Raw genomic sequence first — 60,948 nt, 5'->3', positions numbered from 1 at the left:
GGGAGAGGAAACCCCTAAATTCCTAAAAAATACTTCAAACAATTTCAGATGTTTAAAACGAACTTTTAAGTCCTTTTTTAGAATACTTTAAACATTACAATAAGTGGATTTCGTCACCAAAGAAGCTTGGGCGCGCCGCCTGAAAACTTCAGAGGGAGAGGAAACCCCTAATTCCTAAAAAATACTTCAAACAATTTCAGATGTTTAAACAATTTTTAAGTCCTTTTTTAGAATACTTTAAACATTAAATTAAAATAAGTGGATTTCGTCACCAAAGAAGCTTGGGCGCGCCGCCTGAAAACTTCAGAGGGAGAGGAAACCCCTAAATTCCTAAAAAAATACTTCAAACAATTTCAGATGTTTTCAACGATTTTTAAGTCCTTTTCTTAGAATACTTTAAACATTAAAATAAGTCGATTTCGTCACCAAAGAAGCTTGGGCGCGCCGCCTGAAAACTTCAGAGGGAAAGGAACCCCTAAATTCCTAATAACACTTCGAACAGTTTTAAACGATTTTTTAAGTCCTTTTTTATAATATTATTTATAATACTTATAATACTAGGGAGAGGAAACCCTTTAATTCCTAATTTTTTTAAGTCCTTTTTTATAATATTATTTATAATACTTATAATACTAGGGAGAGGAAACCCTTAATTCCTAATAACACTTTGGTCACATTTTTTCCTATCGATGGATTCTAACAAACCTTGAGTATTAATTCACCTTTAAACTTCACAGTATGTTTTCTTCCATCCACTGTAATAGAAAGGGTAATCAATTCGCCCGATGGCTCCCCACGACCTTTGCATAATTTCTCGACATCGGCTCAAGATAGTTTCCACTTTCAGTCGTATTCTCCTTTTCTTCGTCGCTGGGGCACAACTTGCATTTGCAAAATCTGAAATTGATAAGTCCGACTTCGAGGTGATCTTGAAAGGAAGAAGCAGTAGAATGGTCTGGGACGTTATTAAGTTGTGGCGGTGGTTAGCGTCGAGCATTTTGGCGCGCTGTTTGTTCTTGGCGGGCTTCTTGTGCTTGACGGGCAACAAATTTCATTCAAGTTTTTTGTTTGTACCGAAGATGTTTCCTCCTCTTCGATCAATGGACACGATTTTGAGGAATCCTGGTCTTCCGCGTCAACAGTTCGGTCTTCGGAACTTGATTTGTGGTCCAAGACGTCGACTCGCATATTTATCTGTTTATGGCGCATTTTAATCAGTAATAAAAATCCATTCGATCGAAAATATTCGACTTCAGAAATATTTCTTCGAGCGGAATCTCCGGCTAGCACTGCGAAAGACGTCCTCACATAATATTCTCCGGACCTCTCCAGCTTCGTCTGCCAAACCACTCTGGTACATGCCCGCCATTTTAGTCGCGTAGATCTTCGAACTTTAATCGCCGAATTTCGTCGGTGAACAGGGTAAACACACTGTTTTCTCGAACTTTCTTGGTTCTTTGCAGCACAAATGATCGCTCAAGGTGTACCATTTCGTTTTTACGACAAGCAATGGCGAAAAAATACGAACTAACATGGCGGAGATTCTTAGTATCGACACATTGTCGCGGACGAAAATAAAGTAAATTGATCATGTTCGTGGTTTCCAAATTCATATCTGCCGCGAAAACTGATCTTTGGTGAAATGGACAACGCTGACAGATGATCTGACAGATTGGATTAGTGTACACACTCTTGGTGCGCAAAGGAATGTGTGAAACTAATTAGGGATTAGTTACTTGAGCTCAAAGCGTCTTCGTTTCCATGACGAAAAGGGGTCCCTGGTGCGTGCAATAAGAATCGGGCTCTGGCTTCTTATGAAAAGAGGCCAAAAAGCCATTGTTATATGAGAAATATAAATACTTTGTTGCAATCAATGTACTCGTTAAACTCAACATAACTTCAAAAATAGATAAAACATAAAAATAATAAAAATAAAAATAAAAGATGAAAATCCTTCACAATGAAACGACCTTTTATGGTTTGGATCGCTTTTATATCAATTTGTTGCTCAAAAGTTGCCAAGAAAGGCAAAAGTTGCCCTACGTTGCTGGTACTACAAAAAGTTGCTCAAAACGCTAAAAGTTGCTCAAAAGTTGCCGAGCACAATCTATTTGTGCCTAGTATGCATGCGATTACTTGATTCGCCAAATGATCAGTATGCGCAGTACAATTCGATTTTCGCATTCTCCTTGTTTTTTTAGTCGTAGGCCCGGCAGGTCAGTGAAATAAGGTTAGGTGATTTGGTTGATCCTGGTTCATGCAACACTCTTCCTGGATATTTGGTAAAATCACCGAAGGTTCTCTTTGGCTGCGTTTTTTGGGCTCGATGATTATATTTAGTTATATGAAAACCGCTTGGTTTAGATGAGAGTCGATGAGAGTCCAAAATTCCTGATCACCAGTATCCTATGCTATGTTTGCACCTGTCTAAGACAAAGTTCAAGGTTTTGTTGACCGCTTCACGTAGACGTCCTCAAGCTTTAAAAAGATTGCAAGTTTCTCTATCTCATTTTGATTTCCGTTGGAGTTCTTATTTCCGTTGGTATTTCATGCAATTACTTCATTCGTCGACTGAGTGACCAGCAATACTAGTCGATCTTCGCATTCTCCTTGTTTTTTTAGTCGTAAGCGCGGCAGGTCAGTGAAATAGGGTTAGGTGATTTGGCTGATCCTGGTTCATGCAAAACTCTTCGTGGATATTTGGTAAAATCACCGAAGGTTCTCTTCGGCTGCGTTTTTTGGGCTCGATGATTATAGTAGGTTATATGAAAACCCGCTTGGTTTAAATGAGAGTTGATGAGAGTCCAAAATTCCTGATCACCAGTATCCCATGCAAGGGTTTGTGTGCACTTGTGTGATCCAAATTTTCCAGTCATTTTGACCGCACAGGTGAAAGTTCTCAAGTTCCTCAAAGATAACACGTTTTCTATCGGCCATTTTAATTTCCGTCGGAGTTCTCGTTTCCGTTGGTATTTCATGCAGTTACTTGATTCGTCAATTGACCAGCAGTACAAGACGATATTCGCATTCTCCTTGTTTTTTTTTAGTCGTAAGCACACTGCAGGTTAGTGAAATAGGGTTAGGTGATTTGGCTGATCCTGGTTCATGCAACACTTTTCGTGGATATTTGGTAAAATCACCGAAGGTTTTCTTCGGCTGCGTTTTTTTGGGCTCGATGATTATAGTAGGTTATATGAAAACCGCTTGGTTTAAATGAGAGTCGATGAGAGTCCAAAATTCCTGATCACCAGTATCCCAGGCAAGAGTTTGTGTGCACTTGTATAAACCAAATTTCCCAGTCATGTTGTCCGCTCAGGTTAAATTTTTCAAGTTCCTCAAAAAAACATTCTCTAGGTCATTTTAAGTTCCATCCGAGCCTCTTTTTAGCTGGTATTTCCGTGTTTATCTGTCTCAACTGTCAGATACAATCGATCTCCGTTTATTCTTAGTAAGGAAAAGATCAAACCTTCCGCTGTGTTACAAGGGACTTTCTGATGTTGCGTGTTTTTTTTTTGAAAACAGCACCATGAGCGTGGTATATATTAGTTAAGTATGTCAGATACATTCCATGTGTATGATCTTTTATGTAGTTAGTTGTAGACTGTTTCTAACAATCTTTGTTTTTTTGTGTGGAATAACAACCATGGTAATGAGAATCACGGCAAACAAGATTGCCCCGTCTGGAAATAAAGTCATGGTTTAAATCTCTGGTATGTTGGACCTTCCAAGATAAATTTATCTAAAGTAATTGTTGTCATTACTAGCTTCTTTGTTCTCTCTGTTAATGTCAATTAACTAAATTACTGGCAGTTTGTATTCAAACCTGAGGTTTAAGTGATGGGATCAAGTCCAAAATTCCTGATCACCAGTATCCCATGCAAGGGTTTGTGTGCACTTGTTTGATTCAAATTTCCCAGTCATGTTGTGCGCTCAGGTGAAAGTTGTCAGGTTCCCCAAATATAACACGTTTTTTCAAGGCTCATTTCAGTTGGTATTTCACGTGTTTACCTGATTCGTCAACTGATCAGCAATAGAAGTCGATCTCCGTCTTTTTGGTTCTTAGTAAGGAAAAAACAGACATTGTAAGTGTTCTTTAGCGTTGTTTAACAAATGACAACGACTCTTCTCCTGGTTTAATTGTTGCGTCTTTTTTGGAAACAGTAACATTTTAGCGTGATATATATTAGTTAATTATGTCAGATACATTCCACGTGTAGTAGATGATCTTTTATGACAAGCTTTAGTAGAAAGTGAATATAACTTTACAAAAATTGTAGTTAGTTCTGGACTGTTTCTAACAATCTTTGTTTTTTTGTTTAATAACAACCATGATAATGAGAATCACGAAGCAAGCAAGATTGTCCCGCCTGGAAATGGAGTCATGGTTTTAAATCTCTGGTATGTTGGACCTTCCAAGATGAAATTATATAAAGTAATTGTTGTCATTACCAGCTTCTTTGTTCTATCGTTTGGCAGTTTGTATTTCACTAATCACAGTGAGGTTTACAGTGATGGCATCAAGAGTTTTAACATTTACAATCATTAGAGCCACGTAACATTATATTATTTCAATGCATTTATCTATGATAATCTAATTATGTTTTTCTTTAACGTGTTTGCCTCAGGTGCAAAATGGAAGAGCAAGGTGCAACTTTGTTTTATGTCATTTTTGCTATTTAGAATCATGATGGTGTCGTTATAGAATATTAGCATTCTACTTGTGGTTATTTTAACCGTTAGCGCAGCGGGTCAGTGAAATTGGGTTAGGTGGTTTGGCTGTTCTGTTTTCTGACTTCAGAAAAAGTGTGTGTGTGGCAAACAGACGAAATGCAGCCACGGTTAACTGGACAAGTAGTACCCCCTGGTGCACCTTTTTATTTTCGGACAACAACAGTGAATGGTGGTCGTGGTGGAAATATGTAAGCAATTTTTTAATTCTTCATTCACCCAATATGACAATAATATATTTCTAAATCCATTCCTATGCCCAGGCTGGTTTAGCGTGCATACTGTGATGGTCTGATCATGAGGGCCCAAAGTACCGCATTTATTCGTTTAAGTGCCCAACCTCGAATAAGCGCCCACTTCGAATAAGCGCCCACCCTGAAGGTAGGAAAAGTTAATAAGCGCCCACCCCCTCCCCCCAAGAAACTGAAGTGCACAAGAGGAGTATCAATGAAATTGAGATCGACTTAGTATTAATAAGAGACTTCCCCGAAGACCGAGTTTTGTTAGTATTTTACAGAAAGCTTCAGTGAACAGTTAAAATCTCTTTGGTCATATCAGGTTTGTTTTTTTGTTGTTTTGTTGCATTACTACTCTTGCTGAAATGGTGAAATTAATAGCGCCCAGCCTCGAATAGCGCCCAACTCGAATGAGCGCCCACTCTAAAATTCCAAAAATTTAAAAAAGCGCCCAGGGCGCTTTATCGAATAAATACGGCAATCGTCACTTCCCAGATGCTGCAACATTGTTTCTTTTGGTGTACCTAATGTGGCCTTACAGAAAAAGACTTTCTTATGCTAATTCAATTCCTTGGAAAAAGGTAATTTAGAAATACCATTAAATAATACCATTAAATAATGGTACAATTACTAAAAAAAAAGCTAAACACCACCTTGATGCAATGTTGACATTCATATGAGTATTACTCAATAAATTTCCCGCTTTATAGTATCTTCTTTACTATAACACATAATTTGATTCATTCATTTCAGATACAAGCTCAATGCCCTCACATTCTTCTCAAGCCTTAACTACACCTGCAAGATATCTGTATGGGGCCAATGGATGTCCTATGATGGCTTGAAAGAGAGCAAAGTCCAGGAACAGGCCTGACTCCTTTTATAAGTGGGACGGGGTCCCCCTCTCACTGTAGACTGTTCACAGTCCCCTATTATTTCGTAAAGTCGTAGAGATCGATCGTTCAGTCCGACGGGTCGCCATCTTTTTTTTCCGTAAAGTCGTACAGATCCGCCCCACCCACGGGGCTTTAGCACTCTCCCCAGTTTTCGCTCGCGTTTGTGAACCAAGATGGCTGCCCGTCAGACTGAACGAACGATCTTTACGACTTCACGGAAAAATGGGGGACTGTGAACAGTCTACTCTCACTGTTTTTCCCTTCAGTGCTAAATACAGTCAACTTCCACTTTAACGGAAACCTTCGAGACCACAATTTTGTTTCTGAAATCGAGATAATCATAAGTAGCAGGAGCTATTTTCAGTAGAAATATTATTCGCCTGGACGTGACTTCTGTCCGTAATAACAGGGTATCCGTAATATTAAGACGTCTATAAGAGAGGGAGTTGACTGTTGCTACACTGTATTACAACTTTACAATTAAGTATTAACAATTTGATTAACAATGTAATGCCTTCTTTTCCAACCCCATTCAACCACAAAAACAAAATAGTGAAGAAAGGTGCAGCCGAAAAAATACCATGCATGCATACACGTACCCCAAGAAAAATTATTTGTGAATCAAGCGATTGGAAAAATTTCTGCCGACGCCAAATCATACAGCCCCATCCCCCCCAACCCCCTTGCGCTCCCAAATAACGTATCAAAATTACTTATAACAGTTGCCGCTTGCGTTAAAAGAACGTTTATTTCGATCTTGATACTGTTCTCATGCGCTCACAAATGGCGTTTTTAGCTTTCAAGATATATCTGCCTTGCACTCACATATAACGGTTTCAGATTACTTATAACAATTGCCACTTGCGTTAAAAGAACGTTTCTACGTTACTGATGGTCTGCCCTACAAATGGATTGTATAGCATATTTTACTGTTCCCGCGCGCTCACCACCGCGGGGGGGAGGGGGGGGGGGGGGGGGGGGGGTACTCCCATATGTGGCCTATATAGGTATGTGCCGCCCGATAGGGTATGGTTTTTGAGGTCCTCGTTCCTTAAATAGGGTATCATTTTTGCTCCTTTTGGCAATGTGTTCCCGGTGTGATCCTTAGATAGGGTACCTAAATTCTATTAACTAAAATAAACGCCCAGCTAAACGAAAAAAAGGTATCTTAAAACTGAATTTTCTTTTCAGGTATTAGAAAAGCGATTTTATAAAGATTTGTGTCCTGCCGTGCACGGTTGGGTCGTCACGGAACGCTTCTCCTCCCCTTGAATAGGGTATTTTCGGTTTTGGGCCTTAAAAAATCAATTTTCGCTTTCTTTATCCTTAAATAGGGTCAGGGTTTAAGAACCTTAGCGGCACACCCCTATCCGAAATTTATGGGAGTACCCCCCCCCCCCACCAGGGGCTTACAAATGACGTTTTAAGCTTACACTTTTGTATTTTTCTTGCGCTTACATATAGCGGTTTCAGCTTAGATATCACAGTTTTCGTGCGCTCACAATTTACGTTTTCATTTTTATTGTTGTCTTTTTCTTGCGCTCACAAATGACGATTTTAGCGTTTCCTTTTATTTGCATGGCCTAACAAACAAAGTTTTTTGCTTACTCGTTACAGTTTCCGCGAGCTCCAAAATGACGTTTTTAGCTTACTTTATACTGCTGCCGTGCTCTCAGAAACGATGTTTGGTGCTTACTTGTTATCTTTTCCTTTCGCTCACAAAATGATGGTTGTAGCTTGTTATATTTGCAGTGTGCACACAAATGACCTTTTTTTGCTTATTTGTTACAGTTTCCACTGATGAGCTTACAAATAACATTTCTAGCCTAGTTTTATCGCCTGGAGCAAAAAAATGACGTTTTAAGCATCCTTGTTACAGTAACAGCGCGCTTAAACAAGACTTTTCTAACCTACTCTTTAATGTCGCTACCCTCAGCTCGAAAGTACGTTTTTAGTTTACGTGTAACAGTTTCTGCGCACTAAAAAGAGACGAATGTACCCTTCATGTTGCTTTTGCCATGCACCCACAAATGACGTCTTCAGCTTACTTGAAATATACGATCACGCTCTGCGCCAGACGTTTTGAGCTTTATACTTGATATATTACTCTTTCGATCACAAATGACGTTATTAGGTTAATTGATATACCACCCTTGCGCTCACAAATGATGTTATAATCTTCCTTGATAAACTTGCCTTGCACCCACAAATAACGCTTTGAGCTAACATGATATAAAAGACTTGCCCTAGCAAATGGCGTTTTGTGCTTACTTGATATATAAGCCTTGCGGTCGCTAATGACGTTTTGTGCTTACTTGATATATAAGCCTTGCACTTACAAATGATGTTTTGTGCTTAATTAAAATATATGTCTTGCGCTCACAAATGACGTTTTGTGCTCAGTACTTGATATATAAGCCTTGCGCCTACAAATGATATTTTGTGCTAATTGATATAAAAACCTTGCGCGTACAAATGGTATATTGCTTACTTGGTATATGAGCTTTGCGCTCACAAATGACGTTTTGTTCTTACTTGGTATATAAGCCTTGCGCTCACAAATGACGTTTTGTTCTTACTTGGTATATAAGCATTGCGCTCACAAATGACGTTTTGTTCTTACTTGGTATAAAAGCATTGCGCTCACAAATGACGTTTTATTCTTACTTGGTATATAAGCCTTGCCCTCGCAAATGACGTTTTATTCTTAAGCTTACTTGGTATATAAGCATTGCGCTCGCAAATGACGTTTTGTTCTTACTTGGAATATAAGCCTTGCGCTCACAAATGATGTTTTGTTCTTACTTGGTATATAAGCCTCGCGCTCACAAATGATGTTTTGTTCTTACTTGGTATATAAGCCTTGCGCTCACAAATAACGTTTTGTTCTTACTTGGTATATAAGCCTTGCGCTCACAAATGACGTTTTGTTCTTACTTGGTATATAAGCCTTGCGCTCACAAATGGCGTTTTGTTCTTACTTGGTATATAAGCCTTGCGCTCACAAATGACGTTTTGTTCTTACTTGGAATATAAGCCTTGCGCTCACAAATGATGTTTTGTTCTTACTTGGTATATAAGCATTGCGCTCACAAATGATGTTTTTTTCTTACTTGGTATATAAGCCTTGCGCTCACAAATGACGTTTTGTTCTTACTTGGTATATAAACCTTGCGCTCACAAATGACGTCTTTTTCTTACTTGGTATATAAACCTTGCACTCATAAATGGTATATTGCTTACTTGGTATATAAACCTTGCGCTCACAAATGGTATATTGCTTACTTGGTATATAAGCATTGCGCTCACAAATGACGTTTTGTTCTTACTTGGTATATAAGCATTGCGCTCACAAATGACGTTTTGTTCTTACTTGGTATATAAGCATTGCGCTCACAAATGACGTTTTGTTCTTACTTGGTATATAAACCTTGCGCTCACAAATGGTATATTGCTTACTTGGTATATAAGCATTGCGCTCACAAATGACGTTTTGTTCTTACTTGGTATATAAGCATTGCGCTCACAAAAGACGTTTTGTTCTTACTTGGTATATAAGCATTGCGCTCACAAATGACGTTTTGCGCTTACTTGGTATACAAGCCTTTTGCTCACAAATGATGTTTTGTTCTTACTTGGTATATAAGCCTTGTGCTCACAAATGACGTTTTGTTCTTACTTGGTATATAAGCATTGCGCTCACAAATGACGTTTTGTTCTTACTTGGTATATAAGCATTGCGCTCACAAATGACGTTTTTCGCTTACTTGGTATATAAGCATTGCGCTCACAAATGACGTTTTGCTCTTACTTGGTATATAAGCATTGCGCTCAAAAAAGACGATTTGTTCTTACTTGGTATATAAGCATTGCGCTCACAAATGATGTTTTGTGCTTACTTGGTATATAAGCATTGCGCTCACAAATGACGTTTTGTTCTTACTTGGTATATAAGCATTGCGCTCACAAATGACGTTTTGCGCTTACTTGTTATATAAGCATTGCGCTCACAAATGACGTTTTGCGCTTACTTGGTATATAAGCATTGCGCTCACAAATGACGTTTTGTTCTTACTTGGTATATAAGCATGGCGCTTACAAATGACGTTTTGTTCTTACTTGATATATAAACCTTGCGCTCACAAATGACGTTTTGCGCCTACTTGGTATATAAGCATTGCGCTCACAAATGATGTTTTTTTCTTACTTGGTATATAAGCCTTGCGCTCACAAATGGCGTTTTGTTTTTACTTGGTATATAAACCTTGCACTCAGAAATGACGTTTTGTTCTTACTTGGTATATAAGCCTTGCGCTCACAAATGACGTTTGGTTCTTACTTGGTATATAAGCATTGCGCTCACAAATGACGTTTTGTTATTACTTGGTATATAAGCCTTGCGCTCACAAATAACGTTTTGTGCTTACTTGGTATATAAGCCTTGTGCTCACAAATGATGTTTTATTCTTAGTTGGTATATAAACCTTGCACTCACAAATGACGTTTTGTTCTTACTTGGAATATAAACCTTGCGCTCAAAAATGACGTTTTGTTCTTACTTGGTATATAAGCCTTGCGCTCACAAATGACCCTTTGTTCTTACTTGGTATAAAAACCTTGCGCTCACAAATGGTATATTGTCTTACTTGGTATATAAGCATTGCGCTCACAAATAAGGTTTTGTTCTTACTTGGTATATAAGCATTGCGCTCACAAATGACGTTTTGTTCTTACTTGGTATATAAGCATTGCGCTCACAAATGACGTTTTGTTCTTACTTGGTATATAAGCATTGCGCTCACAAATGACGTTTTTCTCTTACTTGGTATATAAGCATTGCGCTCACAAAAGACGTTTTGTTCTTACTTGGTATATAAGCATTGCGCTCACAAATGACGTTTTGTTCTTACTTGGTATATAAGCATTGCGCTCACAAATGACGTTTTGTTCTTACTTGGTATATAACCATTGCGCTCACAACTGACGTTTTGTTCTTACTTGTTATATAAGCATTGCGCTCACAAATGACGTTTTGCGCTTACTTGGTATATAAGCATTGCGCTCACAAATGACGTTTTGTTCTTACTTGGTATATAAGCATTGCGCTCACAAATGACGTTTTGTTCTTACTTGGTATATAAACCTTGCGCTCACAAATGACGTCTTGCGCCTACTTGGTATATAAGCATTGCGCTCACAAATGATGTTTTTTCTTACTTGGTATATAAGCCTAGTGCTCACAAATGACGTTTTGTTTTTAGTTGGTATATAAACCTTGCGCTCAAAAATGACGTTTTGTTCTTACTTGGTATATAAGCCTTGCGCTCACAAATGACGTTTTGTTCTTACTTGGTATATAAGCATTGCGCTCACAAATGACGTTTTGTTCTTACTTGGTATATAAGCCTTGCGCTCGCAAATGACGTTTTGTTCTTACTTGCTATATAAGCATTGCGCTCACAAATGACGTTTTGTTCTTACTTGGTATATAAGCCTTGCGCTCACAAATGACGTTTTGTTCTTACTTGGTATATAAGCCTTGCGCTCACAAATGACGTTTTGTTCTTACTTGGTATATAAGCATTGCGCTCACAAATGACGTTTTGTTCTTACTTGGTATATAAGCCTTGCGCTCACAAATGACGTTTTATTCTAACTTTGTATATAAGCCTTGCGCTCACAAATGACGTTTTGTTCTTACTTGGTATATAAGCTTTGCGCTCACAAATGACGTTTTGTTCCTACTTGGTATATAAGCCTTGTGCTCACAAATGACGTTTTATTCTAACTTGGTATATAAGCATGGCGCTCACAAATGACGTTTTGTTCTTACTTGGTATATAAGCATTGCGCTCACAAATGACGTTTTGTTCTTACTTGGTATATAAGCCTTGCGCTCACAAATGACGTTTTGTTCTTACTTGGTATATAAGCCTTGCGCCCACAAATGATGCTTTGTTCTTACTTGGTATATAAGCTTTGCGCTCACAAATGACGGTATATTTTTACTTGGTATATAAGCCTTGCGCTCACAAATCACGTTTTGTTCTTACTTGGTATATAAGCCTTGCGCTCGCAAATAACGTTTTGTGCTTACTTGGTATATAAGCCTTGTGTTCACAAATGATGTTTTGTTCATACTTGGTATATAAGCATTGCGCTCACAAATGACGTTTTGTTCTTACTTGGTATATAAGCATTGCGCTCACAAATGATGTTTTGTTCTTACTTGGTATATAAGCCTTGCGCTCACAAATGACGTTTTGTTCTTACTTGGTATATAAGCCTTGCGCTCAAAAATGACGTTTTGTTCTTACTTGGTATATAAGCCTTGCGCTCACAAATGACGTTTTGTTCTTACTTGGTATATAAGCATTGCGCTCACAAATGACGTTTTGTTCTTACTTGGAATATAAGCATTGCGTTCACAAATAACGTTTTGTTCTTACTTGGTATATAAGCATTGCGCTCACAAATGACGTTTTGTTCTTACTTGGTACATAAGCATTGCGCTCACAAATGACGTTTTTCTCTTACTTGGTATATAAGCATTGCGCTCACAAATGACGTTTTGTTCTTACTTGGTATATAAGCATTGCGCTCACAAAAGACGTTTTGTTCTTACTTGGTATATAAGCATTGCGCTCACAAATGACGTTTTGTGCTTACTTGGTATATAAGCATTGCGCTCACAAATGACGTTTTGTTCTTACTTGGTATATAAGCATTGCGCTCACAAATGACGTTTTGTTCTTACTTGGTATATAAGCATTGCGCTCACAAATGACGTTTTGTTCTTACTTGGTATATAAGCATTGCGCTCACAAAAGACGTTTTGTTCTTACTTGGTATATAAGCATTGCGCTCACAAATGACGTTTTGCTCTTACTTGGTATATAAGCATTGCGCTCACAAATGACGTTTTGTTCTTACTTGTTATATAAGCATTGCGCTCACAAATGACGTTTTGTTCTTACTTGGTATATAAGCATTGCGCTCACAAATGACGTTTTGTTCTTACTTGGTATATAAGCATTGCGCTCACAAATGACGTTTTGTTCTTACTTGGTATATAAACCTTGCGCTCACAAATGACGTCTTGCGCCTACTTGGTATATAAGCATTGCGCTCACAAATGATGTTTTGTTCTTACTTGGTATATAAGCCTAGTGCTCACAAATGACGTTTTGTTTTTACTTGGTATATAAACCTTGCGCTCAAAAATGACGTTTTGTTCTTACTTGGTATATAAGCCTTGCGCTCACAAATGACGTTTTGTTCTTACTTGGTATATAAGCATTGTGCTCACAAATGACGTTTTGTTCTTACTTGGTATATAAGCCTTGTGCTCACAAATGACGTTTTGTTCTTACTTGCTATATAAGCATTGCGCTCACAAATGACGTTTTGTTCTTACTTGGTATATAAACCTTGCGCTCACAAATGACGTTTTGTTCTTACTTGGTATATAAGCCTTGCGCTCACAAATGACGTTTTGTTCTTACTTGGTATATAAGCATTGCGCTCACAAATGACGTTTTGTTCTTACTTGGTATATAAACCTTGCGCTCACAAATGACGTTTTATTCTAACTTTGTATATAAGCCTTGCGCTCACAAGTGACGTTTTGTTCTTACTTGGTATATAAGCTTTGCGCTCACAAATGACGTTTTGCGCCTACTTGGTATATAAGCCTTGTGCTCACAAATGACGTTTTATTCTAACTTGGTATATAAGCATGGCGCTCACAAATGACGTTTTGTTCTTACTTGGTATATAAGCATTGCGCTCACAAATGACGTTTTGTTCTTACTTGGTATGTAAACCTTGCGCTCACAAATGACGTTTTGTTCTTACTTGGTATATAAGCCTTGTGCTCACAAATGATGTTTTGTTCTTACTTGGTATATAAGCTTTGTGCTCACAAATGACGGTATGTTTTTACTTGGTATATAAGCCTTGCGCTCACAAATGACGTTTTGTTCTTACTTGGTATATAAGCCTTGTGCTCGCAAATGACGTTTTGTGCTTACTTGGTATATAAGCCTTGTGTTCACAAATGATGTTTTGTTCTTACTTGGTATATAAGCCTTGCCCTTACAAATGACGTTTTGTTCTTACTTGGTATATAAGCATTGCGCTCACAAATGATGTTTTGTTCTTACTTGGTATATAAGCCTTGCGCTCACAAATGACGTTTTGTTCTTACTTGGTATATAAGCCTTGCGCTCACAAATGACGCTTTGTTCTTACTTGGTATATAAGCCTTGCGCTCACAAATAACGTTTTGTTCTTACTTGGTATATAAGCATTGCGCTCACAAATGACGTTTTGTTCTTACTTGGTATATAAACCTTGTTCTCACAAATGACGTTTTGTTCTTTCTTGGTATATAAGCCTTGCGCTCAAAAATGACGTTTTGTTCTTACTTGGTATATAAACCTTGTGCTCACAAATGACGTTTTGTTCTTTCTTGGTATATAAACCTTGCACTCAAAAATGACGTTTTGTTCTTACTTGGTATATAAGCCTTGCGCTCACAAATGACGTTTTGTTCTTACTTGGTATATAAGCATTGCGCTCACAAATGACTTTTTGTTCTTACTTGGTATATAAACCTTGCGCTCACAAATGACGTTTTGTTCTTACTTGGTATATAAACCTTGCGCTCACAAATGGTATATTGTTCTTACTTGGTATATAAACCTTGCTCTCACAAATGGTATATTGTCTTACTTGGTATATAAGCATTGCACTCGCAAATGACGTTTTGTTCTTACTTGGTATATAAGCATTGCGCTCACAAATGACGTTTTGTTCTTACTTGGTATATAAGCATTGCGCTCACAAATGACGTTTTGTTCTTACTTGGTATATAAGCATTGCGCTCACAAATGACGTTTTGTTCTTACTTGGTATATAAGCCTTGCGCTCACAAATGACGTTTTGTTCTTACTTGGTATATAAGCCTTGCGCTCACAAATGACGTTTTGCTCTTACTTGGTATATAAGCCTTGCGCTCAAAAATGACGTTATGTTCTTACTTGGTATATAAACCTTGCGCTCACAAATGACGTTTTATTCTTACTTGGTATATAAACATTGCGCTCACAAATGACGTTTTGTTCTTACTTGGTATATAAGCATTGCGTTCACAAATGACGTTTTGTTCTTACTTGGTATATAAACCTTGCGCTCACAAATGACGTTTTGTTCTTACTTGGTATATAAGCCTTGCGCTCACAAATGACTTTTTTTTCTTACTTGTATATAAACCTTGCGCTCACAAATAACGTTATGTTCTTACTTGGTATATAAACCTTGCACTCAAAAATGACGTTTTGTTCTTACTTGGTATATAAACCTTGCGCTCACAAATAACGTTATGTTCTTACTTGGTATATAAACCTTGCGCTCACAAATGACGTTTTGTTCTTACTTGGTATATAAGCCTTGCGCTCACAGATTACGTTTTGTTCTTTCTTGGTATATAAACCTTGCACTCAAAAATGACGTTTTGTTCTTACTTGGTATATAAGCCTTGCGCTCTAAAATGACGTTTTGTACTTACTTGGTATATAAGCATTGCGCTCACAAATGACGTTTTGTTCTTACTTGGTATATAAACCTTGCGCTCACAAATGACGTTTTGTTCTTACTTGGTATATAAGCCTTGCGCTCACAAATGACGTTTAGTTCTTACTTGGTATATAAGCCTTGCGCTTTCAAATGACGTTTTGCTCTTACTTGGTATATAAACCTTGCGCTCAAAAATGACGTTTTGTACTTACTTGGTATATAAACCTTGCGCTCACAAATGACGTTTTATTCTTACTTGGTATATAAACATTGCGCTCAAAAATGACGTTTTGTTCTTACTTGGTATATAAGCATTGCGTTCACAAATGACGTTTTGTTCTTACTTGGTATATAAACCTTGCGCTCACAAATGACGTTTTGTTCTTACTTGGTATATAAACCTTGCGCTCACAAATGACGTTTTGTTCTTACTTGGTATATAAACCTTGCGCTCACAAATGACGTTATGTTCTTACTTGGTATATAAACCTTGCGCTCACAAATGACGTTTTGTTCTTACTTGGTATATAAACCTTGCGCTCACAAATAATGTTATGTTCTTACTTGGTATATAAACCTTGCGCTCACAAATGACGTTTGGTTCTTACTTGGTATATAAACCTTGCGCTCAAAAATGACGTTTTGTTCTTACTTGGTATATAAACCTTGCGCTCACAAATGACGTTTTGTTCTTTCTTGGTATATAAGCCTTGCGCTCAAAAATGACGTTTTGTTCTTACTTGGTATATAAGCCTTGCGCTCTCAAATGACGTTTTGTTCTTACTTGGTATATAAGCATTGCGCTCACAAATGACGTTTTGTTCTTACTTGGTATATAAACCTTGCGCTCAGAAATGACCTTTTGTGCTTACTTGATATATAAACCTTGCGCTGACAAATGGTATATTGCTTACTTGGTATATAAACCTTGCTCTCACAAATGGTATATTGTTCTTACTTGGTATATAAGCATTGCGCTCGCAAATGACGTTTTGTTCTTACTTGGTATATAAGCATTGCGCTCACAAATGACGTTTTGTTCTTACTTGGTATATAAGCATTGCGCTCAGAAATGACGTTTTGTGCTTACTTGGTATATAAGCATTGCGCTCACAAATGACGTTTTGTTCTTACTTGGTATATAAGCATTGCGCTCACAAATGACGTTTTGTTCTTACTTGGTATATAAGCATGGCGCTCACAAATGACGTTTTGTTCTTACTTGGTATATAAACCTTGCGCTCACAAATGACGTTTTATTCTAACTTGGTATATAAGCCTTGCGCTCACAAGTGACGTTTTGTTCTTACTTGGTATATAAGCTTTGTGCTCACAAATGACGTTTTGTTCCTACTTGGTATATAAGCCTTGTGCTCACAAATGACGTTTTATTCTAACTTGGTATATAAGCATGGCGCTCACAAATGACGTTTTGTTCTTACATGGTATATAAGCCTTGCGCTCACAAATGATGTTTTTTTCTTACTTGGTATATAAGCCTTGCGCTCACAAATGATGTTTTGTTCTTACTTGGTATATAAGCATTGCGCTCACAAATGACGTTTTTTGCTTACTTGGTATATAAGCATTGCGCTCACAAATGACGTTTTGTTCTTACTTGGTATATAAGCATTGCGCTCACAAATGACGTTTTGTTCTTACTTGGTATATAAGCATTGCGCTCACAAATGACGTTTTGTTCTTACTTGTCATATAAGCATTGCGCTCACAAATGACGTTTTGTTCTTACTTGGTATATAAGCATTGCGCTCACAAATGACGTTTTGTTCTTACTTGGTATATAAGCATGGCGCTCACAAATGACGTTTTGTTCTTACTTGGTATATAAACCTTGCTCTCACAAATGACGTTTTGTTCTTACTTGGTATATAAACCTTGCGCTCACAAATGACGTTTTGTTCTTACTTGGTATATAAGCCTTGCGCTCACAAATGACGTTTTGTTCTTACTTGGTATATAAGCATTGCGCTCACAAATGACGTTTTGTTCTTACTTGGTATATAAACCTTGCGCTCACAAATGACCTTTTGTTCTTACTTGATATATAAACCTTGCGCTGACAAATGGTATATTGTTCTTACTTGGTATATAAACCTTGCGCTCACAAATGGTATATTGTTCTTACTTGGTATATAAGCATTGCGCTCGCAAATGACGTTTTGTTCTTACTTGGTATATAAGCATTGCGCTCACAAATGACGTTTTGTTCTTACTTGGTATATAAGCATTGCGCACACAAATGACGTTTTGTTCTTACTTGGTATATAAGCATTGCGCTCACAAATGACGTTTTGTTCTTACTTGGTATATAAGCATTGCGCTCACAAATGACGTTTTGTTCTTACTTGGTATATAAGCATGGCGCTCACAAATGACGTTTTGTTCTTACTTGGTATATAAACCTTGCGCTCACAAATGACGTTTTATTCTAACTTGGTATATAAGCCTTGCGCTCACAAATGACGTTTTGTTCTTACTTGGTATATAAGCTTTGCGCTCACAAATGACGTTTTGCTCCTACTTGGTATATAAGCCTTGCGCTCACAAATGACGTTTTATTCTAACTTGGTATATAAGCATGGCGCTCACAAATGACGTTTTGTTCTTACATGGTATATAAGCCTTGTGCCCACAAATGATGTTTTTTTCTTACTTGGAATATAAGCCTTGCGCTCACAAATGATGTTTTGTTCTTACTTGGTATATAAGCATTGCGCTCACAAATGACGTTTTTCGCTTACTTGGTATATAAGCATTGCGCTCACAAATGACGTTTTGTTCTTACTTGGTATATAAGCATTGCGCTCACAAATGACGTTTTGTTCTTACTTGGTATATAAGCATTGCGCTCACAAATGACGTTTTGCGCTTACTTGTCATATAAGCATTGCGCTCACAAATGACGTTTTGTTCTTACTTGGTATATAAGCATTGCGCTCACAAATGACGTTTTGTTCTTACTTGGTATATAAGCATTGCGCTCACAAATGACGTTTTGTTCTTACTTGGTATATAAACCTTGCGCTCACAAATGACGTTTTGTTCTTACTTGGTATATAAGCCTTGCGCTCAAAAATGACGTTTTGTTCTTACTTGGTATATAAGCCTTGTGCCCACAAATGACGTTTTGTTCTTACTTGGTATATAAGCCTTGTGCTCACAAATGATGTTTTGTTCTTACTTGGTATATAAGCTTTGTGCTCACAAATGACGGTATGTTCTTACTTGGTATATAAGCCTTGTGCTCACAAATCACGTTTTGTTCTTACTTGGTATATAAACATTGCCCTTATAAAATAAAACCAAATATCACATCACAGTTGTAATGTAAGACATTTAAGTTTTGCTTTTACCTTTAATAGCAGCATGCGTCCCAATATAACAGCTTTAATAGAGATAAAATGAGAAATGTCTAGCCGAAATTTAACATTCCTATTGTTATTAGAATACAATCAACTCTATCTAAGACGAACACCGTCGGGACCGGTTCCAACTGTCCGTCTTAGAGCGGTGTCCGCCTTATAGAGAATCGAGGTAACGTGACACCAGAAATTTTGAGACGATAAAGCTAAACGGCTATGCACAACGAATACATGTCTGTTTTGAGTCGGTTAGTTTGTCTATATAATAAACAGAATATTACATGGTTGCTTGGAGATATGAAATTTATCTTCTCGTGTTCAAAACCGATATCTCACGAGTTCGCTGCGCTCACTCGTGAGATATCGGTTTTGAACACGAGAAGATAAATTTCATATCTCCGCGCAACCATGTAATATCCTCTATATATGTCGACAACAAGTTTTAAATTACATTTTGTTTTTCTTCTGTGAACCATATGTTTTGGACATAGAAGGAATCATTATTTAACAAACGGCCATGTATCATACTCTTAAAAACAACTTTTTAGCCAATAGGAATGCATTCTGAATCCAATCTATGTTATAATTTGAAGATGAAAAAAACCGTTTTGTAGCGAAATTGGATTTCATTTCTGAATATATTGTCTCAATAGATGTTTTTATTTATTATAGTTTTGTTTCTGAAGCGCCAGCACCGGCAGTAAGGCTGAATTGGAGATCTCAAACAGCACATCATGTTACTAACATCCAACACGACGATTTTAAATAGTCCTAACGAAACAGCACATGGGACACAGAACTCGTCATGTATTTTTGTCGATTCGACTGCAGCGAGAATTTCCAAAGTTTGCGCTTACTGTTTTATTCTGCTGGGCAGTTTTTTCGGGAACGTCTTCATAATCATCATCGTCTACAAACACCGAGAGTTACGGAAAACAATTAACTATTTCATCGTGAACATGGCCGTGTCGGATTTACTTTTCCCCCTGATGATAATCCCTGTTCAGATAACTGAATTGCTGACTGGTGCAGAACGTTGGCACGTCAGTGGAATCTTAGGATCGATATTGTGCAAGCTCTTTTTTTTTGCTGGCTTAGTGTCCTCCCACGTTTCTGCTCAAAGCTTGGTGTGGATAGCAATTGATAGATTTGTCGCCGTCGTCTTTCCAATGAAACGTGGGCTTATTTCAACCAAGATTCGGACAGTAGCCATTGTATCCACTTGGATAATTTCAGGTTTGTTCTTTTTTCCATTACTGATAACTTCTGGACTTGTTGTACATGGCAATAACACATATTGTTTTCAAAGCAACACAGAATCGCTTTTCGCTAACCAGGAGGCAATCGCGGCATATAACTGGCTTCGAACGACTTTCGTTAACATCGCTCCGTTATTTTTATTAACCATTTTGTATTTTGCGATAGGGGTTTCCTTAAAAAGGCAGAATAAAGCCCTTACGGACGCTGCAACAAATGCACAACGAAATTCTTTAAAGAAACGAAGACAAGCTATCAAAATGTCTGTTGTTATCGTAGTGCTGTTTTACATTTGTGTTATTCCGTCCATTTTCCTACAGTTCTTAATCTATCAGGCGAGACCTCCTTGTGGCTTACAGTTTTTTTACTTTTTCGTGTTTTTGTTGTATTGCGCATCTTCTACTGTCAATCCAATAATTTGTCTGTCATTTGTTGAAAGTTATCGTCGTGGATTGAGAAACATTTTATGTCCCTGCTCGAGAATGCGGAACAGTGAAATTGCGAAACGAGAGCAAATAACTCTAAAAGAAATAAAACCTCTCGATTCTTGAAGCAAACTGTCAAGGAACTTTGAGAACACAAAAAACGACGGAGAAACATTAAATACTGTTCTGTAGAGAGAGCTATGGACGCCACCCCAGAGAAGCCAAAGCCTCTGGGAAACATAGCAGATGTAACTGTAATGTTCAGTGCGGAAAATGTTCGGAATACAGTGGAACCCCGATATAACGATCCTCGACATAACGATATTTCCGATATAACGATGAGAATTTAGCAGACCGAACGTAAAATCCTCCCGATATAACGATATTATCAGTGCACAGTCACATTTGCAAAACATCGAATTTAATGCAATAACATTACGGTAATCGAGTCATCTCTAACGTTTCTAAAAACAGCTTTGTACGATGATATACGAAAATGATGCTGTGTTCTAAGCCTTCTTATCATATTCCCTTTATCCTCCTCTAATAATTATGCAGTAAAAAGTACTTGTTAGGTTTACCCCGATATAACAATATTTTCAGCCATATCGTTATATCAGGAGTTTCGATCTAACGATTTTTTCGATATAACGATATTATTTTACTGCTCCCTTGGTATATCGTTATATCGGGGTTCCACTGTATTTGGTACACCTTGTTAGCTGTTCAGAAGGGAGATTTCTGAATCTCTGTTAGAATTATTTCAATATTATAACAATCAATATAAATTCTCTCATTTTTAGCATTTCGACATGTTTACGATGAATTTTAGGACCGAGAAGAGACATGTTAAAGTTTGAGAACCGAAAACAATGTTTATTTCGGTTGTTTTGTACATGTCACTGGACAACGGTTTTTTTTCGGACAACGCTTTTCTCTTAAATTGGAATTTCAGCTCGAAATTGGAAATTCTCACCATTTTCGACACTTATTTTTTGTCCAAGAGAATGGGGTCCATAGCTTTCTTTATTTGTTATCTTTACTATATTGGTATTAGGAACTTTCGTCTGCCTGTAAATATATATCTAACTGGATTTGTAAAAACTTGCATGGTCAACGAAAAGTGACCTGAGTGTTTTTGACCACGTACATTGCACTGCGATATGGCTAAAAACATGCCCAGAAAAAAAAGGAACAACAGCGCTGAAAGGTACATAAGAAAGAGGAGAAGAGAAACAAAAGACTGACATTCTTTTTAGTTTTTATATCGTCTACTTTAATTGGAGATAGTTTCTGGCGAGAAAAAAAACGCGTTTACGGCGATTAGCGCTTAAAACGTGAAAATTTCCATAGCCTGGTTTTAATAAATCCGGTCAGATATATATGGATGTTTTAGAAGTACCATGTACAGATGTATAAAGTTTGTGTTGGGAAATAAATAACAATGCGAGTTTTTTTGCAACACATTCATTCTCATTTTCCACAAGCACGCGCGACTTCATGCTTTTAATTTCTAAGCACTTTCAGGCAAGAATTAGAACTAAAACAGTTCACATGCTAGCAGTGCCGTTACCAGATCTTTGCCATAGACGAGGCAAGATTTTTCTTGGGGGTTATGGGGGCATGCCTCCAGAAAATTGTGAAATCTAGACGCTCTGAAACTCTTTCAGAGACATTTTTGGTGACGTATTTCTTGAGAAAAATCAATCTTCTTCAACTGGAGATTATCTTCCCAACAAAACGTTATTTGTTTTTAATTTTGGGTAAAAACCTAGACAAGGCATGTGCCTCGTCTTGCCTCATGTTAGTTACGGCCCTGCATGCTAGTAAACATTTTAAAACGTTTCTGTTAAAATCGCTTTGATGATAGGTTGTCATTCAAACACACTTGCATCACTATTTGCGTCTTAAAATAACACATCCGTAGACTTTCCGTGCCATAATCAAATCAAGGTGTTCACGGCTTTCGCATTCGAACAAAAAATTAACGGATATTATTACTTGTGATCTGACAACCTTTACCCTATGTGGTCAAAGAAATTGCTCGCTTTTGAAAGGAAGACAAGAATCTATTAGTACGAGTCGTTCTCTATAAACACGTACAGTCAACTCTCTCTTAACGGACACCTCTATAAGACGGACACCTCCATAAGACGGACACCTGGTCATGGTCCCTGCCGTTTTTCAGTCATTTTACTGTAAGAAAACTCTCTGTAAGACGGACACCTCTCTAAGACGGACAACGGACACTTTGAAACCGCCAACGGACAGCACAAAAAGTTATTTCTTTTTAGTGAACAATACTTAATATTCCTATTGTTGTTAGAATACGTATTTATAGAGATTGTACCAATAGTTTTTTTTCTTCCTTTCAAAAGCGAGTAATTTCTTTGACCGCATAGTGTTATTTCAGATCGCAAGGTACTAATATCCGTTAATTTTTTTGTTCGAAAGCGAAATAATAATAATAGCACGGTTAGAGGAGGCAATTTTTTAAGTTGCAAAACACGTTAAAATGGTAATGCACGGAAGTGTGTTTGAATAATGACAACCAATAATCAAGGCGATACTAACAGAAACTTTTTAAAATGTCTATTTATTTACGTGATGGTTGTATTTTTGAATCGCGCTTTTTGGCAGGAAAGATTTCACCGATTTCTTCGAATTTTTGCGTTCTGAATGAAAAATGTTCGAATTTACTGAAAATGGCATTTGTTTTTCAGTCGGAATAAAACCTTTTGAGATTTAAACGTATTTTCAAAATCTAGTTTTTACCAAAAATGTCCATAATTTTAAAACCCGACGAAAGATTTCTCCTAAACTTTAGCAAATAAGCCTCAGAGCTCTCTAGTTTTGTATCAGGAAGTTTCATGACAATCCTGACCATGCAACTCGCTGCACAAAATGCTGGTCAAATTTTATCTGAAAATACTTGATATGTAAGCTTTGGGCTCACAAATGACGTTTTGTTCTTACTTGATATATAAGCCTTGCGCTCACAAATGACGTTTTATTCTTACGTACTTGGTATATAAGCCTTGCACTCACAAATGCCTTTTTGTTCTAATTGATATGTAAGCCTTGCGCTCACAAATGACGTTTTGTACTTACTTGATATCTAATAAGCCTTGCGCTTAGAAATGACGTTCTGTGCTTACTTGATATATAAACCTTGGGCTTACAAATGACGTTTTGTGCTTACTTGGTAGATAAGCATTGCGCTCACCAATGTCGTTTTGTGCTTACTTTGTATATAAGCCTTGCGCTCACAGATGACGTTTTGTACTTACTTGATATATGCGATACTTTTTTCCCACTTCAATACATAAAGCCCACTTTTATTGACAGAAAACAGTCAGCTCCCGTTAGAGTTAAACGCTTTAAATAACGAAATCAGGATGTATGATTGAAAAAATGGTATGTGCTTTTAGCTTCATGGACATCAGAAGATGTGCGGTGCAAAACGTTGCTCTTCCATGGAAACAATCGCGAATCGGTGGAAATTGTCCCTGTTGGAGGTAACAAAGAAATGGACAGATCACTCAACACTGATCAACACTTCCTGATTATTTAATGTGTCTATAAAGCCTACAGGTTATTTGTGGCTTCGTATCTCTGTAATGCGCAAACAAGTATTCTAAAAGAAGTTTTTGGATTCCATTACTTTTTCGCTGCAAAATCGAGCTTTAAAAAACGTTCCCGCTTCGGCCACGCCCAAAGAAGTTGACCACCTTCTCCTCCACACCCTTCTCCTAATTTTTCGCTCGCCGTTTTTTTTTCGCGCTGATTCCCAACTCATAGCCTGTGTACAGCCGTCCCGCTCCGCTCAAAAAAATCGCGGAGGGGACGGCTGTACACAGGCTGAAACCGGCTACATTCAAAGCAAAGGAAAGTCAAGATTGACAGGTTAAAGTCACTTTGTTTTGGATGCTGTCACATCCATTTACCACACAGCATTGCAGATTTTTCTATTTTTAGTATTTTGGTATCTCTCAGGTGATAATAAAAGCTATTCTTTTTAAAATTTCCGACGAGTGTCCCCTCCCCTCTCACATGGTAGTTCTCACAGGAATTTTGACTAAGTAGGGAGAACTAAGTGTATCAGTTGCTATGGATAAACCAATGAATGGCTTGCTACCAACAGAGTAAAACAAACAGGAAGAGTACCTGACCCTCCCCAACCCCCTTCCCCCCCCAAAAAACAAAGCAACTGTTACACTTGAGCACCAGTAGAACCCAGCAGGGGCTGACTCGTCCCCAGTCGTCTTTTGAGTCCGTCTTGAGTCGACTGCTCAACACGGAGGGAATCCCATCATCCTTCGCGTCTTGCAATTTTCACATAAGAGACGACTGGGTACGAGTCAGCTGCAGGGGAGGTGGGTGGAAGTCAAAAATTTTTAATATGGGAGGCTCCATAGCGAAGCCGAAACCCTTACCCTTATAGAGTACAATTTTTGACAGAAAAGGTAACCTCATATATCTCAGAGAATTCGCAGAAACCTGGCTGCCGGGTTTTCGCTTGAACTCGGGCGCAGCCCGAGTTCAAGCCTAGCCAGCAACCTTAACTTGAGGGGGCTTGACGTCAACCATGCTATGGGGACCTTGCCCAGGCGTTGGGCTATCTGCTGGTGCCCAGCTGGCGGGTAGCCGTCAAAAGCTGGGGGGAGGGGAGGGTGTCACTTTTGACTGCTGGGCCTAGCTTGGTTCAGGCCCCTTTGAGAAATTTTGTGTGAACTTGGAATGCACCTGTGTAGTCTGTGGATATTTTGAATGACACCGGTGCAGGCTCCCTGTGTAGAAGGCACCCGGCCGGTGTTGCAGCTGCCAGCTGGGCTCCTGGGGGGAGGGCTGGGGACTTTTACTAGCCCCGGGCTGTTTTGGGCCTTGGGCGCCAGGTTCTTGGAAAATCGAACAGATATATATATATACCTCCGGTAGAAAATGACACCCCTTTCACAGAAGGGTTACTGCATTTTTCACTTGAGTATATTTAAAGCTTATGAGAGCTGCTACACTTTTGACCACAACAACTGTCCCTTTGCTAAAGTCACTAAAGAACTGAACACACAACAACCAATGCATCAGAAAAAGTTTATTCTGAAATTATTGTGTATTCTTTTATTATTAAACAGAGATTCAGAAATCTCCCTTCTGAACAGCTAACAAAGTGTACCAAATGTTCCAAACATTATCCGTATTGACTGTTTCCAAGAGGCTTTTGCTTTTTGGAAGTGGCGTCTATGGCTTTCTCTACAAAGAAGTATCTAATGTTTCTCCGTCGTTTTCTGTGTCCTTAATAGTTCCTCGACGGTTTTCTTCAGGGACTGGAAGATTTTTTAATTCTTTAAGAGTAATTTGCTCCCGTTTCGCCATTTCGCTGACTTGCATTCTCATGCAAGGACATAAAATGTTTTTCAATCCACGACGATAACTTTCAACAAATGACAGACAAATTATTGGATTTACAATAGAAGAGGCGCAATACAACAAAAACAGGAATAAGTAAAAAAACTGTGCGTCACAAGGAGGTCTCGCTTGATAGATTAAGAACTGTAGGAAAATGGACGGAATAAAACAAATGTAAAACAGCACTACGATAACAGCAGACATTTGAATAGCTTGTTTTCGTTTCTTTAAAGAATTTCGTTGTTCATTTGATGCATCGTCCGCGAGGGCTTTATTCTGCCTTTTCAAGGAAACCCCTATCGCAGTGTACAAAATGGTTAATAAAAATAACGGAGCGATGTTAAAGAAAGTCGTTCGAAGCCAGTTATATGCCACGATAGCCTCCTGGTTAGGGAAAAGCGATTCTGTGTTGCTTTGAAAGCAATACGTGTTATTGTGATGTACAACAAGTCCAGAAGTTATCAGTACTGGAAAATAGAACAAACCTGCGACAATCCAAGTGGATGCGATGGCTATCGTACGAATCTTGGTTGAGATAAACCCGAGTTTCATTGGAAAGACGACGGCGACAAATCTATCAATTGCTATCCACACCAAGCTTTGAGCAGAAACGTGGGAGGACACATAGCCTGCAAAAAAATGGAGCTTGCACAATATCGATCCTAAGATTCCACTGACGTGCCAACGTTCTGAGCCAGTCAGCAATTCAGTTATCTGAACAGGGATTATCATCAGGGGGAAAAGTAAATCCGACACAGCCATGTTCACAATGAAATAGTTAATTGTTTTCCGTAACTCTCGGTGTTTGTAGACGATGATGATTATGAAGACGTTCCCGAAAAAACTGCCCAACAGAATAAAACAGTAAGCGCAAACTTTGGAAATTCTCGCTGCAGTCGAATCGACAAAAATACATGACGAGTTCTGTGTCCCAAGTGCTGTTTCGTTAGGACTATTTAAAATCGTCGTGTTGGATGTTAGTAACATGATGTGCTGTTTGAGATCTCCAATTCAGCCTTACTGCCGGTGCTGGCGCTTCAGAAACAAAACTATAATAAATAAAAACATCTATTGAGACAATATATTCAGAAATGAAATCCAATTTCGCTACAAAACGGTTTTTTTCATCTTCAAATTATAACATAGATTGGATTCAGAATGCATTCCTATTGGCTAAAAAGTTGTTTTTAAGAGTATGATACATGGCCGTTTGTTAAATAAAGTTTCCTTCTATGTCCAAAACATATGGTTCACAAAAGAAAATCATTACTGGAGACTTCATTATTGTAAAACACAAGCATGACCGTGAAATAAAATGCCACTAAATCTCACTTCACAGTTGTATAACACCTTTAAGACAGATGAAATGAGAAATGTCACTCCAAAATGTAATTAATGTTCCTATTGTTGTTAGAATACGTATTTATAGAGATCGTACCAATAGTTTTTTCTTCCTTTCAAAAGCGAGTAATTTCTTTGACCACATAGTGTAAAGGCTATTTCAGATCGCAAGGTATAATATCCGTTAATTTTTTTGTTCGAAAGCGAAAGCCGTGAACACCTTTTAATAGCACGGTTAGAGGAGGCAATTTTTTAAGTTGCAAAACACGTTAAAATGGTAATGCACGGAAGTGTGTTTGAATAATGACAACCAATGATCAAGGCGATACTAACAGAAACTTTTTAAAATGTCTATTTATTTACGTGATGGTTGTATTTTTGAATCGCGCTTTTTGGCAGGAAAGATTTCACCGATTTCTTCGAATGTTTGCGTCCTGAATGAAAAATGTTCGAATTTACTGAAAATGGCATTCGTTTTTCAGTCGGAATAAAACCTTTTGAGATTTAAACGTATTTTCAAAATCTAGTTTTTACCAAAAATGTCCATAATTTTAAAACCCGACGAAAGATTTCTCCTAAACTTTAGCAAATAAGCCTCAGAGCTCTCTAGTTTTGTATCAGGAAGTTTCATGACAATCCTGACCATGCAACTCGCTGCACAAAATGCTGGTCAAATTTTATCTGAAAATTTTTGGTATGTAAGCTTTGGGCTCACAAATGACGTTTTGTTCTTACTTGATATATAAGCCTTGCGCTCACAAATGACGTTTTATTCTACTTGGTATATAAGCCTTGCACTCACAAATGACGTTTTGTTCTAATTGATATGTGAGCCTTGCGGTCACAAATGACGTTTTGTTCTACTTGATATATAAGCCTTGCACTCACAAATGACGTTTTGTTCTAATTGATATGTAAGCCTTGCGGTCACAAATGACGTTTTGTCTTACTTGATATATAAGCCTTGCGCTCACAAATGACAATTTGTACTTACTTGCTATATAAGCCTTGCGCTTAGAAATGACGTTCTGTGCTTACTTGATATATAAACCTTGGGCTTACAAATGACGTTTAGTGCTTACTTGGTATATAAGCCTTGCGCTCACAGATGACGTTTTGTTCTTACTTGGTATATAAGCCTTGCGCTCACCAATGTCGTTTTGTTCTTACTTGGTATATAAGCCTTGCGCTCACAGATGACGTTTTGTTCTTACTTGGTATATAAGCCTTGTGCTCACAGATGACGTTTTGTTCTTACTTGGTATATAAGCCTTGCGCTCACAGATGACGTTTTGTTCTTACTTGGTATATAAGCCTTGTGCTCACAGATGACGTTTTGTTCTTACTTGGTATATAACTGATATAAGCCTTGCGCTCACAGATGACGTTTTGTTCTTACTTGGTATATAAGCCTTGCGCTCACAGATGACGTTTTGTTCTTACTTGGTATATAAGCCTTGTGCTCACAGATGACGTTTTGTTCTTACTTGGTATATAACTGATATAAGCCTTGCGCTCACAGATGACGTTTTGTTCTTACTTGGTATATAAGCCTTGCGCTCACAGATGACGTTTTGTTCTTACTTGGTATATAAGCCTTGTGCTCACAGATGACGTTTTGTTCTTACTTGGTATATAAGCCTTGCGCTCACAGATGACGTTTTGTTCTTACTTGGTATATAAGCCTTGCGCTCACAAATGACGTTTTGTTCTTACTTGGTATATAAGCCTTGCGCTCACAGATGACGTTTTGTACTTACTTGATATATGCGATACTTTTTTTCCACTTCAATACATAAAGCCCACTTTTATTGACAGAAAACAGTCAGCTCCCGTTAGAGTTAAACGCTTTAAATAACGAAATCAGGATGTTTGATTGAAAAAATGGTATGTGCTTTTAGCTTCATGGACATCAGAAGATGTGCGGTGCAAAACGTTGCTCTTCCATGGAAACAATCGCGAATCGGTGGAAGTTGTCGCTGTTGGAGGTAACAAAGAAATGGACAGATCACTCAACACTGATCAACACTTCCTGATTATTTAATGTGTCTATAAAGCCTACAGGTTGTTTGTGGTTTCGTATCTCTGTAATGCGTAAACAAGTATTCTAAAAGAAATTTTTCACTTTTTCGCTGCAAAATCGAGCTTTAAAAAAAGTTCCCGCTTCGGCCACGCCCAAAGAAGTTGACCACCTTCTCCTCTCCACCCTTCCCCTAATTTTTCGCTCGCCGTTTTTTTTTTTCGCGCTGATTCCCAACTCATAGCCTGTGTACAGCCGTCCCGCTCCGCTCAAAAAAATCGCGGAGGGGACGGCTGTACACAGGCTGAAACCGGCTACATTCAAAGCAAAGGAAAGTCAAGATTGACAGGTTGAAGTCACTTTGTTTTGGATGCTGTCACATCCATTTACCACACAGTATGCAGATTTTTCTATTTTTAGTATTTTGGTATCTCTCAGGTGTTGATAAAAGCTGTTCTTTTTAAAATTTCCGACGAGTTTCCCCGCCCCTTTCACATGGTAGTTCTCACAGGAATTTTGACTAAGTAGGGAGAACTAAGTGTATCAGTTGCTATGGATAAACCAAAAGCCAGGTTTCACATGAATGGCTTGCTACCAACAGAGTAAAACAAACAGGAAGAGTACCCTGACCCTCCCCACCCCCCTTCCCCCCCAAAAAAGCAACTGTTACACTTGAGCACCAGTAGAACCCAGCAGGGGCTGACTCGTCCCCAGTCGTCTTTTGAGTCCGTCTTGAGTCGGCTGCTCAACACGGAGGGAATCTCATCATCCTTCGCGTCTTGCAATTTTCACATAAGAGACGACTGGGTACGAGTCAGCAGCAGGGGAGGTCGGTGGAAGTCAAAAATGTTTAATATGGGAGGCTCCATAGCGAAGGCGAAACCCTTACCCTTATAGAGTACAATTTTTGACAGAAAAGGTAACCTCATATATGTATATATACCTCCGGTAGAAAACAACACCCCTTTCACGCACCTACAGAAGGGTTACTGCATTTTTCACTTGAGTATATTTAAAGCTTATGAGAGCTGCTACACTTTTGACCACAACAACTGTCCCTTTGCTAAAGTCACTAAAGAACTGAACACACAACAACCAATGCATCAGAAAAAGTTTATTCTGAAATTATTGTGTATTCTTTTATTATTAAAAGAAAAGCTAAACAGTTGCAGTCCAATATTGCATTGAACATAACAAAATTTAAACTGAACTCTGCTGCCTGTTGGGACTTAATTTTTCAAGTAACAAAAGGTTATTAGCTGCTTATCTGATTTTGCATTCCCATTTAAATCAGATACCACAATCTTCACCATAAATATTGTCTAGTTTATTGTTCTTTAGTGCTTTGTAATAAATAATCTGCAATTGACATTTAAGATCACAGTAATAAATTAATTATTTATTTATGAAATAACTTTCTTGTAATAAAAATAAATAAAATCATTCATAATAAATAGCAAGATGTAGCCTTTAAAACTTAAACTGTACCTATTAATCTCAACTGTTCTAGTCTAAATTACATGTGTGTGTAAATCTGCTTTGTACACATTCAAAGAAAGTGTTTCACTATACTTTCTTGACGACATTAATTTTGCTTAACTATATTGTCAGAAAATAGCTCTTTCAGTCATGTACTCTTCTGGAATTTAATTTTTTGTGCCAGTGAGGCATCAAGCCTGGGGGGGTTCTAGCATATAAAAGGGGCGGGGATGCTTGTCGTCTTGCTTAGGGGTGTAAATGTTCGAATTTTTGCTCTTGCTTAGGGTGTTCTGGGGAAAATGTCAATATTTTTAGCCATTATGGTCTCATTTTGGGCAACACACAAAGAAATAGACAACTATCAAATTTATAATAGAATTGATAAGAATTTATTTGTTTTTGGTATCTTTTAGGGGTCAAGAAAAGCTTGAGCCACACCCAGATTGGTCTCTTTCAGGGGTTCTTTTCATCATTTTGAACAAGCTTCCCCACCCCTTTCATATAGGAGTCCTCTCTCTGGGTATTCAAGTGTATATTAATAATTTAATAACTGAATCGACCCTTTCACTTCGAAATTAAACTAACAAAAAATTGCAGTGCGAACAGTAGCATTTATGAAGAGTGCTGGCATTGGATGGGAAAGCGCCATAAGATCAGCCCAGGGTGGAGCGGCTTGCCAATGCCTTGTAGAGGCCTTTTGTGCAATTGGGTACAATATTAAAGGGTGAGTGAGTGACACATCACAATTGCAAATTCACTAGACTTAAAAAAAAAGTTTCATCACTTATGGTTTAATCCTAGGAGTGAAGGGTTGTCAGGGCTCGAGACTAACTTTTTTGCTAGCTAGCCTATTGGCTAGTGGCAAAAACCAAATTCCTTCTAGCCAGAGGCACTTTGCCGTCTTTACTGGCTCTGTTATCATTATCTTTAGGGTCAATTTTATGTTACTTTTTTGGTAATTTCAGCTTCTCCACAGTCTTTGATAATTTATGCATGACGACAGTGTTCTCGTGAGTTCTGTTCTCTTGGGTTGATTTTCAATCAAATTCCTGAAATTTTAACTCGCCATTTTGGCAGTAAAAGCCCAGAACCTTCCAGCCAAAACTGCATTTCTAGTAGCCTAAAGCTACATGTAGTTGTCTAACGTCAGTCTCGAGCCCTGGCTGTTACATGTACTCTGTAAACACAAAATCTTTAACTTACCTGTTGGTAAAGTTCTTTTTTTGGAATTGATGTACATGCATGAGCATTATAATTTCAATGTAAATATCAACTGCTTTGTTTTTCATGTAATAATAAAACGCCAACGTCCCTGGCCAAAGAGCTGAGATTTTGAGATAAACTGACCCAGAAACACCAAACAACCATAATAATGTTATCAGGGCCCTAACTAGCAAGAGAAAAGATGAGGCACTTGCTTCCTCTAGACTTTTTAAAACAGAATACTTTTACTTGGGAAAAGAAACTTCCAGTTGAACAAAATTGATTTATTGTTAGGGCTTCTAGACTTCAAAATTTCCTGGCGTATACCCCAGACCCCCCTAACAAGATCTTGCCTTCAGGCTACGCTAAAAGTCTTGGCTACGGCCCTGGTAATTATGTTAATGTATATATATTGCAGCAATACACTGTAATAATTATTGCATATGATGCACATCACCATCACCACTGAAATTCTTTTTAGACTGACAACACTTTAGTCATCCTTATCGTCAACTGGCCTTGCAATCATCAACCACACTCGCCGTTCAATGCTCTTAAATATGTACACCATGCCGAGACTAAGGGCTTTGCCACTGTTGATTACATTGGACCTCATCAGAATGAGCTGGGCTTTTAGAGGATCAAATTTCATGCTCTTTTCAAGAATCTCAACCAGCCAACCAAACAACCGTTTGACATGATCAAACTGCGCTATCACAATACGACAGAACACGGTGTTATAAAACAAGGACCAACACTTTGCTACTGCAGAGAAAGCTGGCTGGAAGATCGTATAAGGAGTCTTTATGAACACTGTGTAAATCACTTTGAAAAGCGGCTCAAAAGCTTGGTACAGGGGTTGGAAAATCACTGCAAACGCCATTGAAATGCTTACAAATACAGACCATAACTCCCGTCCGACAGCAATCAGTGGTGAAGCAAATGAAGAAAGGATAACATATCCTGGTTTGATATAAGCAAGCCATTGTTTAGTCATCTCCTCGAACAAACTGTTCAAAAACTGAATGCACTTGTCCATGAGTTCAACATGGTATTTTAGAGCGTCGATTATGGGCTGTACATACGCTCTTATAAAGTCAACATGGCGGTAAAGCTGCCACAACGCCCACAAAATGGAGAAGATCGTGTAGAGCGTGATCACTGATTCGATTAGTCTGCGGACAGCTGGCGTGTACACCCGATGAGGAATGTATGGCGTCCAATCAGGAAGACCCTCGCGTAGTTTCTTCTCACTAGTACTGCAAACCGTGGTCATGCTGGCCACTCCTTGCGTTTCCGCCTCCCTTGACACTGCTTCGCCATCTGCTACACACGCTACTAGCTTTGCATGTCGTAAAGAACGAAGTACATCTCTCACCTGACCCGTGTAATTGACGTGAAAAGTCGCCTCTAGTACGTAACTTCGCGATGACACAACGCTCGCACTATGGTGAGGACCGTCAATTTCAATGAGCTTTTGACACTCGACTGTGAGAGTTCCTGTCATTGCATCGAGGTAACCAAACTTCGCACTGACACGCAGATCCGCCGCAGAGATATTTTGACAGTTAAGGAAGGTGCAGTATTCATGATCAAAGTGCTTTCGATCTTTGTGAAGGAACTTTAAATTTTTTGACAGCGGTTCATATTCCAGCCAGCGTTCTTCATTTCTAATGTCAAGTTTCCCGCATCGGATTCTCTGAAGAGGAACACGTGTTATTTCGTTTGTAAAAGGCAACGGCGAGTTGATAAAAGATGTTGGACTTCTCAATTCAAAGCGTTTTAAAGAGAGAGGGCTTTCTACCACTTCTGCACCGGTACCGTCGGCCATCTTTGATTGATGTAAACAAACAGCTGGCGCATAATTAATGAGGTAAAACCGCTGTGCACCAACTTGACGGCTCAAGATGGGCAGAATGAGAGCTTGTCGAGCTTGTCAAGGATTCGGAAGAATGTTATGCAAAGATTATCGAGTTGAAAAGCTGTTTTCTTCAAGAGATGTAGCTTAAGAAACCCGGCAGATACATCAAGAAGTAAATGGAGAAGGTATTGTGCTTGGTTTTATGTTTTTAGATAGAAGAACTGTAGTCTGAAAATAGAACAGATGCGACGTCGAGACATCATGACCTATCGATATGCTGCTGCTCTCACGTGCAGCTAGCAGACAGATCGTTACGTCTTATAAATGCTTAAATGGTTTATAACAGTCGAGATGTCACGGATTTTGTTTTGGTTCCTGCTTCTTCCAGGCTTGAATGTCAAATCCTTAAAATATGTGGTCGAGAAACATTTTTTTTTCTAATTCCCAGTCCCCCATAACTGAGGTACAGTGGAATAACCACACCTTAAGTATAAAGGGTAGAGTACAATTCAGTTCGTTTGTACATAAGCCTAATGCAAAGGTGTATTCCATGTGAAGCTTTCACAAAAAAATGTGCCACGATTTTGAAGCGTAGTGGAAAAGGCAAACAAGATTGATTTCTTCAGGAAATTATGGCATACATGTACAAATCTGCATGGAATGCTGCCTGGGACTTCAGGTGGTGACACACAACAGGATGTGTTGCAGGGACATGTCTCTGCAGCATGTAGCAGGAATGCACAAGGATGTTGTGTCACGACTTGACAGGCCTCATTAAGTGTATTATTTCCCTGCAAGTTGCAAGTCCTTGGAAGATAATTATGCAGTGACCAGGGATGTGGCTAAGGGTCAGCTGTCGGCTAATTTCACAAATGGAAAGAGGATTTAAATCTGGCTGAGATTTCACATAAAAACTAAGACTAAGGTAAACTTTAGAGCTGCCGAGGCCAGAAAAGCCGACTGGGCTTGTTGATGAGCCAGCTTAGTGTTTTCTTTATTGCTACATCCCTGGAAGACCCCAGTGTATGTAATTTTGGTGGAGAGAGTCATCAAAAAAAGTCCTTCATGGCTGAAAAATAGGGAGGGGACCCGGCCCTGTGTCCCTCCCTTGGATCTGCCACTGTTATATTCCCTCTTGTGTATTCACCTTTATATTGTGCATACATTAGCTAGTGAACAGGATCTGGTTAGAAGGGCAGTAAAGAAGCTGGCTGTGGGTCGAGAAGGAGCTGGCTGCAAGTCAAGTGGTCAAGGAAAGGGGGGGGGGGTGGAGACTGAGAGGTGTAAGGGGGTGGCAGATTCTCCTACTAAGCACCCCCGCCTCCTCAGCCACAGATCTAAGTAGTATTTGACATGTCTGAACTACTTCCAGTCATAAATTAAATTGTTGAAAGTGCTGTAGATTATAAGCTTTCATTTGTTGAACAGGATCCAGGGCAGAAGGGTGCCCTTGACCTCAAAGCAGAGGGAAATGTACATTTCAAAGAGGAGAAGTATGAATTAGCAGCAGCTTCCTACACCCAAGCATTGAAATTATTCTCTCAAGATGAAAAGGATAAAGATAAACTTAAAGAGAGAGGAGTGATTCTAAAGAACAGAGCAGCTTGCTATTTAAAGCTTGTGAGTGTTATTACATGATTAAACTCTTAACTTGACACATGTAACTTTTACCAAGAATCCATCCTCAAAATCTCCTAAGTACTGATTTTCAGTTATTTTATTTTCCTCTGATAAAATTTGGGTTTTAATCGATACTGTCCTACTTCCTTTCCTAAGATACATAAATGTACAGTGTACATGTAATTCAACCCATTTAAGGACGGTGCCTACTAATAACAAAGTATTTTTGCCCGGCCGATGACTATACAAGAAATGTAGATGTTACCAAGGGCTACTAAAATTCAAAAAGAAAATTGGGGGTAGCCACGCAAATTTTTGAGATAATTAGGTTTGAAATCTGGAGAAAAGTGCTGACGTGGCATTTTAAAATAAAGTAAAACTAAATACAATTTCCTTGCAAATTTCATTTGAAATTGGTTTTTCATGAACAAAATCAACATTAAATATAACAATCTTTACAATAACTAACAAATAATGTCTTCGGAACTGCGTTATCCGCGTTTTTATTAACAAAATAATTGCGTTTGAGCCATTTTTGACATTAGCAGCTTTCACTTGCACGGCCAGAAAATCGGCCGAAATTTTTTTTTCACTTAATGAAAAATTAAACATGTGCTCTATAGACTTACCACTTACATTTTATAAAATAAAAAGTGGGGGTCACCACGCGTTTTTAAAAGTTATACCAGTTGTTTTCAGGTTCTATGAAATCGCTTTTGGAGTTTGTTACATTTTTCCTATCCCCTCCCTAGCGAGTTGAATATTTGCATCTCGCGCGTGCACTACGCCATTTGTCACGGTTAGCAGTTTGCGGGTAACGTTTTAGCGCTTAGCGATTTGTTCTTAACTGTTAACCCCTTCACTGCCGACCCCTCTGTACCGCTCAGTGCCAAGGCGAACGTGCATAATTAATGAGGCAACACAGCAGAGCCGAATGAAAGCATAAATAACTCTTAAATAATTGCATAAACATAACGACAAGGAGACATGGTTATAAAACTGTATTGAAACATTTGCTGCTAGCTAATTTCAACATGTTTACCTCCATATTCGATGCAAAAATCAGAATTTTCAACATTTTACAGCTTTCGAAAGCCTTCCACGATCGTTCGATCTTCTGCATATATTTTTCCATAACGCTTTCACCAGCGGATTATTTTTCTGCTTCCCAAGTTCTCCACGCAACATCTTTTTTCCATTCGGCATTTAAATATCTCATATGTGCGCTGATATGACACGTCTAACAAATAATTTCTTTGGTCACGATGAAGAAAACAAGATGGCGGACAGATTACAGTCATCAATTTCAAAAAAACCGAGAGGTAAGCTTTCGGAGACTGATGACGAGTAGTTACCAGGCTACCAGAAGTCTTTCTGGGTCACATCTGCCGAGGGCTTTTGAGTTCAGTGTGCCGGGGTTTCAACTCTGATCTTTATTTTCTTGACGTACTCAGTACGTCATATAGGCACATGAAGTACAGAAATCATGACGTACTCAGTACGTCATAGAGGCAGTGAAGGGGTTAATGTGAGCCATTTTCAGTGGTTAGCGGTAAATGGTTACTTATATGTTGCTTTTCCGCTCTTCCTGGCTTAGGATATGTCCATAAACTGGCTTTCGTCGCAGAAAAAACTTTCTTGATTTTTAGTCGCGCGCTTGTTCGCGTAGTTGAATTCGTCATTTTGCGCGAGCAAATTAATTAAAAGCGCGCGCGCCCAGTGTGATCGATGCATTGCGTGATGCGCAGAACAAGTGCGCAGTAGCAATAGGAGGCACCGTCCTTAATACTCTTTTGAGTTGCAAAATAGGAGATCTGAAACTTGTTGCATGTAAGAATATTAAAGACCTTTTGTAAGTGACTTCCAATTTGTCGTCAGCTCAAGGCTGACAACCAAAGAATGAAAGTTGATCTGCTGTTGGGCCCCAGAAACCCAGAAAATGCCTTTATCAAGATTCTGTTTTCAAACATTTTCCCAGGAGAATGGCTCTGGACCCCCTGGAAGTGTCAGGCAAAGGCCCATAATTTGAATGGGTCACTGGACCCAACACTGTATTTAAATTTAATGTCTCTGGACAGGGAGCTACTGCACTTAAAACCTTAGCAAGTTTGTTTGGTTTTTGTAGCACTGAACATTTGTTGTTTCCACTCATCTTTTAGGAGAAGTATGAAGAGGCTGTAAATGATTCAACAGAATGTAAGAATAATATTAATATTATAATAATTATATAGTTACATGTGTGTAAAATAATGCTAATCAATGGGCAACTGTGGTGAGTTGCAAGGACCGCAATTCCAGTTATCGGGTAAAGTTGTCCCGAATTTTGATCAAAGGAAACAAAGTTTAGTTCCAGTTTGCGGGGGTTTTCGAGTTTAAGTTACCCATGGCAAGTAAAAATGACTGAATAGTGGGCCCGGGGTCAAATCCAAGGGAAATGGAAGTTAGTTTGAGTTAGCGGGGTGTTCGAGTTATCTGAGTTCGAGTGACTGGGGTTCTACTCTAAAGAATCTATTATAAGTGGTTTACAATTAATATTAAAAATTAATTATAAATAAATATTTTTTTCTTTGTTTCTGTGTTTTATTTTCTAATAGCATTGAAGATTTTACCAAATGATTCAAAGGCATTGTTCAGGAGATGCCAGGGACAGGAAAAACTTGGCAAACTGGAGGGCGCATTCCGAGACGCTCGCACACTGATTCACATCGAGCCTAAGGTACTGATTGATGCGGAAATTGATTGTATTAACAATATGTTATAAAAGAGGTCTCTGATACCTTTGACTACAAAGGAAAATTGTAAAGGAATTAAAAACCCTCCAACTAAAGGCAGTGTGGGAGGCGCGGTGGCCTAATGGTTAGCCCGCTCGACTCCGAGTCGAACGGCCTGGGTTCGAGGCCTGGCCGGGGCGCTGCGTTGTGTTCTTGGGCAAGACACTTTTAATTACTCTCACAGTGCCTCTTTCCACCCAGGTGTACAAATGGGTACCGGCGAATTTACTGCTGGGGGGGATAACCCTGCGATGGACTAGCATCCCATCCAGGGGGGAGTAGCAATACTCCTAGTCGCTTAATGCTACGGAAACCGGGATAAGTTCCGGCTGTATGAGCCTCATGGCTCGGATGCAGACTTTACCTACCTTACCAACTAAAGGCAGTACTTGTAAGCAACTTAGCAATTTTACATAATTTATACATGTACAGTATGGGGATTCTTAAAAAAGTTTTTACACAGGACCCCAAACAATTGAAAGTAGAAGGTTGCAGAACTCTTCTACTTTTTCAAACAAATTTTATAAACTGATTTCGAAATAATTTCAGACTGTCAATGAAACTAATTGCACCATCCACGTTTTCTAGCATAGATTTTAAACTATGACAACAAAGAGCTGCACATGGATAAAATCTGTACACTGTAAAATTAAAATGTTTATTATTTCAGTTGTAAGTGACCAGTGCGCATGTCAAGTTCTTTCAGTTATTAATTTGGAGTCTGTAATTATTTTGACACGTTTAATGCTATACATGTATGTGACCCATAACAAGGCAATAAGTTGAACTTAGTTTAAATGTCAAGAAAATTGCAAATTTTTTAGTTCTTTCAAAAACTAACGACATTGAGTTTCTTTTTTTAAAAGCCTTCAATCATTAGATAGGTGGCATAATAGAGGATGTGGATTTAATTTTATTTGATATTTATTTTTTTAACTACAAATTTGCAGAACACTGCTGTGCAGGAGACTCTTAAAAGGCTTGGTGCACAGCTACAAGCAAAGGTAAGTTGCTGCAGCAGCAGCTTTCAACTCTAAATTCTGATTCAGAAGTTGATCCCAACTAATGATTGTGTTTTTTTGCTGCCTTTCTTCAAAATTATGGTGACAGCCAACAAACCTTGATTGAAATCTTCCAGCCACAACAGCCAGCCAGACATATATGACTTTTGAACCAATTTAACTGTACTTCTTTTTCCAGAGACGCCCACTTACAAATAGATGGTTGACAGCAGTAAAAAATAGCCTACGTATACAGCTGTATGCAATGCATGTAACGTGCACAGTAATTAATGGTGTTTATTTCAATTGTCAAAAAGGTGTTTGACTTGCAAATTATACAGACATGTAGTAGAAGCATATTAGGATTTTGTGGCGTTGTATGTGAAATACTGCAATGTAGATAAATCTACTGTACAAAGATGTGAATTAATTAAGTTAAACATATATTACAGGTTGTATTTGGTCCTTCGTAAAATTTTAAATCATTGTAGATGCCAAGAATTTATTCACTTATTAAAAAGTAATTTAAAAAGTGTTTAATATAAACAGTTTACTTGACTGTGCTTTTATTGCCTGTTGTAAATCTGGGAATTTTTTGAATTGTAGACTGACAGATGTCGTACCACTGATGGTCTTGTAGATGAGATGTTTACTTCCCTGTTTAATAAGGAGGATAACGAAGAGAAGAGAACACAAGTAAGAGCTAATAGCCTTATAAAATAATATCGTTTTTCACACTGTAATCAGAGTAAAAGCTTATTAAAACAATCTTGATATTAACAGATGATACAACTGAGAACTCTGCAGTTCAAAATGACTACTTAAGACCATAAAAAAGCTAACAGAAAGTATAAATTAATTTATGTGGTTTTATTTTTACTCTTGGTACAATTTGGTATTTTCCTAAGCGGGTGAAAATTGATACATTTGTATTCACAGACTGATACAAATTGAGGGTTGATAAATTGTTTTGCTTTATAACGTACCGGGGTATCATAATATTAATGACTATCCTGCAATGTCCATAGCAGTAGTACTGAGGTCCTGCCAGGGGGGTCCTGTGTCGCTTGTCTAAATTTAAAAATGTGCGTGTCACTCTTTTATCAAACTTGGCATCTCTGTCCGTAGTGAAATTGAAGGAAAATTACTTGTCCTTGACAGAATTCGAGTTTCACCAAAAGGATTGTCGCTTGTTGCAATTTTATTTAATTTATGTGCTGTCGCTACTTTTTGGGCCATGTCCCTTGTCGGAATTTACCCTGGCAGGGCCTCAGTACAACATGGTACCACTTGGCCTATTGGCAGCATACTGAATAAGCCCTTTGTAGGACCCAATCACACGGTACAAAATCAGCCATGCTGGGCTGCAAAAAATGCAGTGGGACGTTCAGAACAAAGCGACTCGCACAAGTCAAGCTTCACCTTCCTTTGTATTGGATGTCCCGCTACCTAACTTGCAGCCCAGCATGTCTGACTTTGTACCGTGTGACTGGGTCCTGTAAAGGACTTATTTTTGCACAATGGACAATGTTTGATTATCATACCCATGTGTACTGTACAAGAACTGTCAAGATAGACCATGTACTATACATACTAGGTACATGATTTTGGGTATTGTAATAAAAGCAGGACATTCTTAGTAAATGTTGTTTCTTTTCATTTGTTTCTAGGCAGTTAAGAATCTTGTGATTTTAGCCAATGATGAGCCAGGAGCTCAGAGGATTTTCAGAGGAGGTCAGTACTTAGCCTGAGAGTTGAATATTTTTTTCTGTTGACCAAGAGTAGGCAACCTGTCTGGCCCCACAAGTCACACTGTTTTCCATAAGACGGCAGGCAACATTGAATTTACCGTGTAATGATTGCAAAATTATTACAAGACAAAACTGTTTATTTTATGAATGTGTTGAGTAGAATTTGATCAGAAGGAAGAGTTGTCATGGTAACTCTATGTGCTGAGTAGAAATTGATCAGAGGTGTGGATTGTCCTGACGTTTGCTATTTGTGTTACACTCCTCATCAGACAAATGTCAGTCCTTAATTGTGTTGTGGGATTGTAAGGCCTCTCTAGCCTCTTTCCAGTGGGAGTGGTCTTGTGCTGCATCCAGGATGAATTGTATTGAAAGTAAAAATTTAATTTAATAAATTAACTAACTATTAAATAAAGTTATATTTATTATGTATTGTGATCTATCTGTAATGAAATATTATTGGTTAAAGCTAGTTTAAAATAAGCCCTGACTGAAGGTAATTAAAATTATTTAAAGTATGACAAAGTGTGCAAGGGAGGAAGAAAGAGTACAGGAGGTGTGTGTAGATAGATAGATAGTAACTTTATTTATACACGGTAAATTCATCAGAAATACAATAATTATTATAATTATAAAACTAGTGGTAATAAATACAATACTTAAAACTAAACAATACTAATCTATACTAACATACTTTGCTTCACATGAATGCCGTGTGCAATAAAAAGTAAAAAGCTAGTTCGTGACTAAGAAAAATGATGTTGGCAACCAATTCGAAAACCATTGAGAGTTTGTGCTTGCCGCAAATCAGATGGTAAGCTGTTCCAAAGCACCGCACCTTGGTGTGTGTGTTTGGTTAACAATACCTTTAATATGAGGATTTGCCCTCTGGAATTGTTGTCAACTGTTTGTTCTCATCAAGACTCTTTTTGCAGGTGAATTACCCAGAGTGGTGTCCCTGTTAAACAGTGGATCAGATGAACAAACTGTGGCAATGTTGAAAGTCCTCAAAGGAATATGCACCAACTCAAAGCTAAGGGTAACTAATAAAGCTTTAATTGTATGCAGTTATGTAAAACTTGCTACATTTTAAGAGGCCAGATTTTGATTGATTAATTTCTGATCTGATCAATTGATTGATTTTGTCCGGCCTGGCTGGGGCACTATGTTGTGTTCTTGGGCAAGACACTTTACTCTCATAGTGCCTCTCTACACCCACACAGGTGAATTTTTTTAATAGGTACCGGCAAATTTAATGCTGAGGTGTAACCCTGTGATGGACTACAGTGTAGTATCATATCCAGGGGGAGTAGAAATACTTCTAATTGCTTCATGCTATGGAAACCAGGATAAGTTCTGGCTTGAAGGGCCACAAGGCTCGCATGCAGACTTAACCTTTCATTTCTTTATTAAGGAACACTTGTTGCCTAATTAAGTTATTGTTCTGGACTCCAGATCTGGTCTGAGTTTGAGCCTTAGTTATCATGTTACATTGTTGCATTATCATTATCATCATCATCATCATCATCATCATCATCATCATGCATCATCATCATCATCATCATCAGTATCATTTAGTTCTTGTTGCGTCACTGGATGCATAAGGTCTTAGTGGGTTGTTGCACATGACACTTAATTTTCCTTGTGGAGAGAAGCAATGCAATCTTGATGTTTAAGACATGAACATAGCACAAATATTATGACAACAATTTAATATTCTTACTCATATAAAATTTACATTCATTTATCTTTTTTAGACATTGTCTGTGCTGAAAGAAGTTACTTTGCCAAGGCTGTTAGCTCTTATAGAATCAGTGAGTATTTTCCTATCTTGTAACACTGACTGCCACTGATGGTAAATAAATTATATCAAATGCCTTTTTTTACCATCAGCCAGTAAATGAAGTAGCAACAGCAGCTGTCTTAGTTCCTCAGCAAGCTCTGGATTCACTTGTGCCAAAGCCACCTGACAAGAAAAACAACAAAGAACAAGAACCACCGAAGGAACTCGGTAATCATGCTTCCACAGTTAAACTGTTTTTATTGCCCTAAGCCCTGGTCAGTACGAAAGATAGAAATTGTGTTTTTGGAATGCGCAAAAGCAATCCCAAGTAAATTTAATTTAAAAAATCTGTTTTATGGATAAACACAAATGTCATGGTATACGTAATTGATTTGTAAAATTAATTAAGGCTGTTGTAGACTGCAAGCCATCACCATTTAGTCTTTTCCTCAGATCCAACACATGAGTGCAAATTATTTTTGATACAAATCTGACTCTGATTGGACGATGATAAATGCTTTCTTTTTTTGCCTTAGGAGTTAGAAGAACTAAGGGAACAAAAGAGACTGGGCACTCACAGTCCATATTATTGCAAAGTAAATTTTGTCAGAGATGTAAAAACAATATTGCTGTTTATAAGTTATTCAGTGGACACAAAGAGGGGCTGGTTGTGCTTTTCATCTCCTAAATCATTTTCAGCTAATATTTTAACACTGTTTTATTCATAAATTCAGTCCTGAATATGCAATGCAATATAAATTCATGTAATTGTGGGAGGGCATAATCAAGGGTGCCAGGTACATGTACATCTAATTGGTAGCATGTAAAACTATGTAAAATCTTCCAGCCAGACTTCCTTTTTTGGCTATCAAAGCTCAAAGCAGTGTTTTTTTAAATGTTCTTATTCCATGTACACTAAAGTTGATAATCATATTATTTCTTTAGAAAACAAGGAGGAAGTTCAAGGTGTTATAACAGTGCTCATGGATGCTGTTATGAGTGAAAAGTGAGTCTGAGATTAAATTTTACAAGTCCTTGTACCCTTTCACTTCCCTAGTTACATGTACCAGTGATCTTTGTACTCTTTCATGCCCCTAGCAACATGTACCACTGTTTTTGTGAAGTCCTTGTGCCCTTCCTTGTCCCTATAGCAACATGTACCAGTGATATTATTTTGTACTCTTCAATGCCCCTAGCAACATGTACCACTCAGTGACGTATTTTGAAGTCCTTGTACCCTTCCTTGTCCCTAGCAATACATGTATGTATGTACCAGTGATTTTTGTACTCTTCCACTTCCCTAGCAACATGTACCGCTGACCTTTATTGAAGTCCTTGAGCTTGTACCCTTGTCCCTAGCAACATGTACCAGTTATCTTTGTACTCTTCCAAATCCCTAGCAACATGTACCACTGATCTGTTTTGAAGTCCTTGTACCCTTCCTTGTCCCTAACAATGTGTACCAGTAATATTTTTACTCTTCCACGCCCCTAGCAACATGAACCACTGATCCATTTTGAAGTCCTTGTACCCTTCCTTGTCCTATAGCTAGCAAGGTGTACATGTACCATTGATCTTTGTACTCTTACACACCCCTAGCAAAATGAACCACTGAATGGATTTAATCTGAAATCTTTGTCCTTTTTGTCCCTAGCAACATGTACCAGTGATATTTGTACTCTTTCACACCCCTAGCAACATGTACCACTGATCTATTCTTAAGTCCTAATGATCCCTTCCATGTCCTAACAACATGTACCATTGTACTCTTCCACATCCCGCAACATGTACCACTGTTTCTATTTTTCTTAAAATTCATAATTTCTCTTCAACCCTACAACATGTACATAATGTATCACTGACTACTTTAAAGCCCTTGTACCCTATCATTCCACTGGCATCATACATACTGTACACCTGTAACATTTCTTATTTGCTTTAATTTGTATTTTGTTGTCCTTCTATCCTTAGAGTTGGTGTGGAAGCTCGTGACGCAGTCATTGATGTTCTTATTAAAGTTATTCCCAAAAACAAGCTGGCTGTTGAACTTTTTGTAAAAGTTGGAGGTACATAATTATACACAAGATGAAACAATAAAAATAAATAATTATAATAATTAGCAATTATTGGATGAGGCTGAGTATGATATGAAGAATGTAGATCTCGGAGTGTTATCTGCCTCAGCCTTCGGCTTTGGCGGATAACACCCTCCGAGATCTGCATAATTCTTCATATCATATGAAAGGCGAATTCAATAATTGTTTTATTATTCATTCAAAATATTTCCAGAGCTCTAAATTCACAAAATGAATTTAATAGGGTTCTTACAGTAGGCAAAGTAGACAAATACAACACAACGTTCGCTTTTAAATTTGATTTAAACTTCAAAAACTTGGTTACCTTCATTAAATTTCTTGTCCTTTATAATGTTGATATTTAGAACTTGCTTGAAGTGTCTATTGAAGCTAAATCTGATGACACAAAGCGATGTTTTCGAGTACAGGTTTCCATCGTTCTTGCTTACTTTGATGTAGAGTTTTCGTAAAACCGCTCCAAGTCCTCCGCTGTGGCTGGATCAGGGATCTTTTCCTCTCAAGATACGCTTTCAAAATCGATCGACTCCCCTTCGTTGCTATTTCAGTTTTTCTTTTTTTTATTCTTTAAAATTTTTCCTTTTCTATGCTAATTTATGCTTTCGCTTTAACCTCTCCGCAGCAAAGCCATTCAGTTGCGTGATGTCGGCGGTTCCTGGGAACGAGGTTGGGATCTGTTAATCAAACTTGGGAACGAGGTTGCGTCCATTAATTTTTGATATTGGAATTTCTTCCAAATTTGGTTGGCGCTAGCCGGTTAGCTGGAATTAACCGGGGATCGAAAGCCAATCAGAAACAGAGAAATATTTTGAATGAATAATTATAATAATAATTATTTGTCATAATTGTAAACTTAAGACCTAAAAATTTGAGCACACTTAATAGCACTTTATAATTCTTGATTACCACAATTCATAATTCATTTGATCTGCAACATTTTTTTGAAGGGAACAAAATTGTATTTTTTTTTTTTATCAAAAAGAAGGAACTCTTCAAATGATCGAAACAAAAGATTGTTTGTTGCATAATTATGTACATCAAGTACATGAAAGAAAGAAAGAAGTTGCATGTGAAAAATTAATGTCAATCACCCCATATAACTAGTGGCTGCATCCCATAATTTCAGATGCCACGTCATAATGTTTGTGTGCTGTACAAAATTTGTGTAAACTACTGTTCTCGTGTTATCTCAACAAACAAAGTACATGTACATGATAGTCTTGTGCTTACACACATACTTACATGTTTGTGAGCTCCCGGTACATGAAACTTGGCCAGCATGACAACTAGTCTTGATGTAATGCAGAGTAATATTAACCGTGATTACAGTAATACACATAGGTAACTAGTATAACCTGCGATCAGGCTTTCTTTTTTCGCGGCGGAGCGAAGGCAAAAAGGAAAGCCTGATACAATTACTTGTCAAGTCGTCTGCGCCCCCTAATTAGAATATCTGTCAACGTCGTCGAGGATGTCGGCGATGCCATCAGATAAGCGTGATTAGCGCCTTCAAATTATATTTTTTATACTCTCACAAACATGTGTTTGAATTACCCTTTTTGAACGAGCTGTTCGGATGGTTTTTAAAATTTGTTTTCTGCAAAGGCTAATTTTGTGTAAGGCTCAGGTCAGACATTTCAAGGCCGTAGTTTTCGTCCCTGGCACGATCGTCTGGCGTCTTTGGTGGTGTGATGTAATACTCTTTGACACCATTGGTGGTAGATCACGCTCTTGCCGAATCCCGGCGGAAGCACCGCCAAACATCTTTTCTTTCACAAACTATTCGTCGAATACACTCCCTTTGTTCGTCTTTAAATGTTTTATGAACAAAACTCTTGAGAGATTTTCTTAGAGCTAGAAGAACTCGCTTCATTTCGCTCAACACCCGCCATGATAACGTTCATCTACGCGCGATATTTTTGGTCCGGAAATTAGACTTGAACTCAATTAGCCAATCAGGATAGAGTTCTAATGTTGCCTTTTGTTTCCTGACCAATCAGAAAAAAGTCCAGATTCTGGACTTTTTACAGACGACTCGACAAGTAATTGTATCAGGCGTTCATTTTTCCGTTGACCCCTCCGCCGCGAGAAAAATAATGCCTGATTGCAGGTTAAGGTAACTAAAGTTATAACAATAAGCAGTTATGGTAATTGCTAGTCCCACTTCATGTACATTTTTGTCTATCAAACTAAAAGCAATGTTTCAGCTGCCCTGGCTGCCAGAAGGTGTTTTCTATGAAGCTGCTATCAGAAAGGCGATTGCGGTTTTGCCATTCACAGATAGCCCCTTAACAGACAAAAAATCCCTCGCGCATCTAGGGAATGTTTCAACTGCGGAGTACTTATTACAATTTGGTAACAAGGGCCGGCAAGTTTGGTTAAACACCAAAGTCACTTCATTGCACTTTGTTCAAATATTAGTTATTAACACAATTGATCCCTGCTTTCCACAGGTGTCCTTAAGCTTATGGTTGTTGCAGCTTGCACTGCTCCGCTGGAGCCTGAGGATAAGGAACCTCTTTCTGTGTCAAATAACACCCGTATGCACATTTCTGTGGCACTGGCCAAAATGGTGGACTCTTTTGGGTGAGTTTAATGTAATGTACTGTAGCTACCCCCGGCCCTGGTATATACAGTGCAGACCATGTAATTTGATGGAACAGCTTATTTCATCTCTAGAGGCCATGATGTTATTTTACAGGTAAACAGTGTAAACAGGAGGAATCGTGATCTCAAGTAAACCTTGATTTTACCTATTGTAATTATAATCTAGTATAATCTACATAACTGTATTGATTAGCTTGTAAAACAAATTAAAGACAAAAAGAAAAACAACAAAAAACAAACAAACAAAATTAATAGAAAGCATTCCCTTGCACCATGCTTGCGTAAACTAAAACTCAGGTCAGACGAGAGGTCATGATTGTTGTTGCTGACCAAAATGAGAGGCTCAGAGGACAAGAGTGGAGACAACTAGCAATCAAGATAATGGCATGTGTTTTTTTTTTCACTTTAAGCTATCATCATAAAGAAAAGGAACCACTGATGGAGGATGCGACAGCAGCTATCAGGTGTGTACACATATGGCAAAATAAATCTGGAAACAGTTTTGAACACCCAAAAAAACAAATAAATTTATTGAGCCAAATAATAAACTTTTTTTTTTTTTTTTTTTTATTTATTTTCATATTATTTAAAAAAAATTTTTTTGCGTGTCCTTGGGGTTTAAAAGTCCGTTCCTCTTAGAGAGGTGCCGCTAAAATTTTGTAACACGGAAAAAAAAAAAATGGAGGCGTTATAGAGGTGTCCGTTAAGAGAAGTTAGTAGACGTCTGTCGCTCATTGATACATTTGACAGTGCTGATGTTAGCAATATACAGAATAATTGTAAAAAAAAAACAAAAACAAAAAGAAAAAAAAAAACAAGTAAGACGCACTAGCTCGATCACCACAAGTCTGCACTGTGCATTACGTCAAAATGGTTCAACTCCCTCTGTTCCCAATTACTTGTGACAGGCTGAAGATGGTTGCATTATGCACACGCATGCATACATGTGTGTTTTGTTGTTAGCTTCTGTCTGTATAAAAAGAACAACAGGCATTTAAATCTAATTAAATGTGTTTTTTTCAGTCAGTACCTCACTCAAAGTAGTCCAGAAGCACACATTCAGGGAGCCACAGCTTTGAGTTGTCTTTTCCAGGTTGGTTTACCGTGAGTTGAAAGTCATGTTACTTAATTTGTTTCCAATTTTAGCTCCAGGGTAACACTGTGGCATAATCCGAAGAATACTGGATTCTAAATTGAGTTCTGATTTGAAAGAAGGGATGAATCTGGAGAAAACTGTTGAAACAGCAAGAGAACCAAAAACAAACACATGTACCATGTCTTGAACCCTTCCACATCTCTAGCAACATGATATCCTTGCACTCATGCAAACATCAAGATTGCAACATTGGCCCCTGATCCATTCTGAAGTCCTTGTACCGCAATCCTTGTTCAAAGCAACATGTACCAGTGATCTTTGTACTCATCTGAACACCCATAGCAACGTGTACCACTGCATCCATTCTCAAATCACTGTACTCTCCATCCCTCAAACATACTGACCTAGCATAAACAAAGTTAATAAAAATAAATAAAAAGAGTTCACAGATCAAAGCTGAGCCTAATAACTTCCTTCACACACTTGAGGGACACCTAAGGTTTGATCAGTGATTTAACTCTACAGAAATCCTTGAAGTGTAGGTAATTGTTGTTGCTCGGTTTTGAATTTGCAAGAGCAAGTACCAAGCAATCCGAGGCACTAATCCTCTCACCATCTCACCTCAACAACATGGTTCTATGAAACCGATAGTGTGAGCACCCAAGGTGCCTTACCATTTGAACAACCAGTGCTAGTGCAGGCATAGATATTTCAAGATAATTTATAAGCTATAACAAAACACGTAATGGCTGGCCCCAGCAAGTTCATTACTATTACTAATTGTAATTGTTATTTTTCTGTCTAGGGAGTACAGGAAGCAGCTGCTACAGTTCTGGGAAATGAAGAATTCTTGGGAAAAATTCTTGCACTCGCTGAAAGAAAAGACCGTGTGTCACAGGTCTGAATTTTTTTTTTCATTCTTTACTTGAATTATGTCTTGATATGTCACTTTTCATTATTATTCAATTTGTGGACTACAAAAAAAAGAAGAAAAAACACGCAAAACGAGAACAAATTAATATCTCAACATATTTATACTATGGAAAAACAGTTAAACGGGTTTGAAATTCGTCTTGACCGCCTAAATAATTCAAAAACGCCTTAACGGTGGAAAATCAACATTTTGGGAAAAGAAAACGTTGGATCATAAATCTCTTATAAGGCATTTTTTATTAGTGTGTATTATTGCTGTATATTTTTGCTTGTCATTTGTATTTGACTTACCCACCCTACAGGCTCGCCAAAATACTACATGACACTTGAAAACATACGAGCTACTACACAATAAAATGTCTAATAACAAGATAAAACCGGGGGTTTTTTTGAATAAAAAAAAAAAAGGGGGGGGAGTAAATTTTTTTTTAAAAAAAAAAAAAAAAAGGAGAAAAAAAAAAAAAAAAATATTATATAAAAAAAAAAAAAAAAAAAAAAAACCCCAAAAAACCCGCGCGGCGACTTTTTCTATCGGCGAATAAAAAAAAGTGGGAGAACCAAACAGATTCGCGGATTTCCAATAGAACACGGCTGAGTTTCTACTAATAAGTTATATAGTATACAGGTATAGATTACATGGTTCCTCGTTACCCTGGCACCAAATAAACAGCCCATTATGTGTGTAGAGGTTTGACTGTGCTGTTTTTATTTACAGATTGTTGCATCTGAAACACTGGCCCTGGGAGCATCTGAAAAGAAACTAAGCACAGTACTCAACGTGCGGGTAAATCGTTATTATCTATACAATCATGACAAGATAAAGATAAAATTACAAAATTATGACTATAATTATAACAATAAAAAAATGCATTTTTAATATAAAAATTACAATAAGTAAGCATACTACTAAGAAGTATACAGGCACAAAAATCTAATGGAAGGCGGAGCAATTGAGTAGTATTTTTTTATACACGTATTTGGCATGTACATGTAAATCTCAAGAGTTGTATATTACTGTTTATTTGTAGGCCCTTCCTGTTTTAAAGGATTTATACCATTTAAAGGATGACAGCATACGAGTTAGAGCCTTAGTGGTAAGTCATATTACCTGACGTGTGTGGTTATAAATTCCAGAACTTTATTATTACTCAGACCTGTTTTCGGTTATTGGAGTTTTGAAACGGATGACATTTGTGTAAACTAGAAAAAAGTTGCCCCGACTTTTGACTTAGAAGTTTGTCTCACTTTGCATGGAAATGCCTTTTATAATGCTTGGACGTCATTCTTGTTTGTTATGTGACTGTGATTTTGATGATAAATAACTATTGCTCTGCCAATTTGAAATGTAGAGCTTATCACTACAAAAAAAAAAAAAAAAAAAAAAAATATATAAAAAAAAAATTTAAAAAGCCACTATAAAAAAATTTTTTTTTTTTTTTTTTTTTTTTTTTTTTTTTTATAAAATTTTTTTATTCATCCTTCCAATTTTTAATTCATTACGAACATCAGAAGTCGTTTTATTTTAACGTTTATTTCCGATAATTTACGGCCGCCATTAAACAACCTTGTTCCAAGGCTTGGTTGCGAATAGGGAGAAAATGACGTAAAGGCTCCAAAATACCTCATGGGTTGAAATAAGTATAACAACATGTATTGAAAATCACGCTAAAAGCAACAAAAACTTTGGACTTGTTTTTCGTGCAATTTTCTATGCTGATTGTTATTCTAATTTCAACCCGTGAGGTATTTTGGAGCCTTTGACGTCATTTTCTCCTTATTTGCAACCAAGCCTTGGAACAAGGTTGTTTAATGGCGGCCGTAAATTTTCTGGAATAAATGTTTTAATAAACGACTTTTGATGTTCGTAATATTAGATTGAAATTTGGCAAGGTGAGTAAGAAAGTCTAATTATTCACGACAATGTAAAAAAATAAATATCAAAAATTTGATCATAGTGGCACTTTAACTGCTGGGCGTTTTGTTGTTTTAGGGTCTTTGCAAACTTGGCACCACTGGAGGGGGAACTGTTAATGACCAAACATTTGCAGAAGGGGCCACATTAAAGCTGTATAAATCAGTACGAAGGTGAATGCATAAATTAATGAAAGATAAAACTATTTGCGCTGTTCAGTTTAACTAGTTAATTATCTAGTAGTGTAGGGGTGCGGTGGCCTGATGGTTCACACACTGGATTCTGAATCAAGCAGTCTGGGGTCAAGCCCTGGCCGGGGTAACTGTGTTGTGTGTTTTTTTTAAGTTATTTTTTGTTGTTAATGCAGTTTGCTCAAAACATACATACATTTCTACTTAAAGACAAAAAAAAAAAACTAAATAAAATCACACAACAAAGCAAAAAAATTCAACAAAACGGTACATCTGCCACAAAAAAACGAAATAAGACATTTAAAAGTACTATTCCTCATTTTGCTTGTCTCAGACTTAAGGTGATCAATTTTGGCAAGAAAGAGCGAATGATGGCTTGATGAGTTTTTGCGACATTAATAGATAGTCTTTTACCTACCTACTTGGGCAAGACACTTTACTCTCACAGTGTCTCTCTCGACCCAGGTGTATAAATGGGTACCGGCGAATTTAATGCTGGGATTAACCCTGCGATGGACCAACATCCCATCCAGGGAGGACGAGTCATAGTTGATTTTGGTTTTACTTCTGATTGGTTGAGGAAGTGGCAATAGTTTTTTAAGCCCATCTAGGCGTAGTAATGTAAAACAAAAGCAAATGCGAATTACTTTCGACACTCGAGTGAAAGTTGCTCTATTGCATGGTATTCTTTAATTTTTATATTGAGGGGGGATATTTTGCCAAGAAGGTGGAGCTAATGTAGTATTTTTGTTATCTTATTTACTTGTAGTTTCTTGATAAAATCCAAGAAAGAGATGGAGCTGCGCAAATGGGCAGCAGAAGGACTGTCGTTCCTTACTATGGAAGCTGATGTTAAGGTATGCAGACTAACCACTAAAAACCCTGTAATCCCAGAGTCGGACCTTGTGTCTGTTAGTGTTGTTCTAACAACTAAGACTAGAGGGAATCAGAAACATTAGGTTATCCTAACTATGCTCTTTATCAAAGAACTAGTGTCTTTCTTTTCTTCTGTGAATGAGTCCTAGTTTGTGACTATTTTTACCTGTTGCAAAGTATGTGTACTTTACCGTGGCGCTGTCTATTTTCCTGACTTTTTAGCCTGTCAATGAAACCCTTTTGTGTGACCACACAAATGAAAGCTATTGGTCAAGCAGTTCTTTTATTTGGTACTATTCTTTTATGCTGAAAGAAGTGGTTCTTCAAATGAAGTCAACTTTTTTACCTATTCTATCTTATGGACAATAGGTTACATCTTGACATTCCAAAGTAGCTTTGGATGCACGTGGCAAAGCTGAGTGGATCAGCACACTGTTAAAAATTATCAAAAAATGTTTGTTTGCATAAAGGTCGATCTCCTACTTAATAAATTATCTCGGAGCGATTTCTCCAAACTAACTGTAATTAGTAGAAACTCAGCTGTGTTCTATGGATCCGCGTCTTTGCTCCCACTGTTTCTTTCGCCGATGCGTGCGCTCGCGCGTACCCTGCGGATCTTGATTTTTGTCTCGCTGGGCCCCTTTAGGATCTCCTCGTTCTTTGGCGATGTCACGCTGCGCCGGCTCATCTCGGGCTGTGGGTTAAGTAGAGCACATGCACCTAACACAAAACAGGAAATTATTTCTCAAATTCTCCTTTGTTAGGAAACATTTCTTGAAGACCAGCAGGCTCTGAGATCACTCATGGAACTAGCAAAGGTATATTTATTGTTAAGAAAGAAAGTAACATTCATTGTTTTGTATTGTATAATGGGAGTGTGTATTTACAGCATTGGTCATGCAGTTTTATTTTCGTCCCTCCCCCCTCCCCCCCCCCTTCCTCCTCTCTCTGTCTTTGCTCACTCCCTAGGCCTCCCTACATTTCTCCTCTCCTTCTCTCCCTAGCTCTTTCCTTATAAATTATTAGTCAATTAACTGACTGATTGGTTAATTAATTAACCGATTGACTATCTAAATTACCCCAACCTGCTCCCGTCTGGCCTCGTAGCTCAGTCGGTAGGGCGTCGGAAAATCTAGTCCGGAGGTCGTTAGCCTGCGTTGCAGACGACAAAACCCCGGGGTTTTGTTCGTCTGCAACGCAGGCTAGAGGTCGTGAGTTCAAATCTCACTTGGGTCAAGATTTTCTTGATCCTGTGGGAACCCTCCCAAAACTCCTTTTAAAGGGTGTAAACCCAGGGGGCTTTGGCGTATCGGCAGTGTTGCCTACTACCGGCACACCAGAATACTCAGAAATGTTAATTAATTGCTAATTAATTAATTGTTTGTTTGTTAGGCTAAGGATGGTTCTTTGCTGTATGGAGTATGTCAGACGCTGGTCAACCTGTCAAACACGTTTGATAAACCAGACATTCCTGATGAAATGAAACAACTTGGAGAATTTGCCAAGGTCAAACTGCCAGAATTCTCTGAAAAGGTGAGATAATAGTCATTTAGAATGATATAAGCTGCCCCCAAACCGTGTGATTTTTAACCAAGCAGTAATCAGAAAAGTGGAAATACTTAAATGAATGTGCATGAAGAGTACCCCCCAACTTACAGTCTTGCAGTGTTTTTTTCTTGTAATTTCCCAGAACATTTCTAGTATCTGTTTATGCACTTGAGCGGAGGGTGGCACTCTGAGTAAAGTAAAGTAAATACACACAATGACCGTAACCAAGGGTCAAAGTAGATCTGGAGCCCAGTGTACTTAACATTAAGTCACTGAACCTCATGACTATAGTCTTAATTGAAAAATTGTTACAAGAAAAGTCTCTCTCTCTCTTAGTTCCTTGCCCCCGGGTGGGGGATAGCGTCGGACATCAATGCTCGCCATCTGTCCCTATTCTTGGCCACAGCTGCTGCTGCGGCACACGATTTTAGTCCCAGCTCAGCGCGTTCCTTCTCTACTGTTCTTCACTATGTTTCTCTTGGCCGTCCTCTACTTCTTTTCCCGCTTGGTGCCCAGGATAGTGCCACGAGTGGGTTTACAAGAAAAGTACTACCTCGTAAATCAGGGGATGACAATGTGCTCTGTGTTCACTGCTCAACACTGCTCGCTTGCTCGTTCGTTGGATAAAAATAATGAACGGACGAACAAGCGAGGTGCGTTGTTAGACACTTGTGTAGTACGTCACCAATTACAAAATTGCACATCGGCTCAGCGTTTTATGTTTACATCACTTTAAACTCTCCAGTCACTAACAATAAATTGATCCTTCTATGTTTTTTTTTACAGGATAGTGAAGAGTATGTCAAAAAGAGGATCAGGAAACTTGTTGAAGTAAATGAGATAGAATTGGTTTTGAGTTTTTGCGGGGTTTTTTAGCCGGCAAAGGTGACAACTTTTCCCAAGTGCGACCCATACCTCGTATACTCTTGACTTATTATACTTCTGTTAATCAACAGGAGGGTGTCATATCGGCACTTGTCAACCTGTCCGACACAGAGAGTGACACCAGCAGAGAGATGATATCAAGGTAATTGTTATGTTAACTTCTCAACCGATGTGGTTCAAGGGGGTCTGGTAACAATTCTCCCAAGGTCCCACATGAGTGGCTCGCCACTTATTTAAGGAGAAAATTCCAGGGAATTGCTTTGCGCATCCTTGCTGCGCATACGTTTTCGAGTCATTTAGCGCGCGTACGAGCGCGCGCGCACACAGAACACTACAAGATTCCCTTCAGCCTACGCTCGGTAGGGAAAGAAATGGTCGTTTTCTCTTAAACGAGCACGGTGACCCCCATTTTTTAATGCATTATTTTAATGTCATATGGTTGTCTACAATATAACGCGATTTAAAGAAAAGTTTAAAATTCTACATAAAGATATTTTAATTTTAATGCCGTAAAAAACACGTTTTTAGGTAGTGCCGTTAACGTGCACACAAAGCAAAATCTTTAATTTCTTTCGTTATCTTAATTCCTGTACAATAAGAATAGTTTTTAATATAAGATCAAAGTCCTTTTGTTGAAATAGACTAATACTTTAATACAAAAATGATTTTTTTCTACAAAAAATAGTTCCCCATTCGAATTACTAGGGTTCCTAATATCTACCTCGCGGGTCGTATATTTACTATAATACCCATCCATTTTACACAAAAACTAGCGCGGTGACCCCCATTTTTTATTTCATTTTTTTAATGCTCATAACATAATTGTAACCTGGACCAAGTTTCAGAAAATTTTTAATACTCCTTCTATTTCAGTGGAATCACCTTAAAGAAGAAAATTACAAACAACAGAAACAATGTCCCTAGCTTTCAAAACAATATAAACTTGGTACCCTAAAGGACCAGTAGAATAAGAAGCTTACGAAAGCTGCTACACGACTATGACTTGTTCAAGTTCAGTGCTTTCTGGTGATTTTCAGACAACGTTCCCAAATAAATCCACATGTATGTCGTAGGTAAGCTTAAAGCCAGTAATGTAATAACGGTTTAACTTTGTGGGAAACTACTCGGCCGGTAAAAGAAACCAAGTAAGAGCCGAGAAAGAATTAGGATGGAGAAGATTAAAACGGATCTATTAACTGAAATAAAAAAAAGGATACTCGTATCTTTTATAAGTTTGCTTCGTGTTTGAATTTATTCCTTTCCTGAGTACGTTTATTATAGTTTTGATAAAATACCCAAGACCAGACTCCGTAAATTTATGAAAAAAAAAAGAAAACATTTATGGCTTTGTTTAACGTTTTACCGCAGTAGTATTATCGGTTATCGTGGTAATTGCATGTACCCATTTCAGTTGTGTGTTTTGTTTGGTGGCAGAGTTTTCATGGGGATCACAAGTGAGCAGGAGCACAGAGGAACTACCGTGCAACAGGGTGGAGTAAAGGTAAGAAATCTTCCAACTTTAGTCACTTGAAATCACGAAAGGAAAATCTACTGTAAAAAAATCAATTTATGTCAGTGCTGGTTTTTGTATGTTTGTCACATTTACACAACTTTAGTTAAGCGGCCTTCACACGACAAGCTAAAGTTTGCAAACTCATGTTAAACTCAAGTTGGTGTGTGCGAACGACACAAAAATAGTAGGCAAACAGTTGTCGACAACAGTTGACCAACTTCTATTTGCCGTTGTTGTCGTCATTCACACACACACCAACTTGAGTTTGCCAACACGAGTTGTCCATTTGTTTGTCGTGTGAAGGCCGCTTTAGAGTGACCTACCGCACTTTATCTTACCAAAAGAAGTGAGACCGTGCCCCGAACGTAGCAACCCAGCGATAGTTGCGATAGGTAAAGATGAATGTAGCTAGTATGATTTCTGTTCCAAACTTTATAGTGCGTAGTTTGTATGTCTCATAATGCTTTGTGTTTCGGGTGTTTTTAGGCATTGATGTCTCTTGCTGCTCAAAACACGGAAAAAGGAGGCGACTTTGCTGCACAGTCCGTGGCTAAGATTGCTATCACCATGAACCCTGAAGTGGCATTTCCTGGACAAAGGGTGAGGACCAATACAAGGGCCTAAAACTGTGCCACAGTGATGCAAAAATAACCATCCAGATCATGCCTTATGCATGGGAACGTCATATGCTCAAAATTCACCACCAAGCTTCGTTTACGCGAATTATTCTTAATCATCTACCACCTTTATGCAGTATTTACCCGGGTTTTCACTTGTGTGTTCTTTCCATATTTGCTGATTTGGGAATTCGTTCATGATAAAATTTACAAAGCGAGGCTTGATGATGAAACTATTCGGTCTGAAGACTGCAAGAAGTGTATAGAATCACAAAGCATTTGCATGTTTTCTGCATTTGCAAGGGTTCCAGTAAAATAACGTCAAGTAGATGTCATGATGGTTTGAGTAACAACAAACAAACAAACAAACAAACAACAAAGCTGTTTTCCATAGCATAGACGCTTTCGGCTACAAACCCTCAATCCTGGACAAAACTGTCAAGATAGCGGCACAGCAATAAATAAAGGTGTAGCGTGCCTCCTCCCCCCCCTCCCCCCTAAAATAAATGTTGTCTGCGCTTGTTTCTATAAAAAAATACCGTAGAATTCCGGTTATAAGCCCTGGGCTTATACAACTTCGTAAGGGGTTTTGAGTGGGCTTATGCGGGGGGCTTTTCCGGGGGGCTATGCGTGACGTTTCAACGGCCACGGGAGTGTTGTGGAATATTTTTAGTAAACACATAATAAGCAACATTAGCTCTATGCGTCTGTCATCTGGTAGAGGGGGGCTTTTCCGGGGGGCTTTATCGGATGTATTTTTTGTTTCAGGATGATGGGCCTTCCGGGGGGCTTTAGCGGGGGGCTTATACCGGAATTCACGGTATTTCACAAGAGTACATATCTTGCAGGGTTAACTTGTGTTGTGTGCGTTTTTTCCTTGACAGTCGTTCGGCCTGATTCGTCCCTTGCTGATGTTATTGCATCCTTCTAAAACAGTAAGCTTAGTATTAACAAATTTGTAACTGCAAAGTGACCTTGTAAATCCATCGAATTTCAATTTTGAGGCATCTTTATATGTAAAAAAAGTGCATGACCGCTATAAACAACATTAATTACATTTTACAAACTTGATGTGCATAGAATTCTTAAAAAATATCACGTTTTCTGAACTGTTTCATAGATGACTTTCATACGTTATCTGAAATTTGCAATGCCTTGTGTTTCGTCTGTTTTAGTGTAGGCTGAGAAAGAGAAAGGGCGAGAGAAAGGGCGAGCGAAGCGAGCGTAGGTTAACATTACGAGGGGATTGGTAAAGGTTGGGCTAGTGTCCAGTTCTCCCGCGACGATTTTCGCGTGTTCAACTATCGAAAAAAAATTCAAGAAAATAGAGAGCTATGAACAGTCTACTACTGTAAGTGTAATGGGTTATTTAATTTATGGTGGTTTACCTTTGTGCCCTGGCAGGCCTTGCAACAGTTTGAATCTCTAATGGCGCTCACGAACTTAGCTCAAATGAACGACGAAGTCAGGTGAGGTGATGCAGTAAAGCGAACATGCGCGCTGTACCATTACAATGTGAAAATCTGTCCAGCATACCTTTAAATCGTGCTCAAAAGTAGCCTTTCCCACGTGTACAGCTATTTTAAGTAACGTTGCCAGATGAAAGCTTAAAGACAAGACTGAAAGGTAGTATGGGTAGAAAAGAGAGAGCTGTTGCACGTGCTGAATACTAATTAACAATTAGACTCGGGGGCGTCCGGGCGCGCCGGTTGACTGCTCTGCGGGGGGCGTTTGTGACTCTGGTGGTCATTCGTGCACTTGGGACTAGACGCTTGGCTCTGCGCGCGGCTGTTTTCTCCGGCAGCTGGGCCGGCGTGTGGCGGGGGCGGCCCCGTCCGGTGGGGGCGGCTCCTGACGATCTACAGATCGCTGGATTATTGAGGTTGATTGATAATTCAGCGAAGACTCGCGCGCGCTCCGGGCCTTCTCGATCGGTGGCACCTGTGTAGCCAATCAGATCGCGCGATCTGTAGGTCAGTGTGGTTTGCCGGCGTGACAGTGGGGAACATCAGATTGCGGATTTCCAATGAACACAGCTGAGTTTCTACTAATGAGAGATAACGGCAAACACGAGTTTGCACGTTTTCTATCTCTTCAGACATGTGGTAACAAGGTACATTTAGCCACGCTGAATTTTAAAAGAAATTTCAAAACTCAAAGCCACGTGGCAATGAAAGAAAAGCTACAAGAAAAAAGGAGGAAAAACCAATTCTTCTCGTGCAAAAATACCAACTTGTACATTTATTCTAGACAAACATACAAAATTCCAGTGAATACCCAGACCACCATTCGGTCTTGTCGCGTAGGCTTTCAGCTTTGGTCCGAAAACGTCAATTGAAATAGCTGAACATTCCTTTCTTTTAGTTAAAAAGGTGAATTTTCAACGCCAAAATACAAATTTTTCCTGAGCTATGTCACTGATGAAGTGTTCGTAGTACCTATTCAGCCATGAAAGCTCTCTTCAAACTCAGCACTAGCATACTGCAAAAATAAAAACCTCTTAAATAACAAGCAACTACAACTAGTGCTTCTGTGAAATTTTAACCAATGATTTCGTGTGTGTGTTTTCAGGCGACATATTATGAAGGAGAAAGGGTTCCCTTTGATCGAGAGTCTGATGTTTGATGAACATGATATGGTCAAAAGAGCGGCTACTGAATGCATGTGTAACATGGTTCTTTGTGAGGAGGTATGAATGCTGTCAGGCTTCGCTCGTACTTTCGTGGACTGTTTAAATATTAAAGGAACTCTGTCACGGTATTTTAGCCCAATTTGGACTAGGAAAATGGCCACCAAATTGAGCGAAATATAAAAATAACCACTCAAAACAGCGAAAAACATTTCAACAACACAGCAAGGTAAGTAACAGAAGGTAGGAAAAAAATAAAACGGATTGCGATATGGGTTTTTGAAATATTGCGAGGCCGAACAGTTTCCAAAGATAATCCCATTTGTTTGTAACTTTTAATTATAACGCCCGGTAGTCATATTTGTTTCTAGTGAAGCTGTCGTTTTGTCATTTAGGTCTATAAAAGAAATTTCTTTGCTAACATTATGTTTCACAGCGAGTAATTTGCGAATCTTAGTAAAAAAAACATATTCACCGAAGTGGCGGCGTAGCTATGACAAAGTCCCTTTAACGGTGCTACGTGTATGCACATTTTTGGTCTAAACTCTCCTGAAATTAGTGGTAGGCAACTTAACCCATAAAAAAACATTGTCTTTGAACATCAAAAGGACGATATAACCTTGATTTGCGGATAGAAATCAAGCTACGCGCTATAAATATCGATTTTTTTGAAGACGCGCGGAAACAACTTAAAAAATTAAGCATTGCTTTTTCAAGTTGTGCTACAAGCATCCGATTTCATCCAAACCATGTTAACAGTTAACAGTTTCACTGTGCTCTAATATAGCAATTTTTAATAAACATGGACTATTATTTTTAAGTGTCCTGCAACACACCAATGAAGTTTTGGCTTTCAAAAATGTGGTAAAACTGTTAGAAACTGCAATACGAAAAGGCCAGTGAATGCATATGTGACATGGTACTTTATGAAGAGGTGAGAATGCTGTTAGCTGTCACTCCTACTCCCGACTGTGTAAAGGCGAGAAACGTATTTCGCTTTTCAAATGTGAAACGCTTAAAAACTTCAATGAGAAGTTACCTTGATGATTATTGAAGTTCTCCCAACTGATACCACAACAAATCTATAGGGCTCAGTGATAAGAATTTAAAGTCTTATGACTTTTATCTAACTGCGCACTGACAACACCTCTCTGGATGCCTAATACACGTGTTACTTTACTGCTTTTTTTCCGAACCTTAGGTATTTAAGATGTACGAGAAAGAAGACGCGCCAACAGAGCGAGTGAAGTTATTGACTCTGTTGTCAGGCGAGGAGGATTTTGAGCTATCACGGTAAGAAATTCATAACTC

At 38.3% G+C, this 60,948-nt stretch overlaps 4 protein-coding genes and 1 long non-coding RNA gene across 5 annotated transcripts in view; 3 read left to right on the top strand and 2 right to left on the bottom strand.

The window, feature by feature from the left end:
* The first annotated feature begins 4,263 nt into the window (after window positions 1-4,263).
* Window positions 4,264-5,878, top strand: LOC144666055 (uncharacterized). Its single transcript, XR_013573107.1, has 3 exons — window positions 4,264-4,398; window positions 4,626-4,919; window positions 5,718-5,878. It is a non-coding gene; the product is annotated as an uncharacterized LOC144666055 (long non-coding RNA).
* A 13,678-nt stretch (window positions 5,879-19,556) lies between these two features.
* Window positions 19,557-20,630, top strand: LOC144664940 (QRFP-like peptide receptor). The gene has a single exon (XM_078526136.1). It carries the CDS (start codon window positions 19,557-19,559, stop codon window positions 20,628-20,630), a length of 1,074 nt encoding a protein of 357 aa, XP_078382262.1.
* Window positions 20,631-24,905: 4,275 nt separating this feature from the next.
* On the bottom strand, window positions 24,906-26,907 carry LOC144666853 (G-protein coupled receptor 83-like). The gene has a single exon (XM_078528261.1). The coding sequence runs from the start codon at window positions 26,895-26,897 to the stop codon at window positions 25,755-25,757; it is 1,143 nt and encodes a 380-aa protein (XP_078384387.1). The 5' UTR covers window positions 26,898-26,907; the 3' UTR covers window positions 24,906-25,754.
* Window positions 26,908-32,134: 5,227 nt separating this feature from the next.
* On the bottom strand, window positions 32,135-33,799 carry LOC144665718 (uncharacterized). Its single transcript, XM_078527010.1, has one exon. The coding sequence runs from the start codon at window positions 33,782-33,784 to the stop codon at window positions 32,447-32,449; it is 1,338 nt and encodes a 445-aa protein (XP_078383136.1). The 5' UTR covers window positions 33,785-33,799; the 3' UTR covers window positions 32,135-32,446.
* A 39-nt stretch (window positions 33,800-33,838) lies between these two features.
* Window positions 33,839-60,948, top strand: part of LOC144665667 (protein unc-45 homolog B-like) — a 28,998-nt gene continuing 1,888 nt past the window's right edge. Inside the window, exons 1-30 of the mRNA XM_078526948.1 lie at window positions 33,839-33,999; window positions 35,243-35,434; window positions 37,594-37,630; window positions 38,029-38,150; window positions 39,156-39,209; window positions 39,813-39,902; window positions 40,877-40,940; window positions 41,890-41,993; window positions 42,712-42,768; window positions 42,848-42,965; window positions 43,683-43,743; window positions 44,709-44,803; window positions 47,284-47,416; window positions 47,848-47,901; window positions 48,461-48,530; window positions 49,339-49,431; window positions 50,182-50,250; window positions 50,495-50,560; window positions 51,457-51,551; window positions 52,339-52,426; window positions 53,210-53,263; window positions 53,838-53,978; window positions 54,780-54,824; window positions 54,950-55,020; window positions 56,313-56,379; window positions 56,878-56,991; window positions 57,893-57,943; window positions 58,413-58,477; window positions 59,580-59,697; window positions 60,839-60,930. Of these exons, the coding sequence (XP_078383074.1) occupies window positions 33,991-33,999; window positions 35,243-35,434; window positions 37,594-37,630; window positions 38,029-38,150; window positions 39,156-39,209; window positions 39,813-39,902; window positions 40,877-40,940; window positions 41,890-41,993; window positions 42,712-42,768; window positions 42,848-42,965; window positions 43,683-43,743; window positions 44,709-44,803; window positions 47,284-47,416; window positions 47,848-47,901; window positions 48,461-48,530; window positions 49,339-49,431; window positions 50,182-50,250; window positions 50,495-50,560; window positions 51,457-51,551; window positions 52,339-52,426; window positions 53,210-53,263; window positions 53,838-53,978; window positions 54,780-54,824; window positions 54,950-55,020; window positions 56,313-56,379; window positions 56,878-56,991; window positions 57,893-57,943; window positions 58,413-58,477; window positions 59,580-59,697; window positions 60,839-60,930 (2,489 nt within the window). The 5' untranslated portion in view covers window positions 33,839-33,990. The remainder of the gene's footprint in view (window positions 34,000-35,242; window positions 35,435-37,593; window positions 37,631-38,028; window positions 38,151-39,155; window positions 39,210-39,812; window positions 39,903-40,876; window positions 40,941-41,889; window positions 41,994-42,711; window positions 42,769-42,847; window positions 42,966-43,682; window positions 43,744-44,708; window positions 44,804-47,283; window positions 47,417-47,847; window positions 47,902-48,460; window positions 48,531-49,338; window positions 49,432-50,181; window positions 50,251-50,494; window positions 50,561-51,456; window positions 51,552-52,338; window positions 52,427-53,209; window positions 53,264-53,837; window positions 53,979-54,779; window positions 54,825-54,949; window positions 55,021-56,312; window positions 56,380-56,877; window positions 56,992-57,892; window positions 57,944-58,412; window positions 58,478-59,579; window positions 59,698-60,838; window positions 60,931-60,948) is intronic.

Source organism: Oculina patagonica, chromosome 9, assembly GCF_052425735.1.
Source record: "Oculina patagonica isolate OP01 chromosome 9, crgOcupat, whole genome shotgun sequence".
In the NCBI taxonomy this organism is placed as follows: domain Eukaryota; kingdom Metazoa; phylum Cnidaria; class Anthozoa; order Scleractinia; family Oculinidae; genus Oculina; species Oculina patagonica.
The sequence above is the reverse complement of the archived record's forward strand: the minus strand, read 5'-3'. Positions and strand labels throughout refer to the sequence as shown.

What these genes read in the sequence shown, in the direction of transcription:
- LOC144666853 (XM_078528261.1), bottom strand. Translation starts at nt 26,897, where the DNA reads ATGTTACTAACATCCAACACGACGATTTTAAATAGTCCTAACGAAACA.
- LOC144665718 (XM_078527010.1), bottom strand. Translation starts at nt 33,784, where the DNA reads ATGGCCGACGGTACCGGTGCAGAAGTGGTAGAAAGCCCTCTCTCTTTA.
- LOC144664940 (XM_078526136.1), top strand. Translation starts at nt 19,557, where the DNA reads ATGTTACTAACATCCAACACGACGATTTTAAATAGTCCTAACGAAACA.